Consider the following 72,089-nt stretch of genomic DNA (forward strand, 5'->3'; position numbering starts at 1 on the left):
GCCGGTCTATGACCGGGCGAGCGGGGGTGCTCACGAAGTGACCTTCCCCAATCGTACCCAAGTTCCCGAGCCGAGGCAACTTTGGTGATGACGGACACGTGGCCTTTTGGCACCGAGTCAGGGTTTCCTAAATTTCCCAAAATAAAATATTTAGGTGGCGACTCTGTATCTGGCAAAGCAGTCCATGTTTGGCACTTCTTTCAAAAATCAGTTTTCCTAAAACGATTTGCCGGATTTGGACTCTTTGGTTCAGATTTAGAACCGTGACAACAAAAGTCGAGTCCGAGCTGTAGCGAGGTCCCCCGCGGGCTTGTTACACACCTATACGGATTCTCCTGCACAGTGGCAGATATGTAAATACGGGGTTTCCGTACCATTTGTTGCGCATTACGGTTCGAACACTCGAACACCTATACGGATTCTCCTACACAGTGGCAGATATGTAAATACGGGGTTTCCGTACCGTTTCTTGCGCATTACGGTTCGAACACTCGAACACCTGTACGGATTCTCCTGCACAGTGGCAGATATGTAAATACGGGGTTTCCGTACCATTTCTTGCGCATTACGGTTCGAACACTCGAACACCTATACGGATTCTCCTGCACAGTGGCAGATATGTAAATACGGGGTTTCCGTGCCATTTCTTGCGCATTACGGTTCGAACACTCGAACACCTATACGGATTCTCCTGCACAGTGGCAGATACGTAAATACGGGGTTTCCTTACCATTTCTTGCGCATTACGGTTCGAACACTCGAACACCAATACGGATTCTCCTGCACAGTGGCAGATATGTAAATACGGGGTTTCCGTACCATTTCTTGCGCATTACGGTTCGAACACTCGAACACCTATACGAATTCTCCTGCACACTGGCAGATATGTAAATACGGGGTTTCCGTACCATTTCTTGCGCATTACGGTTCGAACACTCGAACACCTATACGGATTCTCCTGCACAGTGGCAGATATGTAAATACGGGGTTTCCGTACCATTTCTTTCGCATTACGGTTCGAGCACTCGAACACCTATACGGATTCTCCTGCACAGTGGCAGATATGTAAATACGGGGTTTCCGTACCATTTCTTGCGCATTACGGTTCGAACACTCGAACACCTATACGGATTCTCCTGCACAGTGGCAGATATGTAAATACGGGGTTTCCGTACCATTTCTTTCGCATTACGGTTCGAGCACTCGAACACCTATACGGATTCTCCTGCACAGTGGCAGATATGTAAATACGGGGTTTCCGTACCATTTCTTGCGCATTACGGTTCGAACACTCGAACACCTATACGGATTCTCCTGCACAGTGGCAGATATGTAAATACGGGGTTTCCGTACCATTTCTTGCGCATTACGGTTCGAACACTCGAACACCTATACGGATTCTCCTGCACAGTGGCAGATATGTAAATACGGGGTTTCCGTACCATTTCTTGCGCATTACGGTTCGAGCACTCGAACACCTATACGGATTCTCCTGCACAGTGGCAGATATGTAAATACGGGGTTTCCGTACCATTTCTTGCGCATTACGGTTCGAACACTCGAACACCTATACGGATTCTCCTGCACAGTGGCAGATATGTAAATACGGGGTTTCCGTACCATTTCTTGCGCATTACGGTTCGAACACTCGAACACCTATACGGATTCTCCTGCACAGTGGCAGATACGTAAATACGGGGTTTCCTTACCATTTCTTGCGCATTACGGTTCGAACACTCGAACACCAATACGGATTCTCCTGCACAGTGGCAGATATGTAAATACGGGGTTTCCGTACCATTTCTTGCGCATTACGGTTCGAGCACTCGAACACCTATACGGATTCTCCTGCAAAGTGGCAGATATGTAAATACGGGGTTTCCGTACCATTTCTTTCGCATTACGGTTCGAGCACTCGAACACCTATACGGATTCTCCTGCACAGTGGCAGATATGTAAATACGGGGTTTCCTTACCATTTGTTGCGCATTACGGTTCGAACACTCGAACACCTAAACGGATTCTCCTGCACAGTGGCAGATATGTAAATACGGGGTTTCCGTACCATTTCTTGCGCATTACGGTTCGAACACTCGAACACCTATACGGATTCTCCTGCACAGTGGCAGATATGTAAATACGGGGTTTCCTTACCATTTCTTGCGCATTACGGTTCGAACACTCGAACACCAATACGGATTCTCCTGCACAGTGGCAGATATGTAAATACGGGGTTTCCGTACCATTTCTTTCGCATTACGGTTCGAACACTCGAACACCTATACGGATTGTCCTGCAAAGTGGCAGATATGTAAATACGGGGTTTCCGTACCATTTCTTTCGCATTACGGTTCGAGCACTCGAACACCTATACGGATTCTCCTGCACAGTAGCAGATATGTAAATACGGGGTTTCCTTACCATTTGTTGCGCATTACGGTTCGAACACTCGAACACCTATACGGATTCTCCTGCACAGTGGCAGATATGTAAATACGGGGTTTCCGTACCATTTCTTGCGCATTACGGTTCGAACACTCGAACACCTATACGGATTCTCCTGCACAGTGGCAGATATGTAAATACGGGGTTTCCTTACCATTTCTTGCGCATTACGGTTCGAACACTCGAACACCAATACGGATTGTCCTGCACAGTGGTAGATATGTAAATACGGGGTTTCCGTACCATTTCTTTCGCATTACGGTTCGAGCACTCGAACACCTATACGGATTCTCCTGCACAGTGGCAGATATGTAAATACGGGGTTTCCGTACCATTTCTTGCGCATTACGGTTCGAACACTCGAACACCTATACGGATTCTCCTGCATAGTGGCAGATATGTAAATACGGGGTTTCCGTACCATTTCTTGCGCATTACGGTTCGAACACTCGAACACCTATACGGATTCTCCTGCACAGTGGCAGATACGTAAATACGGGGTTTCCTTACCATTTCTTGCGCATTACGGTTCGAACACTCGAACACCAATACGGATTCTCCTGCACAGTGGCAGATATGTAAATACGGGGTTTCCGTACCATTTCTTGCGCATTACGGTTCGAGCACTCGAACACCTATACGGATTCTCCTGCAAAGTGGCAGATATGTAAATACGGGGTTTCCGTACCATTTCTTTCGCATTACGGTTCGAGCACTCGAACACCTATACGGATTCTCCTGCACAGTGGCAGATATGTAAATACGGGGTTTCCTTACCATTTGTTGCGCATTACGGTTCGAACACTCGAACACCTAAACGGATTCTCCTGCACAGTGGCAGATATGTAAATACGGGGTTTCCGTACCATTTCTTGCGCATTACGGTTCGAACACTCGAACACCTATACGGATTCTCCTGCACAGTGGCAGATATGTAAATACGGGGTTTCCTTACCATTTCTTGCGCATTACGGTTCGAACACTCGAACACCAATACGGATTCTCCTGCACAGTGGCAGATATGTAAATACGGGGTTTCCGTACCATTTCTTTCGCATTACGGTTCGAACACTCGAACACCTATACGGATTCTCCTGCAAAGTGGCAGATATGTAAATACGGGGTTTCCGTACCATTTCTTTCGCATTACGGTTCGAGCACTCGAACACCTATACGGATTCTCCTGCACAGTGGCAGATATGTAAATACGGGGTTTCCTTACCATTTGTTGCGCATTACGGTTCGAACACTCGAACACCTATACGGATTCTCCTGCACAGTGGCAGATATGTAAATACGGGGTTTCCGTACCATTTCTTGCGCATTACGGTTCGAACACTCGAACACCTATACGGATTCTCCTGCACAGTGGCAGATATGTAAATACGGGGTTTCCTTACCATTTCTTGCGCATTACGGTTCGAACACTCGAACACCAATACGGATTCTCCTGCACAGTGGCAGATATGTAAATACGGGGTTTCCGTACCATTTCTTTCGCATTACGGTTCGAACACTCGAACACCTATACGGATTCTCCTGCAAAGTGGCAGATATGTAAATACGGGGTTTCCGTACCATTTCTTTCGCATTACGGTTCGAGCACTCGAACACCTATACGGATTCTCCTGTACAGTGGCAGATATGTAAATACGGGGTTTCCGTACCATTTCTTGCGCATTACGGTTCGAACACTCGAACACCTATACGGATTCTCCTGCACAGTGGCAGATATGTAAATACGGGGTTTCCGAACCATTTCTTGCGCATTACGGTTCGAACACTCGAACACCTATACGGATTCTCCTGGACAGTGGCAGATATGTAAATACGGGGTTTTCTTACCATTTGTTGCGCATTACGGTTCGAACACTCGAACACCAATACGGATTCTCCTGCACAGTGGCAGATATGTAAATACGGGGTTTCCTTACCATTTCTTGCGCGTTACGGTTCGAACACTCGAACACCTATACGAATTCTCCTGCACACTGGCAGATATGTAAATACGGGGTTTCCGTACCATTTCTTGCGCATTACGGTTCGAACACTCGAACACCTATACGGATTCTCCTGCACAGTGGCAGATATGTAAATACGGGGTTTCCGTACCATTTCTTTCGCATTACGGTTCGAACACTCGAATACCTATACGGATTCTCCTGCAAAGTGGCAGATATGTAAATACGGGGTTTCCGTACCATTTCTTTCGCATTACGGTTCGAACACTCGAACACCTATACGGATTCTCCTGCACAGTGGCAGATATGTAAATACGGGGTTTCCTTACCATTTGTTGCGCATTACGGTTCGAACACTCGAGCACCTAAACGGATTCTCCTGCACAGTGGCAGATATGTAAATACGGGGTTTCCGTACCATTTCTTGCGCATTACGGTTCGAACACTGGAACACCTATACGGATTCTCCTGCACAGTGGCAGATATGTAAATACGGGGTTTCCTTACCATTTCTTGCGCATTACGGTTCGAACACTCGAACACCAATACGGATTCTCCTGCACAGTGGCAGATATGTAAATACGGGGTTTCCGTACCATTTCTTTCGCATTACGGTTCGAACACTTGAACACCTATACGGATTCTCCTGCAAAGTGGCAGATATATAAATACGGGGTTTCCGTACCATTTCTTTCGCATTACGGTTCGAGCACTCGAACACATATACGGATTCTCCTGCACAGTGGCAGATATGTAAATACGGGGTTTCCTTACCATTTGTTGCGCATTACGGTTCGAACACTCGAACACCTATACGGATTCTCCTGCACAGTGGCAGATATGTAAATACGGGGTTTCCGTACCATTTCTTGCGCATTACGGTTCGAACACTCGAACACCTATACGGATTCTCCTGCACAGTGGCAGATATGTAAATACGGGGTTTCCTTACCATTTCTTGCGCATTACGGTTCGAACACTCGAACACCAATACGGATTCTCCTGCACAGTGGCAGATATGTAAATACGGGGTTTCCGTACCATTTCTTTCGCATTACGGTTCGAACCCTCGAATACCTATACGGATTCTCCTACAAAGTGGCAGATATGTAAATACGGGGTTTCCGTACCATTTCTTTCGCATTACGGTTCGAGCACTCGAACACCTATACGGATTCTCCTGCACAGTGGCAGATATGTAAATACGGGGTTTCCGTACCATTTCTTGCGCATTACGGTTCGAACACTCGAACACCTATACGGATTCTCCTGCATAGTGGCAGATATGTAAATACGGGGTTTCCGTACCATTTCTTGCGCATTACGGTTCGAACACTCGAACACCTATACGGATTCTCCTGCACAGTGGCAGATATGTAAATACGGGGTTTCCGTACCATTTCTTGAGCATTACGGTTCGAACACTCGAACACCTATACGGATTCTCCTGCACAGTGGCAGATACGTAAATACGGGGTTTCCTTACCATTTCTTGCGCATTACGGTTCGAACACTCGAACACAAATACGGATTCTCCTGCACAGTGGCAGATATGTAAATACGGGGTTTCCGTACCATTTCTTGCGCGTTACGGTTCGAACACTCGAACACCTATACGAATTCTCCTGCACACTGGCAGATATGTAAATACGGGGTTTCCGTACCATTTCTTGCGCATTACGGTTCGAACACTCGAACACCTATACGGATTCTCCTGCACAGTGGCAGATATGTAAATACGGGGTTTCCGTACCATTTCTTTCGCATTACGGTTCGAACACTCGAATACCTATACGGATTCTCCTGCAAAGTGGCAGATATGTAAATACGGGGTTTCCGTACCATTTCTTTCGCATTACGGTTCGAACACTCGAACACCTATACGGATTCTCCTGCACAGTGGCAGATATGTAAATACGGGGTTTCCTTACCATTTGTTGCGCATTACGGTTCGAACACTCGAACACCTATACAGATTCTCCTGCACAGTGGCACATATGTAAATACGGGGTTTCCGTACCATTTCTTGCGCATTACGGTTCGAACACTCGAACACCTATACGGATTCTCCTGCACAGTGGCAGATATGTAAATACGGGATTTCCGTACCATTTCTTGCGCATTACGGTTCGAACACTCGAACACCTAAACGGATTCTCCTGCACAGTGGCAGATATGTAAATACGGGGTTTCCGTACCATTTCTTTCGCATTACGGTTCGAACACTCGAACACCTATACGGATTCTCCTGCACAGTGGCAGATACGTAAATACGGGGTTTCCTTACCATTTCTTGCGCCTTACGGTTCGAACACTCGAACACCAATACGGATTCTCCTGCACAGTGGCAGATATGTAAATACGGGGTTTCCGTACCATTTCTTGCGCGTTACGGTTCGAACACTCGAACACCTATACGAATTCTCCTGCACACTGGCAGATATGTAAATACGGGGTTTCCGTACCATTTCTTGCGCATTACGGTTCGAACACTCGAACACCTATACGGATTCTCCTGCACAGTGGCAGATATGTAAATACGGGGTTTCCGTACCATTTCTTTCGCATTACGGTTCGAACACTCGAATACCTATACGGATTCTCCTGCAAAGTGGCAGATATGTAAATACGGGGTTTCCGTACCATTTCTTTCGCATTACGGTTCGAACACTCGAACACCTATACGGATTCTCCTACACAGTGGCAGATATGTAAATACGGGGTTTCCTTACCATTTGTTGCGCATTACGGTTCGAACACTCGAACACCTATACGGATTCTCCTGCACAGTGGCAGATATGTAAATACGGGGTTTCCATACCATTTCTTGCGCATTACGGTTCGAACACTCGAACACCGATACGGATTCTCCTGCACAGTGGCAGATATGTAAATACGGGATTTCCGTACCATTTCTTGCGCATTACGGTTCGAACACTTGAACACCTAAACGGATTCTCCTGCACAGTGGCAGATATGTAAATACGGGGTTTCCGTACCATTTCTTTCGCATTACGGTTCGAACACTCGAACACCTATACGGATTCTCCTGCACAGTGGCAGATATGTAAATACGGGGTTTCCTTACCATTTGTTGCGCATTACGGTTCGAACACTCGAACACCTATACGGATTCTCCTGCACAGTGGCAGATATGTAAATACGGGGTTTCCGTACGATTTCTTTCGCATTACGGTTCGAACACTCGAATACCTATACGGATTCTCCTGCAAAGTGGCAGATATGTAAATACGGGGTTTCCGTACCATTTCTTTCGCATTACGGTTCGAACACTCGAACACCTATACGGATTCTCCTGCACAGTGGCAGATATGTAAATACGGGGTTTCCTTACCATTTGTTGCGCATTACGGTTCGAACACTCGAACACCTATACAGATTCTCCTGCACAGTGGCAGATATGTAAATACGGGGTTTCCGTACCATTTCTTGCGCATTACGGTTCGAACACTCGAACACCTATACGGATTCTCCTGCACAGTGGCAGATATGTAAATACGGGATTTCCGTACCATTTCTTGCGCATTACGGTTCGAACACTCGAACACCTAAACGGATTCTCCTGCACAGTGGCAGATATGTAAATACGGGGTTTCCGTACCATTTCTTTCGCATTACGGTTCGAACACTCGAACACCTATACGGATTCTCCTGCACAGTGGCAGATACGTAAATACGGGGTTTCCTTACCATTTCTTGCGCCTTACGGTTCGAACACTCGAACACCAATACGGATTCTCCTGCACAGTGGCAGATATGTAAATACGGGGTTTCCGTACCATTTCTTGCGCGTTACGGTTCGAACACTCGAACACCTATACGGATTCTCCTACACAGTGGCAGATATGTAAATACGGGGTTTCCTTACCATTTGTTGCGCATTACGGTTCGAACACTCGAACACCTATACGGATTCTCCTGCACAGTGGCAGATATGTAAATACGGGGTTTCCGTACCATTTCTTGCGCATTACGGTTCGAACACTCGAACACCTATACGGATTCTCCTGCACAGTGGCAGATATGTAAATACGGGATTTCCGTACCATTTCTTGCGCATTACGGTTCGAACACTTGAACACCTAAACGGATTCTCCTGCACAGTGGCAGATATGTAAATACGGGGTTTCCGTACCATTTCTTTCGCATTACGGTTCGAACACTCGACCACCTATACGGATTCTCCTGCACAGTGGCAGATACGTAAATACGGGGTTTCCTTACCATTTCTTGCGCCTTACGGTTCGAACACTCGAACACCAATACGGATTCTCCTGCACAGTGGCAGATATGTAAATACGGGGTTTCCGTACCATTTCTTGCGCGTTACGGTTCGAACACTCGAACACCTATACGGATTCTCCTACACAGTGGCAGATATGTAAATACGGGGTTTCCTTACCATTTGTTGCGCATTACGGTTCGAACACTCGAACACCTATACGGATTCTCCTGCACAGTGGCAGATATGTAAATACGGGGTTTCCGTACCATTTCTTGCGCATTACGGTTCGAACACTCGAACACCTATACGGATTCTCCTGCACAGTGGCAGATATGTAAATACGGGATTTCCGTACCATTTCTTGCGCATTACGGTTCGAACACTTGAACACCTAAACGGATTCTCCTGCACAGTGGCAGATATGTAAATACGGGGTTTCCGTACCATTTCTTTCGCATTACGGTTCGAACACTCGAACACCTATACGGATTCTCCTGCACAGTGGCAGATATGTAAATACGGGGTTTCCTTACCATTTGTTGCGCATTACGGTTCGAACACTCGAACACCTATACGGATTCTCCTGCACAGTGGCAGAGATGTAAATACGGGGTTTCCGTACCATTTCTTGCGCATTACGGTTCGAACACTCGAACACCTATACGGATTCTCCTGCACAGTGGCAGAGATGTAAATACGGGGTTTCCGTACCATTTCTTTCGCATTACGGTTCGAACACTCGAACACCTATACGGATTCTCCTGCACAGTGGCAGATATGTAAATACGGGGTTTTCTTACCATTTGTTGCGCATTACGGTTCGAACACTCGAACACCTATACGGATTCTCCTGCACAGTGGCAGATATGTAAATACGGGGTTTCCGTACCATTTCTTGCGCATTACGGTTCGAACACTCGAACACCTATACGGATTCTCCTGCACAGTGGCAGATATGTAAATACGGGGTTTCCGTACCATTTGTTGCGCATTACGGTTCGAACACTCGAACACCTATACGGATTCTCCTACACAGTGGCAGATATGTAAATACGGGGTTTCTGTACCGTTTCTTGCGCATTACGGTTCGAACACTCGAACACCTGTACGGATTCTCCCGCACAGTGGCAGATATGTAAATACGGGGTTTCCGTACCCTTTCTTGCGCATTACGGTTCGAACACTCGAACACCTATACGGATTCTCCTGCACAGTGGCAGATATGTAAATACGGGGTTTCCGTACCCTTTCTTGCGCATTACGGTTCGAACAGTCGAACACCAATACGGATTCTCCTGCACAGTGGCAGATATGTAAATACGGGGTTTCCGTACCATTTCTTGCGCATTACGGTTCGAACACTCGAACACCTAAACGGATTCTCCTGCACAGTGGCAGATATGTAAATACGGGGTTTCCGTACCATTTCTTGCGCATTACGGTTCGAACACTCGAACACCTAAACGGATTCTCCTGCACAGTGGCAGATATGTAAATACGGGGTTTCCGTACCATTTCTTGCGCATTACGGTTCGAACACTGGAACACCTATACGGATTCTCCTGCACAGTGGCAGATATGTAAATACGGGGTTTCCGTACCGTTTCTTGCGCATTACGATTCGAACACTCGAACACCTATACGGATTCTCCTGCACAGTGGCAGATATGTAAATAATGGGTTTCCGTACCATTTCTTGCGCATTACGGTTCGAACACTCGAACACCTATACGGATTCTCCTGCACAGTGGCAGATATGTAAATACGGGGTTTCCGTACCATTTCTTGCGCATTACGGTTCGAGCACTCGAACACCAATACGGATTCTCCTGCACAGTGGCAGATATGTAAATACGGGGTTTCCGTACCATTTCTTGCGCATTACGGTTCGAACACTCGAACACCTATACGGATTCTCCTGCACAGTGGCAGATATGTAAATACGGGGTTTCCGTACCATTTCTTGCGCATTACGGTTCGAACACTCGAACACCAATACGGATTCTCCTGCACAGTGGCAGATATGTAAATACGGGGTTTCCGTACCATTTCTTTCGCATTACGGTTCGAACACTCGAACACCTATACGGATTCTCCTGCAAAGTGGCAGATATGTAAATACGGGGTTTCCGTACCATTTCTTTCGCATTACGGTTCGATCACTCGAACACCTATACGGATTCTCCTGCACAGTGGCAGATATGTAAATACGGGGTTTCCTTACCATTTGTTGCGCATTACGGTTCGAACACTCGAACACCTATACGGATTCTCCTGCACAGTGGCAGATATGTAAATACGGGGTTTCCGTACCATTTCTTGCGCATTACGGTTCGAACACTCGAACACCTGAACGGATTCTCCTGCACAGTGGCAGATATGTAAATACGGGGTTTCCGTACCATTTCTTTCGCATTACGGTTCGAACACACGAACACCTATACGGATTCTCCTGCACAGTGGCAGATATGTAAATACGGGGTTTCCTTACCATTTGTTGGGCATTACGGTTCGAACACTCGAACACCTATACGGATTCTCCTGCACAGTGGCAGATATGTAAATACGGGGTTTCCGTACCATTTCTTGCGCATTACGGTTCGAACACTCGAACACCTATACGAATTCTCCTGCACACTGGCAGATATGTAAATACGGGGTTTCCGTACCATTTCTTGCGCATTACGGTTCGAACACTCGAACACCTATACGGATTCTCCTGCACAGTGGCAGATATGTAAATACGGGGTTTCCATACCATTTCTTTCGCATTACGGTTCGAACACTCGAATACCTATACGGATTCTCCTGCAAAGTGGCAGATATGTAAATACGGGGTTTCCGTACCATTTCTTTCGCATTACGGTTCGAACACTCGAACACCTATACGGATTCTCCTACACAGTGGCAGATATGTAAATACGGGGTTTCCTTACCATTTGTTGCGCATTACGGTTCGAACACTCGAACACCTATACGGATTCTCCTGCACAGTGGCAGATATGTAAATACGGGGTTTCCGTACCATTTCTTGCGCATTACGGTTCGAACACTCGAACACCTATACGGATTCTCCTGCACAGTGGCAGATATGTAAATACGGGATTTTCGTACCATTTCTTGCGCATTACGGTTCGAACACTCGAACACCTAAACGGATTCTCCTGCACAGTGGCAGATATGTAAATACGGGGTTTCCGTACCATTTCTTTCGCATTACGGTTCGAACACTCGAACACCTATACGGATTCTCCTGCACAGTGGCAGATATGTAAATACGGGGTTTCCGTACCATTTCTTGCGCATTACGGTTCGAACACTCGAACACCTATACGGATTCTCCTACACAGTGGCAGATATGTAAATACGGGGTTTCCGTACCGTTTCTTGCGCATTACGGTTCGAACACTCGAACACCTGTACGGATTCTCCTGCACAGTGGCAGATATGTAAATACGGGGTTTCCGTACCATTTCTTGCGCATTACGGTTCGAACACTCGAACACCTATACGGATTCTCCTGCACAGTGGCAGATATGTAAATACGGGGTTTCCGTACCATTTCTTGCGCATTACGGTTCGAACACTCGAACACCAATACGGATTCTCCTGCACAGTGGCAGATATGTAAATACGGGGTTTCCGTACCATTTCTTGCGCATTACGGTTCGAACACTCGAACACCTAAACGGATTCTCCTGCACAGTGGCAGATATGTAAATACGGGGTTTCCGTACCATTTCTTGCGCATTACGGTTCGAACACTCGAACACCTAAACGGATTCTCCTGCACAGTGGCAGATATGTAAATACGGGGTTTCCGTACCATTTCTTACGCATTACGGTTCGAACACTGGAACACCTATACGGATTCTCCTGCACAGTGGCAGATATGTAAATACGGGGTTTCCGTACCGTTTCTTGCGCATTACGGTTCGAACACTCGAACACCTATACGGATTCTCCTGCACAGTGGCAGATATGTAAATACGGGGTTTCCGTACCATTTCTTGCGCATTACGGTTCGAACACTCGAACACCTATACGGATTCTCCTGCACAGTGGCAGATATGTAAATACGGGGTTTCCGTACCATTTCTTGCGCATTACGGTTCGAACACTCGAACACCAATACGGATTCTCCTGCACAGTGGCAGATATGTAAATACGGGGTTTCCGTACCATTTCTTGCGCATTACGGTTCGAACACTCGAACACCTATACGGATTCTCCTGCACAGTGGCAGATATGTAAATACGGGGTTTCCGTACCATTTCTTGCGCATTACGGTTCGAACACTCGAACACCAATACGGATTCTCCTGCACAGTGGCAGATATATAAATACGGGGTTTCCGTACCATTTCTTGCGCATTGCGGTTCGAACACTCGAACACCTATATGGATTCTACTGCACAGTGGCAGATATGTAAATACGGGGTTTCCGTACCATTTCTTGCGCATTACGGTTCGAACACTCGAACACCAATACGGATTCTCCTGCACAGTGGCAGATATATAAATACGGGGTTTCCGTTCCATTTCTTGCGCATTGCGGTTCGAACACTCGAACACCTAAACGGATTCTCCTGCACAGTGGCAGATATGTAAATACGGGGTTTCCGTACCATTTCTTGCGCATTACGGTTCGAACACTCGAACACCTAAATGGATTCTCCTGCACAGTGGCAGATATGTAAACACGGGGTTTCCGTACCATTTCTTGCGCATTACGGTTCGAACACTGGAACACCTAAACGGATTCTCCTGCACAGTGGCAGATATGTAAATACGGGGTTTCCGTACCATTTCTTGCGCATTACGGTTCGAACACTCGAACACCTGAACGGATTCTCCTACACAGTGGCAGATATGTAAATACGGGGTTTCCGTACCATTTCTTTCGCATTACGGTTCGAACACACGAACACCTATACGGATTCTCCTGCACAGTGGCAGATATGTAAATACGGGGTTTCCTTACCATTTGTTGGGCATTACGGTTCGAACACTCGAACACCTATACGGATTCTCCTGCACAGTGGCAGATATGTAAATACGGGGTTTCCGTACCATTTCTTGCGCATTACGGTTCGAACACTCGAACACCTATACGAATTCTCCTGCACACTGGCAGATATGTAAATACGGGGTTTCCGTACCATTTCTTGCGCATTACGGTTCGAACACTCGAACACCTATACGGATTCTCCTGCACAGTGGCAGATATGTAAATACGGGGTTTCCGTACCATTTCTTTCGCATTACGGTTCGAACACTCGAATACCTATACGGATTCTCCTGCAAAGTGGCAGATATGTAAATACGGGGTTTCCGTACCATTTCTTTCGCATTACGGTTCGAACACTCGAACACCTATACGGATTCTCCTACACAGTGGCAGATATGTAAATACGGAGTTTCCTTACCATTTGTTGCGCATTACGGTTCGAACACTCGAACACCTATACGGATTCTCCTGCACAGTGGCAGATATGTAAATACGGGGTTTCCGTACCATTTCTTGCGCATTACGGTTCGAACACTCGAACACCTATATGGATTCTCCTGCACAGTGGCAGATATGTAAATACGGGATTTCCGTACCATTTCTTGCGCATTACGGTTCGAACACTCGAACACCTAAACGGATTCTCCTGCACAGTGGAAGATATGTAAATACGGGGTTTCCGTTCCATTTCTTTCGCATTACGGTTCGAACACTCGAACACCTATACGGATTCTCCTGCACAGTGGCAGATATGTAAATACGGGGTTTCCGTACCATTTCTTGCGCATTACGGTTCGAACACTCGAACACCTATACGGATTCTCCTACACAGTGGCAGATATGTAAATACGGGGTTTCCGTACCGTTTCTTGCGCATTACGGTTCGAACACTCGAACACCTATACGGATTCTCCTGCACAGTGGCAGATATGTAAATACGGGGTTTCCGTACCATTTCTTGCGCATTACGGTTCGAACACTCGAACACCTATACGGATTCTCCTGCACAGTGGCAGATATGTAAATACGGGGTTTCCGTACCATTTCTTGCGCATTACGGTTCGAACACTCGAACACCAATACGGATTCTCCTGCACAGTGGCAGATATGTAAATACGGGGTTTCCGTACCATTTCTTGCGCATTACGGTTCGAACACTCGAACACCTAAACGGATTCTCCTGCACAGTGGCAGATATGTAAATACGGGGTTTCCGTACCATTTCTTGCGCATTACGGTTCGAACACTCGAACACCTAAACGGATTCTCCTGCACAGTGGCAGATATGTAAATACGGGGTTTCCGTAACATTTCTTACGCATTACGGTTCGAACACTGGAACACCTATACGGATTCTCCTGCACAGTGGCAGATATGTAAATACGGGGTTTCCGTACCGTTTCTTGCGCATTACGGTTCGAACACTCGAACACCTATACGGATTCTCCTGCACAGTGGCAGATATGTAAATACGGGGTTTCCGTACCATTTCTTGCGCATTACGGTTCGAACACTCGAACACCTATACGGATTCTCCTGCACAGTGGCAGATATGTAAATACGGGGTTTCCGTACCATTTCTTGCGCATTACGGTTCGAACACTCGAACACCAATACGGATTCTCCTACACAGTGGCAGATATGTAAATACGGGGTTTCCGTACCATTTCTTGCGCATTACGGTTCGAACACTCGAACACCTATACGGATTCTCCTGCACAGTGGCAGATATGTAAATACGGGGTTTCCGTACCATTTCTTGCGCATTACGGTTCGAACACTCGAACACCAATACGGATTCTCCTGCACAGTGGCAGATATATAAATACGGGGTTTCCGTACCATTTCTTGCGCATTGCGGTTCGAACACTCGAACACCTATACGGATTCTCCTACACAGTGGCAGATATGTAAATACGGCGTTTCCGTACCATTTCTTGCGCATTACGGTTCGAACACTCGAACACCAATACGGATTCTCCTGCACAGTGGCAGATATATAAATACGGGGTTTCCGTTCCATTTCTTGCGCATTGCGGTTCGAACACTCGAACACCTAAACGGATTCTCCTGCACAGTGGCAGATATGTAAATACGGGGTTTCCGTACCATTTCTTGCGCATTACGGTTCGAACACTCGAACACCTAAATGGATTCTCCTGCACAGTGGCAGATATGTAAATACGGGGTTTCCGTACCATTTCTTGCGCATTACGGTTCGAACACTGGAACACCTAAACGGATTCTCCTGCACAGTGGCAGATATGTAAATACGGGGTTTCCGTACCATTTCTTGCGCATTACGGTTCGAACACTCGAACACCTGAACGGATTCTCCTACACAGTGGCAGATATGTAAATACGGGGTTTCCGTACCATTTCTTGCGCATTACGGTTCGAACACACGAACACCTATACGGATTCTCCTGCACAGTGGCAGATATGTAAATACGGGGTTTCCTTACCATTTGTTGGGCATTACGGTTCGAACACTCGAACACCTATACGGATTCTCCTGCACAGTGGCAGATATGTAAATACGGGGTTTCCGTACCATTTCTTGCGCATTACGGTTCGAACACTCGAACACCTATACGAATTCTCCTGCACACTGGCAGATATGTAAATACGGGGTTTCCGTACCATTTCTTGCGCATTACGGTTCGAACACTCGAACACCTATACGGATTCTCCTGCATAGTGGCAGATATGTAAATACGGGGTTTCCGTACCATTTCTTTCGCATTACGGTTCGAACACTCGAATACCTATACGGATTCTCCTGCAAAGTGGCAGATATGTAAATACGGGGTTTCCGTACCATTTCTTTCGCATTACGGTTCGAACACTCGAACACCTATACGGATTCTCCTTCACAGTGGCAGATATGTAAATACGGGGTTTCCTTACCATTTGTTGCGCATTACGGTTCGAACACTCGAACACCTATACGGATTCTCCTGCACAGTGGCAGATATGTAAATACGGGGTTTCGGTACCATTTCTTGCGCATTACGGTTCGAACACTCGAACACCTATACGGATTCTCCTGCACAGTGGCAGATATGTAAATACGGGATTTCCGTATCATTTCTTGCGCATTACGGTTCGAACACTCGAACACCTAAACGGATTCTCCTGCACAGTGGCAGATATGTAAATACGGGGTTTCCGTACCATTTCTTTCGCATTACGGTTCGAACACTCGAACTCCTATACGGATTCTCCTGCACAGTGGCAGATATGTAAATACGGGGTTTCCGTACCATTTCTTGCGCATTACGGTTCGAACACTCGAACACCTATACGGATTCTCCTACACAGTGGCAGATATGTAAATACGGGGTTTCCGTACCGTTTCTTGCGCATTACGGTTCGAACACTCGAACGCCTGTACGGATTCTCCTGCACAGTGGCAGATATGTAAATACGGGGTTTCCGTACCATTTCTTGCGCATTACGGTTCGAACACTCGAACACCTAAACGGATTCTCCTGCACAGTGGCAGATATGTAAATACGGGGTTTCCGTACCATTTCTTGCGCATTACGGTTCGAACACTCGAACACCTATACGGATTCTCCTGCACAGTGGCAGATATGTAAATACGGGGTTTCCGTACCATTTCTTGCGCATTACGGTTCGAACACTCGAACACCTATACGGATTCTCCTGCACAGTGGCAGATATGTAAATACGGGGTTTCCGTACCATTTCTTGCGCATTACGGTTCGAACACTCGAACACCAATACGGATTCTCCTACACAGTGGCAGATATGTAAATACGGGGTTTCCGTACCATTTCTTGCGCATTACGGTTCGAACACTCGAACACCTATACGGATTCTCCTGCACAGTGGCAGATATGTAAATACGGGGTTTCCGTACCATTTCTTGCGCATTACGGTTCGAACACTCGAACACCAATACGGATTCTCCTGCACAGTGGCAGATATATAAATACGGGGTTTCCGTACCATTTCTTGCGCATTGCGGTTCGAACACTCGAACACCTATACGGATTCTCCTACACAATGGCAGATATGTAAATACGGCGTTTCCGTACCATTTCTTGCGCATTACGGTTCGAACACTCGAACACCAATACGGATTCTCCTGCACAGTGGCAGATATATAAATACGGGGTTTCCGTTCCATTTCTTGCGCATTGCGGTTCGAACACTCGAACACCTAAACGGATTCTCCTGCACAGTGGCAGATATGTAAATACGGGGTTTCCGTACCATTTCTTGCGCATTACGGTTCGAACACTCGAACACCTAAATGGATTCTCCTGCACAGTGGCAGATATGTAAATACGGGGTTTCCGTACCATTTCTTGCGCATTACGGTTCGAACACTGGAACACCTAAACGGATTCTCCTGCACAGTGGCAGATATGTAAATACGGGGTTTCCGTACCATTTCTTGCGCATTACGGTTCGAACACTCGAACACCTGAACGGATTCTCCTACACAGTGGCAGATATGTAAATACGGGGTTTCCGTACCATTTCTTGCGCATTACGGTTCGAACACACGAACACCTATACGGATTCTCCTGCACAGTGGCAGATATATAAATACGGGGTTTCCTTACCATTTGTTGGGCATTACGGTTCGAACACTCGAACACCTATACGGATTCTCCTGCACAGTGGCAGATATGTAAATACGGGGTTTCCGTACCATTTCTTGCGCATTACGGTTCGAACACTCGAACACCTATACGAATTCTCCTGCACACTGGCAGATATGTAAATACGGGGTTTCCGTACCATTTCTTGCGCATTACGGTTCGAACACTCGAACACCTATACGGATTCTCCTGCATAGTGGCAGATATGTAAATACGGGGTTTCCGTACCATTTCTTTCGCATTACGGTTCGAACACTCGAATACCTATACGGATTCTCCTGCAAAGTGGCAGATATGTAAATACGGGGTTTCCGTACCATTTCTTTCGCATTACGGTTCGAACACTCGAACACCTATACGGATTCTCCTTCACAGTGGCAGATATGTAAATACGGGGTTTCCTTACCATTTGTTGCGCATTACGGTTCGAACACTCGAACACCTTTACGGATTCTCCTGCACAGTGGCAGATATGTAAATACGGGGTTTCCGTACCATTTCTTGCGCATTACGGTTCGAACACTCGAACACCTATACGGATTCTCCGGCACAGTGGCAGATATGTAAATACGGGATTTCCGTATCATTTCTTGCGCATTACGGTTCGAACACTCGAACACCTAAACGGACTCTCCTGCACAGTGGCAGATATGTAAATACGGGGTTTCCGTACCATTTCTTTCGCATTACGGTTCGAACACTCGAACTCCTATACGGATTCTCCTGCACAGTGGCAGATATGTAAATACGGGGTTTCTGTACCATTTCTTGCGCATTACGGTTCGAACACTCGAACACCTATACGGATTCTCCTACACAGTGGCAGATATGTAAATACGGGGTTTCCGTACCGTTTCTTGCGCATTACGGTTCGAACACTCGAACGCCTGTACGGATTCTCCTGCACAGTGGCAGATATGTAAATACGGGGTTTCCGTACCATTTCTTGCGCATTACGGTTCGAACACTCGAACGCCTGTACGGATTCTCCTGCACAGTGGCAGATATGTAAATACGGGGTTTCCGTACCATTTCTTGCGCATTACGGTTCGAACACTCGAACACCTAAACGGATTCTCCTGCACAGTGGCAGATATGTAAATACGGGGTTTCCGTACCATTTCTTGCGCATTACGGTTCGAACACTCGAACACCTATACGGATTCTCCTGCACAGTGGCAGATATGTAAATACGGGGTTTCCGTACCATTTCTTGCGCATTACGGTTCGAACACTCGAACACCAATACGGATTCTCCTACACAGTGGCAGATATGTAAATACGGGGTTTCCGTACCATTTCTTGCGCATTACGGTTCGAACACTCGAACACCTATACGGATTCTCCTGCACAGTGGCAGATATGTAAATACGGGGTTTCCGTACCATTTCTTGCGCATTACGGTTCGAACACTCGAACACCAATACGGATTCTCCTGCACAGTGGCAGATATATAAATACGGGGTTTCCGTACCATTTCTTGCGCATTGCGGTTCGAACACTCGAACACCTATACGGATTCTCCTACACAGTGGCAGATATGTAAATACGGCGTTTCCGTACCATTTCTTGCGCATTACGGTTCGAACACTCGAACACCAATACGGATTCTCCTGCACAGTGGCAGATATATAAATACGGGGTTTCCGTTCCATTTCTTGCGCATTGCGGTTCGAACACTCGAACACCTAAACGGATTCTCCTGCACAGTGGCAGATATGTAAATACGGGGTTTCCGTACCATTTCTTGCGCATTACGGTTCGAACACTCGAACACCTAAATGGATTCTCCTGCACAGTGGCAGATATGTAAATACGGGGTTTCCGTACCATTTCTTGCGCATTACGGTTCGAACACTGGAACACCTAAACGGATTCTCCTGCACAGTGGCAGATATGTAAATACGGGGTTTCCGTACCATTTCTTGCGCATTACGGTTCGAACACTCGAACACCTGAACGGATTCTCCTACACAGTGGCAGATATGTAAATACGGGGTTTCCGTACCATTTCTTGCGCATTACGGTTCGAACACACGAACACCTATACGGATTCTCCTGCACAGTGGCAGATATGTAAATACGGGGTTTCCTTACCATTTGTTGGGCATTACGGTTCGAACACTCGAACACCTATACGGATTCTCCTGCACAGTGGCAGATATGTAAATACGGGGTTTCCGTACCATTTCTTGCGCATTACGGTTCGAACACTCGAACACCTATACGAATTCTCCTGCACACTGGCAGATATGTAAATACGGGGTTTCCGTACCATTTCTTGCGCATTACGGTTCGAACACTCGAACACCTATACGGATTCTCCTGCATAGTGGCAGATATGTAAATACGGGGTTTCCGTACCATTTCTTTCGCATTACGGTTCGAACACTCGAATACCTATACGGATTCTCCTGCAAAGTGGCAGATATGTAAATACGGGGTTTCCGTACCATTTCTTTCGCATTACGGTTCGAACACTCGAACACCTATACGGATTCTCCTTCACAGTGGCAGATATGTAAATACGGGGTTTCCTTACCATTTGTTGCGCATTACGGTTCGAACACTCGAACACCTATACGGATTCTCCTGCACAGTGGCAGATATGTAAATACGGGGTTTCCGTACCATTTCTTGCGCATTACGGTTCGAACACTCGAACACCTATACGGATTCTCCTGCACAGTGGCAGATATGTAAATACGGGGTTTCTGTACCATTTCTTGCGCATTACGGTTCGAACACTCGAACACCTATACGGATTCTCCTACACAGTGGCAGATATGTAAATACGGGGTTTCCGTACCGTTTCTTGCGCATTACGGTTCGAACACTCGAACGCCTGTACGGATTCTCCTGCACAGTGGCAGATATGTAAATACGGGGTTTCCGTACCATTTCTTGCGCATTACGGTTCGAACACTCGAACGCCTGTACGGATTCTCCTGCACAGTGGCAGATATGTAAATACGGGGTTTCCGTACCATTTCTTGCGCATTACGGTTCGAACACTCGAACACCTAAACGGATTCTCCTGCACAGTGGCAGATATGTAAATACGGGGTTTCCGTACCATTTCTTGCGCATTACGGTTCGAACACTCGAACACCTATACGGATTCTCCTGCACAGTGGCAGATATGTAAATACGGGGTTTCCGTACCATTTCTTGCGCATTACGGTTCGAACACTCGAACACCTATACGGATTCTCCTGCACAGTGGCAGTTATGTAAATACGGGGTTTCCGTACCATTTCTTGCGCATTACGGTTCGAACACTCGAACACCAATACGGATTCTCCTACACAGTGGCAGATATGTAAATACGGGGTTTCCGTACCATTTCTTGCGCATTACGGTTCGAACACTCGAACACCTATACGGATTCTCCTGCACAGTGGCAGATATGTAAATACGGGGTTTCCGTACCATTTCTTGCGCATTACGGTTCGAACACTCGAACACCAATACGGATTCTCCTGCACAGTGGCAGATATATAAATACGGGGTTTCCGTACCATTTCTTGCGCATTGCGGTTCGAACACTCGAACACCTATACGGATTCTCCTACACAGTGGCAGATATGTAAATACGGCGTTTCCGTACCATTTCTTGCGCATTACGGTTCGAACACTCGAACACCAATACGGATTCTCCTGCACAGTGGCAGATATATAAATACGGGGTTTCCGTTCCATTTCTTGCGCATTGCGGTTCGAACACTCGAACACCTAAACGGATTCTCCTGCACAGTGGCAGATATGTAAATACGGGGTTTCCGTACCATTTCTTGCGCATTACGGTTCGAACACTCGAACACCTAAATGGATTCTCCTGCACAGTGGCAGATATGTAAATACGGGGTTTCCGTACCATTTCTTGCGCATTACGGTTCGAACACTGGAACACCTAAACGGATTCTCCTGCACAGTGGCAGATATGTAAATACGGGGTTTCCGTACCATTTCTTGCGCATTACGGTTCGAACACTCGAACACCTGAACGGATTCTCCTACACAGTGGCAGATATGTAAATACGGGGTTTCCGTACCATTTCTTGCGCATTACGGTTCGAACACACGAACACCTATACGGATTCTCCTGCACAGTGGCAGATATGTAAATACGGGGTTTCCTTACCATTTGTTGGGCATTACGGTTCGAACACTCGAACACCTATACGGATTCTCCTGCACAGTGGCAGATATGTAAATACGGGGTTTCCGTACCATTTCTTGCGCATTACGGTTCGAACACTCGAACACCTATACGAATTCTCCTGCACACTGGCAGATATGTAAATACGGGGTTTCCGTACCATTTCTTGCGCATTACGGTTCGAACACTCGAACACCTATACGGATTCTCCTGCATAGTGGCAGATATGTAAATACGGGGTTTCCGTACCATTTCTTTCGCATTACGGTTCGAACACTCGAATACCTATACGGATTCTCCTGCAAAGTGGCAGATATGTAAATACGGGGTTTCCGTACCATTTCTTTCGCATTACGGTTCGAACACTCGAACACCTATACGGATTCTCCTTCACAGTGGCAGATATGTAAATACGGGGTTTCCTTACCATTTGTTGCGCATTACGGTTCGAACACTCGAACACCTATACGGATTCTCCTGCACAGTGGCAGATATGTAAATACGGGGTTTCCGTACCATTTCTTGCGCATTACGGTTCGAACACTCGAACACCTATACGGATTCTCCTGCACAGTGGCAGATATGTAAATACGGGATTTCCGTATCATTTCTTGCGCATTACGGTTCGAACACTCGAACACCTAAACGGATTCTCCTGCACAGTGGCAGATATGTAAATACGGGGTTTCCGTACCATTTCTTTCGCATTACGGTTCGAACACTCGAACTCCTATACGGATTCTCCTGCACAGTGGCAGATATGTAAATACGGGGTTTCCGTACCATTTCTTGCGCATTACGGTTCGAACACTCGAACACCTATACGGATTCTCCTACACAGTGGCAGATATGTAAATACGGGGTTTCCGTACCGTTTCTTGCGCATTACGGTTCGAACACTCGAACGCCTGTACGGATTCTCCTGCACAGTGGCAGATATGTAAATACGGGGTTTCCGTACCATTTCTTGCGCATTACGGTTCGAACACTCGAACGCCTGTACGGATTCTCCTGCACAGTGGCAGATATGTAAATACGGGGTTTCCGTACCATTTCTTGCGCATTACGGTTCGAACACTCGAACACCTAAACGGATTCTCCTGCACAGTGGCAGATATGTAAATACGGGGTTTCCGTACCATTTCTTGCGCATTACGGTTCGAACACTCGAACACCTATACGGATTCTCCTGCACAGTGGCAGATATGTAAATACGGGGTTTCCGTACCATTTCTTGCGCATTACGGTTCGAACACTCGAACACCTATACGGATTCTCCTGCACAGTGGCAGATATGTAAATACGGGGTTTCCGTACCATTTCTTGCGCATTACGGTTCGAACACTCGAACACCAATACGGATTCTCCTACACAGTGGCAGATATGTAAATACGGGGTTTCCGTACCATTTCTTGCGCATTACGGTTCGAACACTCGAACACCTATACGGATTCTCCTGCACAGTGGCAGATATGTAAATACGGGGTTTCCGTACCATTTCTTGCGCATTACGGTTCGAACACTCGAACACCAATACGGATTCTCCTGCACAGTGGCAGATATATAAATACGGGGTTTCCGTACCATTTCTTGCGCATTGCGGTTCGAACACTCGAACACCTATACGGATTCTCCTACACAGTGGCAGATATGTAAATACGGCGTTTCCGTACCATTTCTTGCGCATTACGGTTCGAACACTCGAACACCAATACGGATTCTCCTGCACAGTGGCAGATATATAAATACGGGGTTTCCGTTCCATTTCTTGCGCATTGCGGTTCGAACACTCGAACACCTAAACGGATTCTCCTGCACAGTGGCAGATATGTAAATACGGGGTTTCCGTACCATTTCTTGCGCATTACGGTTCGAACACTCGAACACCTAAATGGATTCTCCTGCACAGTGGCAGATATGTAAATACGGGGTTTCCGTACCATTTCTTGCGCATTACGGTTCGAACACTGGAACACCTAAACGGATTCTCCTGCACAGTGGCAGATATGTAAATACGGGGTTTCCGTACCATTTCTTGCGCATTACGGTTCGAACACTCGAACACCTGAACGGATTCTCCTACACAGTGGCAGATATGTAAATACGGGGTTTCCGTACCATTTCTTGCGCATTACGGTTCGAACACACGAACACCTATACGGATTCTCCTGCACAGTGGCAGATATGTAAATACGGGGTTTCCTTACCATTTGTTGGGCATTACGGTTCGAACACTCGAACACCTATACGGATTCTCCTGCACAGTGGCAGATATGTAAATACGGGGTTTCCGTACCATTTCTTGCGCATTACGGTTCGAGCACTCGAACACCTATACGAATTCTCCTGCACACTGGCAGATATGTAAATACGGGGTTTCCGTACCATTTCTTGCGCATTACGGTTCGAACACTCGAACACCTATACGGATTCTCCTGCATAGTGGCAGATATGTAAATACGGGGTTTCCGTACCATTTCTTTCGCATTACGGTTCGAACACTCGAATACCTATACGGATTCTCCTGCAAAGTGGCAGATATGTAAATACGGGGTTTCCGTACCATTTCTTTCGCATTACGGTTCGAACACTCGAACACCTATACGGATTCTCCTTCACAGTGGCAGATATGTAAATACGGGGTTTCCTTACCATTTGTTGCGCATTACGGTTCGAACACTCGAACACCTATACGGATTCTCCTGCACAGTGGCAGATATGTAAATACGGGGTTTCCGTACCATTTCTTGCGCATTACGGTTCGAACACTCGAACACCTATACGGATTCTCCTGCACAGTGGCAGATATGTAAATACGGGATTTCCGTATCATTTCTTGCGCATTACGGTTCGAACACTCGAACACCTAAACGGATTCTCCTGCACAGTGGCAGATATGTAAATACGGGGTTTCCGTACCATTTCTTTCGCATTACGGTTCGAACACTCGAACTCCTATACGGATTCTCCTGCACAGTGGCAGATATGTAAATACGGGGTTTCCGTACCATTTCTTGCGCATTACGGTTCGAACACTCGAACACCTATACGGATTCTCCTACACAGTGGCAGATATGTAAATACGGGGTTTCCGTACCGTTTCTTGCGCATTACGGTTCGAACACTCGAACGCCTGTACGGATTCTCCTGCACAGTGGCAGATATGTAAATACGGGGTTTCCGTACCATTTCTTGCGCATTACGGTTCGAACACTCGAACACCAATACGGATTCTCCTGCACAGTGGCAGATATGTAAATACGGGGTTTCCGTACCATTTCTTGCGCATTACGGTTCGAACACTCGAACACCTAAACGGATTCTCCTGCACAGTGGCAGATATGTAAATACGGGGTTTCCGTACCATTTCTTGCGCATTACGGTTCGAACACTCGAACACCTAAACGGATTCTCCTGCACAGTGGCAGATATGTAAATACGGGGTTTCCGTACCATTTCTTGCGCATTACGGTTCGAACACTGGAACACCTATACGGATTCTCCTGCACAGTGGCAGATATGTAAATACGGGGTTTCCGTACCGTTTGTTGCGCATTACGGTTCGAACACTCGAACACCTATACGGATTCTCTTACACTGTGGCAGATATGTAAATACGGGGTTTCCGTACCGTTTCTTGCGCATTACGGTTCGAACACTCGAACACCTGTACGGATTCTCCTGCACAGTGGCAGATATGTAAATACGGGGTTTCCGTACCATTTCTTGCGCATTACGGTTCGAACACTCGAACACCAATACGGATTCTCCTGCACAGTGGCAGATATGTAAATACGTGGTTTTCTTACCATTTGTTGCGCATTACGGTTCGAACACTCGAACACCTATACGGATTCTCCTGCACAGTGGCAGATATGTAAATACGGGGTTTCCGTACCATTTCTTGCGCATTACGGTTCGAACACTCGAACACCAATACGGATTCTCCTGCACAGTGGCAGATATGTAAATACGGGGTTTCCGTACCATTTCTTGCGCATTACGGTTCGAACACTCGAACACCTAAACGGATTCTCCTGCACAGTGGCAGATATGTAAATACGGGGTTTCCGTACCATTTCTTGCGCATTACGGTTCGAACACTCGAACACCTAAACGGATTCTCCTGCACAGTGGCAGATATGTAAATACGGGGTTTCCGTACCATTTCTTGCGCATTACGGTTCGAACACTGGAACACCTATACGGATTCTCCTGCACAGTGGCAGATATGTAAATACGGGGTTTCCGTACCGTTTGTTGCGCATTACGGTTCGAACACTCGAACACCTATACGGATTCTCTTACACTGTGGCAGATATGTAAATACGGGGTTTCCGTACCGTTTCTTGCGCATTACGGTTCGAACACTCGAACACCTGTACGGATTCTCCTGCACAGTGGCAGATATGTAAATACGGGGTTTCCGTACCATTTCTTGCGCATTACGGTTCGAACACTCGAACACCAATACGGATTCTCCTGCACAGTGGCAGATATGTAAATACGTGGTTTTCTTACCATTTGTTGCGCATTACGGTTCGAACACTCGAACACCTATACGGATTCTCCTGCACAGTGGCAGATATGTAAATACGGGGTTTCCGTACCATTTCTTGCGCATTACGGTTCGAACACTCGAACACCAATACGGATTCTCCTGCACAGTGGCAGATATATAAATACGGGGTTTCCGTACCATTTCTTGCGCATTGCGGTTCGAACACTCGAACACCTAAACGGATTCTCCTGCACAGTGGCAGATATGTAAATACGGGGTTTCCGTACCATTTCTTGCGCATTACGGTTCGAACACTCGAACACCTAAATGGATTCTCCTGCACAGTGGCAGATATGTAAATACGGGGTTTCCGTACCATTTCTTGCGCATTACGGTTCGAACACTGGAACACCTAAACGGATTCTCCTGCACAGTGGCAGATATGTAAATACGGGGTTTCCGTACCATTTCTTGCGCATTACGGTTCGAACACTCGAACACCTGAACGGATTCTCCTGCACAGTGGCAGATATGTAAATACGGGGTTTCCGTACCATTTCTTTCGCATTACGGTTCGAACACACGAACACCTATACGGATTCTCCTGCACAGTGGCAGATATGTAAATACGGGGTTTCCTTACCATTTGTTGGGCATTACGGTTCGAACACTCGAACACCTATACGTATTCTCCTGCACAGTGGCAGATATGTAAATACGGGGTTTCCGTACCATTTCTTGCGCATTACGGTTCGAACACTCGAACACCTATACGAATTCTCCTGCACACTGGCAGATATGTAAATACGGGGTTTCCGTACCATTTCTTGCGCATTACGGTTCGAACACTCGAACACCTATACGGATTCTCCTGTACAGTGGCAGATATGTAAATACGGGGTTTCCGTACCATTTCTTTCGCATTACGGTTCGAACACTCGAATACCTATACGGATTCTCCTGCAAATTGGCAGATATGTAAATACGGGGTTTCCGTACCATTTCTTTCGCATTACGGTTCGAACACTCGAACACCTATACGGATTCTCCTACACAGTGGCAGATATGTAAATACGGGGTTTCCTTACCATTTGTTGCGCATTACGGTTCGAACACTCGAACACCTATACGGATTCTCCTGCACAGTGGCAGATATGTAAATACGGGGTTTCCGTACCATTTCTTGCGCATTACGGTTCGAACACTCGAACACCTATACGTATTCTCCTGCACAGTGGCAGATATGTAAATACGGGGTTTCCGTACCATTTGTTGCGCATTACGGTTCGAACACTCGAACACCTATACGGATTCTCTTACACAGTGGCAGATATGTAAATACGGGGTTTCCGTACCGTTTCTTTCGCATTACGGTTCGAACACTCGAACACCTGTACGGATTCTCCTACACAGTGGCAGATATGTAAATACGGGGTTTCCGTACCATTTGTTGCGCATTACGGTTCGAACACTCGAACACCTATACGGATTCTCCTGCACAGTGGCAGATATGTAAATACGGGGTTTCCGTACCATTTCTTGCGCATTACGGTTCGAACACTCGAACACCTATACGGATTCTCCTGCACAGTGGCAGATATGTAAATACGGGATTTCCGTACCATTTCTTGCGCATTACGGTTCGAACACACGAACACCTAAACGGATTCTCCTGCACAGTGGCAGATATGTAAATACGGGGTTTCCGTACCATTTCTTTCGCATTACGGTTCGAACACTCGAACACCTATACGGATTCTCCTGCACAGTGGCAGATATGTAAATACGGGGTTTCCTTACCATTTGTTGCGCATTACGGTTCGAACACTCGAACACCTATACGGATTCTCCTGCACAGTGGCAGATATGTAAATACGGGGTTTCCGTACCATTTCTTGCGCATTACGGTTCGAACACTCGAACACCTATACGGATTCTCCTGCACAGCGGCAGATATGTAAATACGGGGTTTCCGTACCATTTCTTGCGCATTACGGTTCGAACACTCGAACACCTAAACGGATTCTCCTGCACAGTGGCAGATATGTAAATACAAGGTTTCCGTACCATTTCTTTCGCATTACGGTTCGAACACTCGAACACCTATACGGATTCTCCTGCACAGTGGCAGATATGTAAATACGTGGTTTTGTTACCATTTGTTGCGCATTACGGTTCGAACACTCGAACACCTATACGGATTCTCCTGCACAGTGGCAGATATGTAAATACGGGGTTTCCGTACCATTTCTTGCGCATTACGGTTCGAACACTCGAACACCTATACGGATTCTCCTGCACAGTGGCAGATATGTAAATACGGGGTTTCCGTACCATTTGTTGCGCATTACGGTTCGAACACTCGAACACCTATACGGATTCTCTTACACAGTGGCAGATATGTAAATACGGGGTTTCCGTACCGTTTCTTGCGCATTACGGTTCGAACACTCGAACACCTGTACGGATTCTCCTGCACAGTGGCAGATATGTAAATACGGGGTTTCCGTACCATTTCTTGCGCATTACGGTTCGAACACTCGAACACCTATACGGATTCTCCTGCACAGTGGCAGATATGTAAATACGGGGTTTCCGTACCATTTCTTGCGCATTACGGTTCGAACACTCGAACACCAATACGGATTCTCCTGCACAGTGGCAGATATGTAAATACGGGGTTTCCGTACCATTTCTTGCGCATTACGGTTCGAACACTCGAACACCTATACGGATTCTCCTGCACAGTGGCAGATATGTAAATACGGGGTTTCCGTACCATTTCTTGCGCATTACGGTTCGAACACTCGAACACCAATACGGATTCTCCTGCACAGTTGCAGATATATAAATACGGGGTTTCCGTACCATTTCTTGCGCATTGCGGTTCGAACACTCGAACACCTAAACGGATTCTCCTGCACAGTGGCAGATATGTAAATACGGGGTTTCCGTACCATTTCTTGCGCATTACGGTTCGAACACTCGAACACCTAAACGGATTCTCCTGCACAGTGGCAGATATGTAAATACGGGGTTTCCGTACCATTTCTTGCGCATTACGGTTCGAACACTGGAACACCTAAACGGATTCTCCTGCACAGTGGCAGATATGTAAATACGGGGTTTCCGTACCATTTCTTGCGCATTACGGTTCGAACACTCGAACACCTGAACGGATTCTCCTGCACAGTGGCAGATATGTAAATACGGGGTTTCCGTACCATTTCTTGCGCATTACGGTTCGAACACTCGAACACCTAAACGGATTCTCCTGCACAGTGGCAGATATGTAAATACGAGGTTTCCGTACCCTTTCTTTCGCATTACGGTTCGAACACTCGAACACCTATACGGATTCTCCTGCACAGTGGCAGATATGTAAATACGGGGTTTCCGTACCATTTCTTTCGCATTACGGTTCGAACACTCGAACACCTATACGGATTCTCCTGCACAGTGGCAGATATGTAAATACGGGGTTTCCGTACCATTTCTTGCGCATTACGGTTCGAACACTCGAACACCTATACGGATTCTCCTGCACAGTGGCAGATATGTAAATACGGGGTTTCCGTACCATTTCTTGCGCATTACGGTTCGATCACTCGAACACCTATACGGATTCTCCTGCACAGTGGCAGATATGTAAATACGGGGTTTTCTTACCATTTGTTGCGCATTACGGTTCGAACACTCGAACACCTATACGGATTCTCCTGCACAGTGGCAGATATGTAAATACGGGGTTTCCGTACCATTTCTTGCGCATTACGGTTCGAACACTCGAACACCTATACGGATTCTCCTGCACAGTGGCAGATATGTAAATACGGGGTTTCCGTACCATTTGTTGCGCATTACGGTTCGAACACTCGAACACCTATACGGATTCTCTTACACAGTGGCAGATATGTAAATACGGGGTTTCCGTACCGTTTCTTGCGCATTACGGTTCGAACACTCGAACACCTGTACGGATTCTCCTGCACAGTGGCAGATATGTAAATACGGGGTTTCCGTACCATTTCTTGCGCATTACGGTTCGAACACTCGAACACCTATACGGATTCTCCTGCACAGTGGCAGATATGTAAATACGGGGTTTCCGTACCATTTCTTGCGCATTACGGTTCGAACACTCGAACACCAATACGGATTCTCCTGCACAGTGGCAGATATGTAAATACGGGGTTTCCGTACCATTTCTTGCGCATTACGGTTCGAACACTCGAACACCTATACGGACTCTCCTGCACAGTGGCAGATATGTAAATACGGGGTTTCCGTACCATTTCTTGCGCATTACGGTTCGAACACTCGAATGCCAATACGGATTCTCCTGCACAGTTGCAGATATATAAATACGTGGTTTTGTTACCATTTGTTGCGCATTACGGTTCGAACACTCGAACACCTATACGGATTCTCCTGCACAGTGGCAGATATGTAAATACGGGGTTTCCGTACCATTTCTTGCGCATTACGGTTCGAACACTCGAACACCTATACGGATTCTCCTGCACAGTGGCAGATATGTAAATACGGGGTTTCCGTACCATTTGTTGCGCATTACGGTTCGAACACTCGAACACCTATACGGATTCTCTTACACAGTGGCAGATATGTAAATACGGGGTTTCCGTACCGTTTCTTGCGCATTACGGTTCGAACACTCGAACACCTGTACGGATTCTCCTGCACAGTGGCAGATATGTAAATACGGGGTTTCCGTACCATTTCTTGCGCATTACGGTTCGAACACTCGAACACCTATACGGATTCTCCTGCACAGTGGCAGATATGTAAATACGGGGTTTCCGTACCATTTCTTGCGCATTACGGTTCGAACACTCGAACACCAATACGGATTCTCCTGCACAGTGGCAGATATGTAAATACGGGGTTTCCGTACCATTTCTTGCGCATTACGGTTCGAACACTCGAACACCTATACGGATTCTCCTGCACAGTGGCAGATATGTAAATACGGGGTTTCCGTACCATTTCTTGCGCATTACGGTTCGAACACTCGAACACCAATACGGATTCTCCTGCACAGTTGCAGATATATAAATACGGGGTTTCCGTACCATTTCTTGCGCATTGCGGTTCGAACACTCGAACACCTAAACGGATTCTCCTGCACAGTGGCAGATATGTAAATACGGGGTTTCCGTACCATTTCTTGCGCATTACGGTTCGAACACTCGAACACCTAAACGGATTCTCCTGCACAGTGGCAGATATGTAAATACGGGGTTTCCGTACCATTTCTTGCGCATTACGGTTCGAACACTGGAACACCTAAACGGATTCTCCTGCACAGTGGCAGATATGTAAATACGGGGTTTCCGTACCATTTCTTGCGCATTACGGTTCGAACACTCGAACACCTGAACGGATTCTCCTGCACAGTGGCAGATATGTAAATACGGGGTTTCCGTACCATTTCTTGCGCATTACGGTTCGAACACTCGAACACCTAAACGGATTCTCCTGCACAGTGGCAGATATGTAAATACGAGGTTTCCGTACCCTTTCTTTCGCATTACGGTTCGAACACTCGAACACCTATACGGATTCTCCTGCACAGTGGCAGATATGTAAATACGGGGTTTCCGTACCATTTCTTTCGCATTACGGTTCGAACACTCGAACACCTATACGGATTCTCCTGCACAGTGGCAGATATGTAAATACGGGGTTTCCGTACCATTTCTTGCGCATTACGGTTCGAACACTCGAACACCTATACGGATTCTCCTGCACAGCGGCAGATATGTAAATACGGGGTTTCCGTACCATTTCTTGCGCATTACGGTTCGAACACTCGAACACCTATACGGATTCTCCTGCACAGTGGCAGATATGTAAATACAAGGTTTCCGTACCATTTGTTGCGCATTACGGTTCGAACACTCGAACACCTATACGGATTCTCCTGCACAGTGGCAGATATGTAAATACGGGGTTTCCGTACCATTTCTTGCGCATTACGGTTCGAACACTCGAACACCTATACGGATTCTCCTGCACAGTGGCAGATATGTAAATACGGGGTTTCCGTACCATTTCTTGCGCATTACGGTTCGAACACTCGAACACCTATACGGATTCTCCTGCACAGTGGCAGATATGTAAATACGGGGTTTCCGTACCATTTGTTGCGCATTACGGTTCGAACACTCGAACACCTATACGGATTCTCTTACACAGTGGCAGATATGTAAATACGGGGTTTCCGTACCGTTTCTTGCGCATTACGGTTCGAACACTCGAACACCTGTACGGATTCTCCTGCACAGTGGCAGATATGTAAATACGGGGTTTCCGTACCATTTCTTGCGCATTACGGTTCGAACACTCGAACACCTATACGGATTCTCCTGCACAGTGGCAGATATGTAAATACGGGGTTTCCGTACCATTTCTTGCGCATTACGGTTCGAACACTCGAACACCAATACGGATTCTCCTGCACAGTGGCAGATATGTAAATACGGGGTTTCCGTACCATTTCTTGCGCATTACGGTTCGAACACTCGAACACCTATACGGATTCTCCTGCACAGTGGCAGATATGTAAATACGGGGTTTCCGTACCATTTCTTGCGCATTACGGTTCGAACACTCGAACACCAATACGGATTCTCCTGCACAGTTGCAGATATATAAATACGGGGTTTCCGTACCATTTCTTGCGCATTGCGGTTCGAACACTCGAACACCTAAACGGATTCTCCTGCACAGTGGCAGATATGTAAATACGGGGTTTCCGTACCATTTCTTGCGCATTACGGTTCGAACACTCGAACACCTAAACGGATTCTCCTGCACAGTGGCAGATATGTAAATACGGGGTTTCCGTACCATTTCTTGCGCATTACGGTTCGAACACTGGAACACCTAAACGGATTCTCCTGCACAGTGGCAGATATGTAAATACGGGGTTTCCGTACCATTTCTTGCGCATTACGGTTCGAACACTCGAACACCTGAACGGATTCTCCTGCACAGTGGCAGATATGTAAATACGGGGTTTCCGTACCATTTCTTTCGCATTACGGTTCGAACACACGAACACCTATACGGATTCTCCTGCACAGTGGCAGATATGTAAATACGGGGTTTCCTTACCATTTGTTGGGCATTACGGTTCGAACACTCGAACACCTATACGTATTCTCCTGCACAGTGGCAGATATGTAAATACGGGGTTTCCGTACCATTTCTTGCGCATTACGGTTCGAACACTCGAACACCTATACGAATTCTCCTGCACACTGGCAGATATGTAAATACGGGGTTTCCGTACCATTTCTTGCGCATTACGGTTCGAACACTCGAACACCTATACGGATTCTCCTGCACAGTGGCAGATATGTAAATACGGGGTTTCCGTACCATTTCTTTCGCATTACGGTTCGAACACTCGAATACCTATACGGATTCTCCTGCAAAGTGGCAGATATGTAAATACGGGGTTTCCGTACCATTTCTTTCGCATTACGGTTCGAACACTCGAACACCTATACGGATTCTCCTACACAGTGGCAGATATGTAAATACGGGGTTTCCTTACCATTTGTTGCGCATTACGGTTCGAACACTCGAACACCTATACGGATTCTCCTGCACAGTGGCAGATATGTAAATACGGGGTTTCCGTACCATTTCTTGCGCATTACGGTTCGAACACTCGAACACCTATACGGATTCTCCTGCACAGTGGCAGATATGTAAATACGGGATTTCCGTACCATTTCTTGCGCATTACGGTTCGAACACTCGAACACCTAAACGGATTCTCCTGCACAGTGGCAGATATGTAAATACGGGGTTTCCGTACCATTTCTTTCGCATTACGGTTCGAACACTCGAACACCTATACGGATTCTCCTGCACAGTGGCAGATATGTAAATACGGGGTTTCCTTACCATTTGTTGCGCATTACGGTTCGAACACTCGAACACCTATACGGATTCTCCTGCACAGTGGCAGATATGTAAATACGGGGTTTCCGTACCATTTCTTGCGCATTACGGTTCGAACACTCGAACACCTATACGGATTCTCCTGCACAGTGGCAGATATGTAAATACGGGGTTTCCGTACCATTTCTTGCGCATTACGGTTCGAACACTCGAACACCTAAACGGATTCTCCTGCACAGTGGCAGATATGTAAATACGAGGTTTCCGTACCATTTCTTTCGCATTACGGTTCGAACACTCGAACACCTATACGGATTCTCCTGCACAGTGGCAGATATGTAAATACGGGATTTTCTTACCATTTGTTGCGCATTACGGTTCGAACACTCGAACACCTATACGGATTCTCCTCCACAGTGGCAGATATGTAAATACGGGGTTTCCGTACCATTTCTTGCGCATTACGGTTCGAACACTCGAACACCTATACGGATTCTCCTGCACAGTGGCAGATATGTAAATACGGGGTTTCCGTACCATTTGTTGCGCATTACGGTTCGAACACTCGAACACCTATACGGATTCTCCTACACAGTGGCAGATATGTAAATACGGGGTTTCCGTACCGTTTCTTGCGCATTACGGTTCGAACACTCGAACACCTATACGGATTCTCCTGCACAGTGGCAGATATGTAAATACGGGGTTTCCGTACCATTTCTTGCGCATTACGGTTCGAACACTCGAACACCTATACGGATTCTCCTGCACAGTGGCAGATATGTAAATACGGGGTTTCCGTGCCATTTCTTGCGCATTACGGTTCGAACACTCGAACACCAATACGGATTCTCCTGCACAGTGGCAGATATGTAAATACGGGGTTTCCGTACCATTTCTTGCGCATTACGGTTCGAACACTCGAACACCTAAACGGATTCTCCTGCACAGTTGCAGATATATAAATACGGGGTTTCCGTACCATTTCTTGCGCATTACGGTTCGAACACTCGAACACCTAAACGGATTCTCCTGCACAGTGGCAGATATGTAAATACGGGGTTTCCGTACCATTTCTTGCGCATTACGGTTCGAACACTCGAACACCTAAACGGATTCTCCTGCACAGTGGCAGATATGTAAATACGGGGTTTCCGTACCATTTCTTGCGCATTACGGTTCGAACACTGGAACACCTAAACGGATTCTCCTGCACAGTGGCAGATATGTAAATACGGGGTTTCCGTACCATTTCTTGCGCATTACGGTTCGAACACTGGAACACCTGAACGGATTCTCCTGCACAGTGGCAGATATGTAAATACGGGGTTTCCGTACCGTTTCTTGCGCATTACGGTTCGAACACACGAACACCTATACGGATTCTCCTGCACAGTGGCAGATATGTAAATACGGGGTTTCCGTACCATTTGTTGGGCATTACGGTTCGAACACTCGAACACCTATACGTATTCTCCTGCACAGTGGCAGATATGTAAATACGGGGTTTCCGTACCATTTCTTGCGCATTACGGTTCGAACACTCGAACACCTATACGGATTCTCCTGCACAGTGGCAGATATGTAAATACGGGGTTTCCGTACCATTTCTTGCGCATTACGGTTCGAACACTCGAACACCTATACGGATTCTCCTACACAGTGGCAGATATGTAAATACGGGGTTTCCGTACCATTTCTTTCGCATTACGGTTCGAACACTCGAATACCTATACGGATTCTCCTGCAAAGTGGCAGATATGTAAATACGGGGTTTCCGTACCATTTCTTTCGCATTACGGTTCGAACACTCGAACACCTATACGGATTCTCCTGCACAGTGGCAGATATGTAAATACGGGGTTTCCTTACCATTTCTTGCGCATTACGGTTCGAACACTCGAACACCTATACGGATTCTCCTGCACAGTGGCAGATATGTAAATACGGGGTTTCCGTACCATTTCTTGCGCATTACGGTTCGAACACTCGAACACCTATACGGATTCTCCTGCACAGTGGCAGATATGTAAATACGGGATTTCCGTACCATTTCTTGCGCATTACGGTTCGAACACTCGAACACCTAAACGGATTCTCCTGCACAGTGGCAGATATGTAAATACGGGGTTTCCGTACCATTTCTTTCGCATTACGGTTCGAACACTCGAACACCTAAACGGATTCTCCTGCACAGTGGCAGATATGTAAATACGGGGTTTCCTTACCATTTCTTGCGCATTACGGTTCGAACACTCGAACACCTGAACGGATTCTCCTGCACAGTGGCAGATATGTAAATACGGGGTTTCCGTACCATTTCTTGCGCATTACGGTTCGAACACTCGAACACCTATACGGATTCTCCTGCACAGTGCAGATATGTAAATACGGGGTTTCCTTACCATTTGTTACGCATTACGGTTCGAACACTCGAACACCTATACGGATTCTCCTACACAGTGGCAGATATGTAAATACGGGGTTTCCGTACCATTTCTTGCGCATTACGGTTCGAACACTCGAACACCTATACGGATTCTCCTGCACAGTGGCAGATATGTAAATACGGGGTTTCCGTACCATTTGTTGCGCATTACGGTTCGAACACTCGAACACCTATACGGATTCTCCTACACAGTGGCAGATATGTAAATACGGGGTTTCCGTACCGTTTCTTGCGCATTACGGTTCGAACACTCGAACACCTATACGGATTCTCCTGCACAGTGGCAGATATGTAAATACGGGGTTTCCGTACCATTTGTTGCGCATTACGGTTCGAACACTCGAACACCTATACGGATTCTCCTGCACAGTGGCAGATATGTAAATACGGGGTTTCCGTGCCGTTTCTTGCGCATTACGGTTCGAACACTCGAACACCAATACGGATTCTCCTGCACAGTGGCAGATATGTAAATACGGGGTTTCCGTACCATTTCTTGCGCATTACGGTTCGAACACTCGAACACCTATACGGATTCTCCTGCACAGTGGCAGATATGTAAATACGGGGTTTCCGTACCATTTCTTGCGCATTACGGTTCGAACACTCGAACACCAATACGGATTCTCCTGCACAGTGGCAGATATGTAAATACGGGGTTTCCGTACCATTTCTTTCGCATTACGGTTCGAACACTCGAACACCAATACGGATTCTCCTGCACAGTGGCAGATATGTAAATACGGGGTTTCCGTACCATTTCTTGCGCATTACGGTTCGAACACTCGAACACCTAAACGGATTCTCCTGCACAGTGGCAGATATGTAAATACGGGGTTTCCGTACCATTTCTTACGCATTACGGTTCGAACACTGGAACACCAATACGGATTCTCCTGCACAGTGGCAGATATGTAAATACGGGGTTTCCGTACCGTTTCTTGCGCATTACGGTTCGAACACTCGAACACCTATACGGATTCTCCTGCACAGTGGCAGATATGTAAATACGGGGTTTCCGTACCATTTCTTGCGCATTACGGTTCGAACACTCGAACACCTATACGGATTCTCCTGCACAGTGGCAGATATGTAAATACGGGGTTTCCGTACCGTTTCTTGCGCATTACGGTTCGAACACTCGAACACCAATACGGATTCTCCTGCACAGTGGCAGATATGTAAATACGGGGTTTCCGTACCATTTCTTGCGCATTACGGTTCGAACACTCGAACACCTATACGGATTCTCCTACACAGTGGCAGATATGTAAATACGGGGTTTCCGTACCATTTCTTGCGCATTACGGTTCGAACACTCGAACACCAATACGGATTCTCCTGCACAGTGGCAGATATATAAATACGGGGTTTCCGTACCATTTCTTGCGCATTACGGTTCGAACACTCGAACACCTATACGTATTCTCCTACACAGTGGCAGATATGTAAATACGGGGTTTCCGTACCATTTCTTGCGCATTACGGTTCGAACACTCGAACACCAATACGGATTCTCCTGCACAGTGGCAGATATATAAATACGGGGTTTCCGTACCATTTCTTGCGCATTGCGGTTCGAACACTCGAACACCTATACGGATTCTCCTGCACAGTGGCAGATATGTAAATACGGGGTTTCCGTACCATTTCTTGCGCATTACGGTTCGAACACTCGAACACCAATACGGATTCTCCTGCACAGTGGCAGATATATAAATACGGGGTTTCCGTTCCATTTCTTGCGCATTGCGGTTCGAACACTCGAACACCTAAACGGATTCTCCTGCACAGTGGCAGATATGTAAATACGGGGTTTCCGTACCATTTCTTGCGCATTACGGTTCGAACACTCGAACACCTAAATGGATTCTCCTGCACAGTGGCAGATATGTAAATACGGGGTTTCCGTACCATTTCTTGCGCATTACGGTTCGAACACTGGAACACCTAAACGGATTCTCCTGCACAGTGGCAGATATGTAAATACGGGGTTTCCGTACCATTTCTTGCGCATTACGGTTCGAACACTCGAACACCTGAACGGATTCTCCTGCACAGTGGCAGATATGTAAACACGGGGTTTCCGTACCATTTCTTTCGCATTACGGTTCGAACACACGAACACCTATACGGATTCTCCTGCACAGTGCAGATATGTAAATACGGGGTTTCCTTACCATTTGTTACGCATTACGGTTCGAACACTCGAACACCTATACGGATTCTCCTACACAGTGGCAGATATGTAAATACGGGGTTTCCGTACCATTTCTTGCGCATTACGGTTCGAACACTCGAACACCTATACGGATTCTCCTGCACAGTGGCAGATATGTAAATACGGGGTTTCCGTACCATTTGTTGCGCATTACGGTTCGAACACTCGAACACCTATACGGATTCTCCTACACAGTGGCAGATATGTAAATACGGGGTTTCCGTACCGTTTCTTGCGCATTACGGTTCGAACACTCGAACACCTATACGGATTCTCCTGCACAGTGGCAGATATGTAAATACGGGGTTTCCGTACCATTTCTTGCGCATTACGGTTCGAACACTCGAACACCTATACGGATTCTCCTGCACAGTGGCAGATATGTAAATACGGGGTTTCCGTGCCATTTCTTGCGCATTACGGTTCGAACACTCGAACACCAATACGGATTCTCCTGCACAGTGGCAGATATGTAAATACGGGGTTTCCGTACCATTTCTTGCGCATTACGGTTCGAACACTCGAACACCTAAACGGATTCTCCTGCACAGTGGCAGATATGTAAATACGGGGTTTCCGTACCATTTCTTGCGCATTACGGTTCGAACACTCGAACACCTAAACGGATTCTCCTGCACAGTGGCAGATATGTAAATACGGGGTTTCCGTACCATTTCTTTCGCATTACGGTTCGAACACTCGAACACCAATACGGATTCTCCTGCACAGTGGCAGATATGTAAATACGGGGTTTCCGTACCATTTCTTGCGCATTACGGTTCGAACACTCGAACACCTAAACGGATTCTCCTGCACAGTGGCAGATATGTAAATACGGGGTTTCCGTACCATTTCTTACGCATTACGGTTCGAACACTGGAACACCTATACGGATTCTCCTGCACAGTGGCAGATATGTAAATACGGGGTTTCCGTACCGTTTCTTGCGCATTACGGTTCGAACACTCGAACACCTATACGGATTCTCCTGCACAGTGGCAGATATGTAAATACGGGGTTTCCGTACCATTTCTTGCGCATTACGGTTCGAACACTCGAACACCTATACGGATTCTCCTGCACAGTGGCAGATATGTAAATACGGGGTTTCCGTACCATTTCTTGCGCATTACGGTTCGAACACTCGAACACCAATACGGATTCTCCTGCACAGTGGCAGATATGTAAATACGGGGTTTCCGTACCATTTCTTGCGCATTACGGTTCGAACACTCGAACACCTATACGGATTCTCCTACACAGTGGCAGATATGTAAATACGGGGTTTCCGTAACATTTCTTGCGCATTACGGTTCGAACACTCGAACACCAATACGGATTCTCCTGCACAGTGGCAGATATATAAATACGGGGTTTCCGTACCATTTCTTGCGCATTGCGGTTCGAACACTCGAACACCTATACGGATTCTCCTGCACAGTGGCAGATATGTAAATACGGGGTTTCCGTACCATTTCTTGCGCATTACGGTTCGAACACTCGAACACCAATACGGATTCTCCTGCACAGTGGCAGATATATAAATACGGGGTTTCCGTTCCATTTCTTGCGCATTGCGGTTCGAACACTCGAACACCTAAACGGATTCTCCTGCACAGTGGCAGATATGTAAATACGGGGTTTCCGTACCATTTCTTGCGCATTACGGTTCGAACACTCGAACACCTAAATGGATTCTCCTGCACAGTGGCAGATATGTAAATACGGGGTTTCCGTACCATTTCTTGCGCATTACGGTTCGAACACTGGAACACCTAAACGGATTCTCCTGCACAGTGGCAGATATGTAAATACGGGGTTTCCGTACCATTTCTTGCGCATTACGGTTCGAACACTCGAACACCTGAACGGATTCTCCTGCACAGTGGCAGATATGTAAACACGGGGTTTCCGTACCATTTCTTTCGCATTACGGTTCGAACACACGAACACCTATACGGATTCTCCTGCACAGTGCAGATATGTAAATACGGGGTTTCCTTACCATTTGTTACGCATTACGGTTCGAACACTCGAACACCTATACGGATTCTCCTACACAGTGGCAGATATGTAAATACGGGGTTTCCGTACCATTTCTTGCGCATTACGGTTCGAACACTCGAACACCTATACGGATTCTCCTGCACAGTGGCAGATATGTAAATACGGGGTTTCCGTGCCATTTCTTGCGCATTACGGTTCGAACACTCGAACACCAATACGGATTCTCCTGCACAGTGGCAGATATGTAAATACGGGGTTTCCGTACCATTTCTTGCGCATTACGGTTCGAACACTCGAACACCTAAACGGATTCTCCTGCACAGTGGCAGATATGTAAATACGGGGTTTCCGTACCATTTCTTGCGCATTACGGTTCGAACACTCGAACACCTAAACGGATTCTCCTGCACAGTGGCAGATATGTAAATACGGGGTTTCCGTACCATTTCTTTCGCATTACGGTTCGAACACTCGAACACCAATACGGATTCTCCTGCACAGTGGCAGATATGTAAATACGGGGTTTCCGCACCATTTCTTGCGCATTACGGTTCGAACACTCGAACACCTAAACGGATTCTCCTGCACAGTGGCAGATATGTAAATACGGGGTTTCCGTACCATTTCTTGCGCATTACGGTTCGAACACTCGAACACCAATACGGATTCTCCTGCACAGTGGCAGATATGTAAATACGGGGTTTCCGTACCATTTCTTGCGCATTACGGTTCGAACACTCGAACACCTATACGGATTCTCCTGCACAGTGGCAGATATGTAAATACGGGGTTTCCGTACCATTTCTTGCGCATTACGGTTCGAACACTCGAACACCAATACGGATTCTCCTGCACAGTGGCAGATATATAAAGACGGGGTTTCCGTACCATTTCTTGCGCATTGCGGTTCGAACACTCGAACACCTAAACGGATTCTCCTGCACAGTGGCAGATATGTAAATACGGGGTTTCCGTACCATTTCTTGCGCATTACGGTTCGAACACTCGAACACCTAAACGGATTCTCCTGCACAGTGGCAGATATGTAAATACGGGGTTTCCGTACCATTTCTTGCGCATTACGGTTCGAACACTGGAACACCTAAACGGATTCTCCTGCACAGTGGCAGATATGTAAATACGGGGTTTCCGTACCATTTCTTGCGCATTACGGTTCGAACACTCGAACACCTGAACGGATTCTCCTGCACAGTGGCAGATATGTAAATACGGGGTTTCCGTACCATTTCTTTCGCATTACGGTTCGAACACACGAACACCTATACGGATTCTCCTGCACAGTGGCAGATATGTAAATACGGGGTTTCCTTACCATTTCTTGGGCATTACGGTTCTAACACTCGAACACCTATACGGATTCTCCTACACAGTGGCAGATATGTAAATACGGGGTTTCCGTACCGTTTCTTGCGCATTACGGTTCGAACACTCGAACACCTATACGGATTCTCCTGCACAGTGGCAGATATGTAAATACGGGATTTCCGTACCATTTCTTGCGCATTACGGTTCGAACACTCGAACACCTAAACGGATTCTCCTGCACAGTGGCAGATATGTAAATACGGGGTTTCCGTACCATTTCTTTCGCATTACGGTTCGAACACTCGAACACCTATACGGATTCTCCTGCACAGTGGCAGATATGTAAATACGGGGTTTCCTTACCATTTGTTGCGCATTACGGTTCGAACACTCGAACACCTATACGGATTCTCCTGCACAGTGGCAGATATGTAAATACGGGGTTTCCGTACCATTTCTTGCGCATTACGGTTCGAACACTCGAACACCTATACGGATTCTCCTGCACAGTGGCAGATATGTAAATACGGGGTTTCCGTACCATTTCTTGCGCATTACGGTTCGAACACTCGAACACCTAAACGGATTCTCCTGCACAGTGGCAGATATGTAAATACGAGGTTTCCGTACCATTTCTTTCGCATTACGGTTCGAACACTCGAACACCTATACGGATTCTCCTGCACAGTGGCAGATATGTAAATACGGGGTTTTCTTACCATTTGTTGCGCATTACGGTTCGAACACTCGAACACCTATACGGATTCTCCTCCACAGTGGCAGATATGTAAATACGGGGTTTCCGTACCATTTCTTGCGCATTACGGTTCGAACACTCGAACACCTATACGGATTCTCCTGCACAGTGGCAGATATGTAAATACGGGGTTTCCGTACCATTTGTTGCGCATTACGGTTCGAACACTCGAACACCTATACGGATTCTCCTACACAGTGGCAGATATGTAAATACGGGGTTTCCGTACCGTTTCTTGCGCATTACGGTTCGAACACTCGAACACCTATACGGATTCTCCTGCACAGTGGCAGATATGTAAATACGGGGTTTCCGTACCATTTCTTGCGCATTACGGTTCGAACACTCGAACACCTATACGGATTCTCCTGCACAGTGGCAGATATGTAAATACGGGGTTTCCGTGCCATTTCTTGCGCATTACGGTTCGAACACTCGAACACCAATACGGATTCTCCTGCACAGTGGCAGATATGTAAATACGGGGTTTCCGTACCATTTCTTGCGCATTACGGTTCGAACACTCGAACACCTAAACGGATTCTCCTGCACAGTGGCAGATATGTAAATACGGGGTTTCCGTACCATTTCTTGCGCATTACGGTTCGAACACTCGAACACCTAAACGGATTCTCCTGCACAGTGGCAGATATGTAAATACGGGGTTTCCGTACCATTTCTTTCGCATTACGGTTCGAACACTCGAACACCAATACGGATTCTCCTGCACAGTGGCAGATATGTAAATACGGGGTTTCCGTACCATTTCTTGCGCATTACGGTTCGAACACTCGAACACCTAAACGGATTCTCCTGCACAGTGGCAGATATGTAAATACGGGGTTTCCGTACCATTTCTTACGCATTACGGTTCGAACACTGGAACACCTATACGGATTCTCCTGCACAGTGGCAGATATGTAAATACGGGGTTTCCGTACCGTTTCTTGCGCATTACGGTTCGAACACTCGAACACCTATACGGATTCTCCTGCACAGTGGCAGATATGTAAATACGGGGTTTCCGTACCATTTCTTGCGCATTACGGTTCGAACACTCGAACACCTATACGGATTCTCCTGCACAGTGGCAGATATGTAAATACGGGGTTTCCGTACCATTTCTTGCGCATTACGGTTCAAACACTCGAACACCAATACGGATTCTCCTGCACAGTGGCAGATATGTAAATACGGGGTTTCCGTACCATTTCTTGCGCATTACGGTTCGAACACTCGAACACCTATACGGATTCTCCTACACAGTGGCAGATATGTAAATACGGGGTTTCCGTACCATTTCTTGCGCATTACGGTTCGAACACTCGAACACCAATACGGATTCTCCTGCACAGTGGCAGATATATAAATACGGGGTTTCCGTACCATTTCTTGCGCATTGCGGTTCGAACACTCGAACACCTATACGGATTCTCCTGCACAGTGGCAGATATGTAAATACGGGGTTTCCGTACCATTTCTTGCGCATTACGGTTCGAACACTCGAACACCAATATGGATTCTCCTGCACAGTGGCAGATATATAAATACGGGGTTTCCGTTCCATTTCTTGCGCATTGCGGTTCGAACACTCGAACACCTAAACGGATTCTCCTGCACAGTGGCAGATATGTAAATACGGGGTTTCCGTACCATTTCTTGCGCATTACGGTTCGAACACTCGAACACCTAAATGGATTCTCCTGCACAGTGGCAGATATGCAAATACGGGGTTTCCGTACCATTTCTTGCGCATTACGGTTCGAACACTGGAACACCTAAACGGATTCTCCTGCACAGTGGCAGATATGTAAATACGGGGTTTCCGTACCATTTCTTGCGCATTACGGTTCGAACACTCGAACACCTGAACGGATTCTCCTGCACAGTGGCAGATATGTAAATACGGGGTTTCCGTACCATTTCTTTCGCATTACGGTTCGAACACACGAACACCTATACGGATTCTCCTGCACAGTGCAGATATGTAAATACGGGGTTTCCTTACCATTTGTTACGCATTACGGTTCGAACACTCGAACACCTATACGGATTCTCCTACACAGTGGCAGATATGTAAATACGGGGTTTCCGTACCATTTCTTGCGCATTACGGTTCGAACACTCGAACACCTATACGGATTCTCCTGCACAGTGGCAGATATGTAAATACGGGGTTTCCGTGCCATTTCTTGCGCATTACGGTTCGAACACTCGAACACCAATACGGATTCTCCTGCACAGTGGCAGATATGTAAATACGGGGTTTCCGTACCATTTCTTGCGCATTACGGTTCGAACACTCGAACACCTAAACGGATTCTCCTGCACAGTGGCAGATATGTAAATACGGGGTTTCCGTACCATTTCTTGCGCATTACGGTTCGAACACTCGAACACCTAAACGGATTCTCCTGCACAGTGGCAGATATGTAAATACGGGGTTTCCGTACCATTTCTTTCGCATTACGGTTCGAACACTCGAACACCAATACGGATTCTCCTGCACAGTGGCAGATATGTAAATACGGGGTTTCCGCACCATTTCTTGCGCATTACGGTTCGAACACTCGAACACCTAAACGGATTCTCCTGCACAGTGGCAGATATGTAAATACGGGGTTTCCGTACCATTTCTTGCGCATTACGGTTCGAACACTCGAACACCAATACGGATTCTCCTGCACAGTGGCAGATATGTAAATACGGGGTTTCCGTACCATTTCTTGCGCATTACGGTTCGAACACTCGAACACCAATACGGATTCTCCTGCACAGTGGCAGATATGTAAATACGGGGTTTCCGTACCATTTCTTGCGCATTACGGTTCGAACACTCGAACACCTAAACGGATTCTCCTGCACAGTGGCAGATATGTAAATACGGGGTTTCCGTACCATTTCTTACGCATTACGGTTCGAACACTGGAACACCTATACGGATTCTCCTGCACAGTGGCAGATATGTAAATACGGGGTTTCCGTACCGTTTCTTGCGCATTACGGTTCGAACACTCGAACCCCTATACGGATTCTCCTGCACAGTGGCAGATATGTAAATACGGGGTTTCCGTACCATTTCTTGCGCATTACGGTTCGAACACTCGAACACCTATACGGATTCTCCTGCACAGTGGCAGATATGTAAATACGGGGTTTCCGTACCATTTCTTGCGCATTACGGTTCGAACACTCGAACACCAATACGGATTCTCCTGCACAGTGGCAGATATGTAAATACGGGGTTTCCGTACCATTTCTTGCGCATTACGGTTCGAACACTCGAACACCTATACGGATTCTCCTACACAGTGGCAGATATGTAAATACGGGGTTTCCGTACCATTTCTTGCGCATTACGGTTCGAACACTCGAACACCAATACGGATTCTCCTGCACAGTGGCAGATATATAAATACGGGGTTTCCGTACCATTTCTTGCGCATTGCGGTTCGAACACTCGAACACCTATACGGATTCTCCTGCACAGTGGCAGATATGTAAATACGGGGTTTCCGTACCATTTCTTGCGCATTACGGTTCGAACACTCGAACACCAATACGGATTCTCCTGCACAGTGGCAGATATATAAATACGGGGTTTTCGTTCCATTTCTTGCGCATTGCGGTTCGAACACTCGAACACCTAAACGGATTCTCCTGCACAGTGGCAGATATGTAAATACGGGGTTTCCGTACCATTTCTTGCGCATTACGGTTCGAACACTCGAACACCTAAATGGATTCTCCTGCACAGTGGCAGATATGCAAATACGGGGTTTCCGTACCATTTCTTGCGCATTACGGTTCGAACACTGGAACACCTAAACGGATTCTCCTGCACAGTGGCAGATATGTAAATACGGGGTTTCCGTACCATTTCTTGCGCATTACGGTTCGAACACTCGAACACCTGAACGGATTCTCCTGCACAGTGGCAGATATGTAAATACGGGGTTTCCGTACCATTTCTTTCGCATTACGGTTCGAACACACGAACACCTATACGGATTCTCCTGCACAGTGGCAGATATGTAAATACGGGGTTTCCGTACCATTTCTTGCGCATTACGGTTCGAACACTCGAACACCTAAACGGATTCTCCTGCACAGTGGCAGATATGTAAATACGGGGTTTCCGTACCATTTCTTACGCATTACGGTTCGAACACTGGAACACCTAAACGGATTCTCCTGCACAGTGGCAGATATGTAAATACGGGGTTTCCGTGCCATTTCTTGCGCATTACGGTTCGAACACTCGAACACCAATACGGATTCTCCTGCACAGTGGCAGATATGTAAATACGGGGTTTCCGTACCATTTCTTGCGCATTACGGTTCGAACACTCGAACACCTAAACGGATTCTCCTGCACAGTGGCAGATATGTAAATACGGGGTTTCCGTACCATTTCTTGCGCATTACGGTTCGAACACTCGAACACCTAAACGGATTCTCCTGCACAGTGGCAGATATGTAAATACGGGGTTTCCGTACCATTTCTTTCGCATTACGGTTCGAACACTCGAACACCAATACGGATTCTCCTGCACAGTGGCAGATATGTAAATACGGGGTTTCCGCACCATTTCTTGCGCATTACGGTTCGAACACTCGAACACCTAAACGGATTCTCCTGCACAGTGGCAGATATGTAAATACGGGATTTCCGTACCATTTCTTGCGCATTACGGTTCGAACACTCGAACACCAATACGGATTCTCCTGCACAGTGGCAGATATGTAAATACGGGGTTTCCGTACCATTTCTTGCGCATTACGGTTCGAACACTCGAACACCAATACGGATTCTCCTGCACAGTGGCAGATATGTAAATACGGGGTTTCCGTACCATTTCTTGCGCATTACGGTTCGAACACTCGAACACCTAAACGGATTCTCCTGCACAGTGGCAGATATGTAAATACGGGGTTTCCGTACCATTTCTTACGCATTACGGTTCGAACACTGGAACACCTATACGGATTCTCCTGCACAGTGGCAGATATGTAAATACGGGGTTTCCGTACCGTTTCTTGCGCATTACGGTTCGAACACTCGAACACCTATACGGATTCTCCTGCACAGTGGCAGATATGTAAATACGGGGTTTCCGTACCATTTCTTGCGCATTACGGTTCGAACACTCGAACACCTATACGGATTCTCCTGCACAGTGGCAGATATGTAAATACGGGGTTTCCGTACCATTTCTTGCGCATTACGGTTCGAACACTCGAACACCAATACGGATTCTCCTGCACAGTGGCAGATATGTAAATACGGGTTTTCCGTACCATTTCTTGCGCATTACGGTTCGAACACTCGAACACCTATACGGATTCTCCTACACAGTGGCAGATATGTAAATACGGGGTTTCCGTACCATTTCTTGCGCATTACGGTTCGAACACTCGAACACCAATACGGATTCTCCTGCACAGTGGCAGATATATAAATACGGGGTTTCCGTACCATTTCTTGCGCATTGCGGTTCGAACACTCGAACACCTATACGGATTCTCCTGCACAGTGGCAGATATGTAAATACGGGGTTTCCGTACCATTTCTTGCGCATTACGGTTCGAACACTCGAACACCAATACGGATTCTCCTGCACAGTGGCAGATATATAAATACGGGGTTTCCGTTCCATTTCTTGCGCATTGCGGTTCGAACACTCGAACACCTAAACGGATTCTCCTGCACAGTGGCAGATATGTAAATACGGGGTTTCCGTACCATTTCTTGCGCATTACGGTTCGAACACTCGAACACCTAAATGGATTCTCCTGCACAGTGGCAGATATGCAAATACGGGGTTTCCGTACCATTTCTTGCGCATTACGGTTCGAACACTGGAACACCTAAACGGATTCTCCTGCACAGTGGCAGATATGTAAATACGGGGTTTCCGTACCATTTCTTGCGCATTACGGTTCGAACACTCGAACACCTGAACGGATTCTCCTGCACAGTGGCAGATATGTAAATACGGGGTTTCCGTACCATTTCTTTCGCATTACGGTTCGAACACACGAACACCTATACGGATTCTCCTGCACAGTGCAGATATGTAAATACGGGGTTTCCTTACCATTTGTTACGCATTACGGTTCGAACACTCGAACACCTATACGGATTCTCCTACACAGTGGCAGATATGTAAATACGGGGTTTCCGTACCATTTCTTGCGCATTACGGTTCGAACACTCGAACACCTATACGGATTCTCCTGCACAGTGGCAGATATGTAAATACGGGGTTTCCGTACCATTTCTTGCGCATTACGGTTCGAACACTCGAACACCAATACGGATTCTCCTGCACAGTGGCAGATATGTAAATACGGGGTTTCCGTACCATTTCTTGCACATTACGGTTCGAACACTCGAACACCTAAACGGATTCTCCTGCACAGTGGCAGATATGTAAATACGGGGTTTCCGTACCATTTCTTGCGCATTACGGTTCGAACACTCGAACACCTAAACGGATTCTCCTGCACAGTGGCAGATATGTAAATACGGGGTTTCCGTACCATTTCTTTCGCATTACGGTTCGAACACTCGAACACCAATACGGATTCTCCTGCACAGTGGCAGATATGTAAATACGGGGTTTCCGCACCATTTCTTGCGCATTACGGTTCGAACACTCGAACACCTAAACGGATTCTCCTGCACAGTGGCAGATATGTAAATACGGGGTTTCCGTACCATTTCTTGCGCATTACGGTTCGAACACTCGAACACCAATACGGATTCTCCTGCACAGTGGCAGATATGTAAATACGGGGTTTCCGTACCATTTCTTGCGCATTACGGTTCGAACACTCGAACACCTATACGGATTCTCCTGCACAGTGGCAGATATGTAAATACGGGGTTTTCGTACCATTTCTTGCGCATTACGGTTCGAACACTCGAACACCAATACGGATTCTCCTGCACAGTGGCAGATATATAAATACGGGGTTTCCGTACCATTTCTTGCGCATTACGGTTCGAACACTCGAACACCTGAACGGATTCTCCTGCACAGTGGCAGATATGTAAATACGGGGTTTCCGTACCATTTCTTTCGCATTACGGTTCGAACACACGAACACCTATACGGATTCTCCTGCACAGTGGCAGATATGTAAATACGGGGTTTCCTTACCATTTGTTGGGCATTACGGTTCGAACACTCGAACACCTATACGGATTCTCCTACACAGTGGCAGATATGTAAATACGGGGTTTCCGTACCGTTTCTTGCGCATTACGGTTCGAACACTCGAACACCTGTACGGATTCTCCTACACAGTGGCAGATATGTAAATACGGGGTTTCCTTACCATTTGTTGCGCATTACGGTTCGAACACTCGAACACCTATACGGAATCTCCTGCACAGTGGCAGATATGTAAATACGGGGTTTCCGTACCATTTCTTGCGCATTACGGTTCGAACACTCGAACACCTATACGGATTCTCCTGCACAGTGGCAGATATGTAAATACGGGATTTCCGTACCATTTCTTGCGCATTACGGTTCGAACACTCGAACACCTAAACGGATTCTCCTGCACAGTGGCAGATATGTAAATACGGGGTTTCCGTACCATTTCTTTCGCATTACGGTTCGAACACTCGAACTCCTATACGGATTCTCCTGCACAGTGGCAGATATGTAAATACGGGGTTTCCGTACCATTTCTTGCGCATTACGGTTCGAACACTCGAACACCTAAATGGATTCTCCTGCACAGTGGCAGATATGCAAATACGGGGTTTCCGTACCATTTCTTGCGCATTACGGTTCGAACACTGGAACACCTAAACGGATTCTCCTGCACAGTGGCAGATATGTAAATACGGGGTTTCCGTACCATTTCTTGCGCATTACGGTTCGAACACTCGAACACCTGAACGGATTCTCCTGCACAGTGGCAGATATGTAAATACGGGGTTTCCGTACCATTTCTTTCGCATTACGGTTCGAACACACGAACACCTATACGGATTCTCCTGCACAGTGCAGATATGTAAATACGGGGTTTCCTTACCATTTGTTACGCATTACGGTTCGAACACTCGAACACCTATACGGATTCTCCTACACAGTGGCAGATATGTAAATACGGGGTTTCCGTACCATTTCTTGCGCATTACGGTTCGAACACTCGAACACCTATACGGATTCTCCTGCACAGTGGCAGATATGTAAATACGGGGTTTCCGTACCATTTCTTGCGCATTACGGTTCGAACACTCGAACACCAATACGGATTCTCCTGCACAGTGGCAGATATGTAAATACGGGGTTTCCGTACCATTTCTTGCGCATTACGGTTCGAACACTCGAACACCTAAACGGATTCTCCTGCACAGTGGCAGATATGTAAATACGGGGTTTCCGTACCATTTCTTGCGCATTACGGTTCGAACACTCGAACACCTAAACGGATTCTCCTGCACAGTGGCAGATATGTAAATACGGGGTTTCCGTACCATTTCTTTCGCATTACGGTTCGAACACTCGAACACCAATACGGATTCTCCTGCACAGTGGCAGATATGTAAATACGGGGTTTCCGCACCATTTCTTGCGCATTACGGTTCGAACACTCGAACACCTAAACGGATTCTCCTGCACAGTGGCAGATATGTAAATACGGGGTTTCCGTACCATTTCTTGCGCATTACGGTTCGAACACTCGAACACCAATACGGATTCTCCTGCACAGTGGCAGATATGTAAATACGGGGTTTCCGTACCATTTCTTGCGCATTACGGTTCGAACACTCGAACACCTATACGGATTCTCCTGCACAGTGGCAGATATGTAAATACGGGGTTTTCGTACCATTTCTTGCGCATTACGGTTCGAACACTCGAACACCAATACGGATTCTCCTGCACAGTGGCAGATATATAAATACGGGGTTTCCGTACCATTTCTTGCGCATTACGGTTCGAACACTCGAACACCTGAACGGATTCTCCTGCACAGTGGCAGATATGTAAATACGGGGTTTCCGTACCATTTCTTTCGCATTACGGTTCGAACACACGAACACCTATACGGATTCTCCTGCACAGTGGCAGATATGTAAATACGGGGTTTCCTTACCATTTGTTGGGCATTACGGTTCGAACACTCGAACACCTATACGGATTCTCCTACACAGTGGCAGATATGTAAATACGGGGTTTCCGTACCGTTTCTTGCGCATTACGGTTCGAACACTCGAACACCTGTACGGATTCTCCTACACAGTGGCAGATATGTAAATACGGGGTTTCCTTACCATTTGTTGCGCATTACGGTTCGAACACTCGAACACCTATACGGAATCTCCTGCACAGTGGCAGATATGTAAATACGGGGTTTCCGTACCATTTCTTGCGCATTACGGTTCGAACACTCGAACACCTATACGGATTCTCCTGCACAGTGGCAGATATGTAAATACGGGATTTCCGTACCATTTCTTGCGCATTACGGTTCGAACACTCGAACACCTAAACGGATTCTCCTGCACAGTGGCAGATATGTAAATACGGGGTTTCCGTACCATTTCTTTCGCATTACGGTTCGAACACTCGAACTCCTATACGGATTCTCCTGCACAGTGGCAGATATGTAAATACGGGGTTTCCGTACCATTTCTTGCGCATTACGGTTCGAACACTCGAACACCTGAACGGATTCTCCTGCACAGTGGCAGATATGTAAATACGGGGTTTCCGTACAATTTCTTGCGCATTACGGTTCGAACACTCGAACACCTGAACGGATTCTCCTGCACAGTGGCAGATATGTAAATACGGGGTTTCCGTACCATTTCTTTCGCATTACGGTTCGAACACACGAACACCTATACGGATTCTCCTACACAGTGGCAGATATGTAAATACGGGGTTTCCTTACCATTTGTTGGACATTACGGTTCGAACACTCGAACACCTATACGGATTCTCCTACAGAGTGGCAGATATGTAAATACGGGGTTTCCGTACCGTTTCTTGCGCATTACGGTTCGAACACTCGAACACCAGTACGGATTCTCCTACACAGTGGCAGATATGTAAATACGGGGTTTCCTTACCATTTGTTGCGCATTACGGTTCGAACACTCGAACACCTATACGGATTCTCCTGCACAGTGGCAGATATGTAAATACGGGGTTTCCGTACCATTTCTTTCGCATTACGGTTCGAACACTCGAACTCCTATACGGATTCTCCTGCACAGTGGCAGATATGTAAATACGGGGTTTCCGTACCATTTCTTGCGCATTACGGTTCGAACACTCGAACACCTGAACGGATTCTCCTGCACAGTGGCAGATATGTAAATACGGGGTTTCCGTACAATTTCTTGCGCATTACGGTTCGAACACTCGAACACCTGAACGGATTCTCCTGCACAGTGGCAGATATGTAAATACGGGGTTTCCGTACCATTTCTTTCGCATTACGGTTCGAACACACGAACACCTATACGGATTCTCCTACACAGTGGCAGATATGTAAATACGGGGTTTCCTTACCATTTGTTGGACATTACGGTTCGAACACTCGAACACCTATACGGATTCTCCTACAGAGTGGCAGATATGTAAATACGGGGTTTCCGTACCGTTTCTTGCGCATTACGGTTCGAACACTCGAACACCAGTACGGATTCTCCTACACAGTGGCAGATATGTAAATACGGGGTTTCCTTACCATTTGTTGCGCATTACGGTTCGAACACTCGAACACCTATACGGATTCTCCTGCACAGTGGCAGATATGTAAATACGGGGTTTCCGTACCATTTCTTGCGCATTACGGTTCGAACACTCGAACACCTATACGGATTCTCCTGCACAGTGGCAGATATGTAAATACGGGATTTCCGTACCATTTCTTGCGCATTACGGTTCGAACACTCGAACACCTAAACGGATTCTCCTGCACAGTGGCAGATATGTAAATACGGGGTTTCCGTACCATTTCTTTCGCATTACGGTTCGAACACTCGAACTCCTATACGGATTCTCCTGCACAGTGGCAGATATGTAAATACGGGGTTTCCGTACCATTTCTTGCGCATTACGGTTCGAACACTCGAACACCTGAACGGATTCTCCTGCACAGTGGCAGATATGTAAATACGGGGTTTCCGTACCATTTCTTTCGCATTACGGTTCGAACACACGAACACCTATACGGATTCTCCTGCACAGTGGCAGATATGTAAATACGAGGTTTCCTTACCATTTGTTGGGCATTACGGTTCGAACACTCGAACACCTATACGGATTCTCCTGCACAGTGGCAGATATGTAAATACGGGGTTTCCGTACCATTTCTTGCGCATTACGGTTCGAACACTCGAACACCTATACGAATTCTCCTGCACACTGGCAGATATGTAAATACGGGGTTTCCGTACCATTTCTTGCGCATTACGGTTCGAACACTCGAACACCTATACGGATTCTCCTGCACAGTGGCAGATATGTAAATACGGGGTTTCCGTACCATTTCTTTCGCATTACGGTTCGAACACTCGAATACCTATACGGATTCTCCTGCAAAGTGGCAGATATGTAAATACGGGGTTTCCGTACCATTTCTTTCGCATTACGGTTCGAACACTCGAACACCTATACGGATTCTCCTACACAGTGGCAGATATGTAAATACGGGGTTTCCTTACCATTTGTTGCGCATTACGGTTCGAACACTCGAACACCAATACGGATTCTCCTGCACAGTGGCAGATATGTAAATACGGGGTTTCCGTACCATTTCTTGCGCATTACGGTTCGAACACTCGAACACCTATACGGATTCTCCTGCACAGTGGCAGATATGTAAATACGGGATTTCCGTACCATTTCTTGCGCATTACGGTTCGAACACTCGAACACCTAAACGGATTCTCCTGCACAGTGGCAGATATGTAAATACGAGGTTTCCGTACCATTTCTTTCGCATTACGGTTCGAACACTCGAACACCTATACGGATTCTCCTGCACAGTGGCAGATATGTAAATACGGGGTTTTCTTACCATTTGTTGCGCATTACGGTTCGAACACTCGAACACCTATACGGATTCTCCTGCACAGTGGCAGATATGTAAATACGGGGTTTCCGTACCATTTCTTGCGCATTACGGTTCGAACACTCGAACACCTAAACGGATTCTCCTGCACAGTGGCAGATATGTAAATACGGGGTTTTCGTACCATTTGTTGCGCATTACGGTTCGAACACTCGAACACCTATACGGATTCTCCTGCACAGTGGCAGATATGTAAATACGGGGTTTCCGTACCATTTGTTGCGCATTACGGTTCGAACACTCGAACACCTATACGGATTCTCCTACACAGTGGCAGATATGTAAATACGGGGTTTCCGTACCGTTTCTTGCGCATTACGGTTCGAACACTCGAACACCTGTACGGATTCTCCTGCACAGTGGCAGATATGTAAATACAGGGTTTCCGTACCATTTCTTGCGCATTACGGTTCGAACACTCGAACACTTATACGGATTCTCCTGCACAGTGGCAGATATGTAAATACGGGGTTTCCGTACCATTTCTTGCGCATTACGGTTCGAACACTCGAACACCTATACGGATTCTCCTGCACAGTGGCAGATATGTAAATACGGGATTTCCGTACCATTTCTTGCGCATTACGGTTCGAACACTCGAACACCTAAACGGATTCTCCTGCACAGTGGCAGATATGTAAATACGGGGTTTCCGTACCATTTCTTTCGCATTACGGTTCGAACACTCGAACACCTATACGGATTCTCCTGCACAGTGGCAGATATGTAAATACGGGGTTTCCTTACCATTTGTTGCGCATTACGGTTCGAACACTCGAACACCTATACGGATTCTCCTGCACAGTGGCAGATATGTAAATACGGGGTTTCCGTACCATTTCTTGCGCATTACGGTTCGAACACTCGAACACCTATACGGATTCTCCTGCACAGTGGCAGATATGTAAATACAGGGTTTCCGTACCATTTCTTGCGCATTACGGTTCGAACACTCGAACACCTAAACGGATTCTCCTGCACAGTGGCAGATATGTAAATACGAGGTTTCCGTACCATTTTTCTTTCGCATTACGGTTCCAACACTCGAACACCTATACGGATTCTCCTGCACAGTGGCAGATATGTAAATACGGGGTTTTCTTACCATTTGTTGCGCATTACGGTTCGAACACTCGAACACCTATACGGATTCTCCTGCACAGTGGCAGATATGTAAATACGGGGTTTCCGTACCATTTCTTGCGCATTACGGTTCGAACACTCGAACACCTATACGGATTCTCCTGCACAGTGGCAGATATGTAAATACGGGGTTTCCGTACCATTTCTTGCGCATTACGGTTCGAACACTCGAACACCTATACGGATTCTCCTACACAGTGGCAGATATGTAAATACGGGGTTTCCGTACCGTTTCTTGCGCATTACGGTTCGAACACTCGAACACCTGTACGGATTCTCCTGCACAGTGGCAGATATGTAAATACGGGGTTTCCGTACCATTTCTTGCGCATTACGGTTCGAACACTCGAACACCTATACGGATTCTCCTGCACAGTGGCAGATATGTAAATACGGGGTTTCCGTACCATTTCTTGCGCATTACGGTTCGAACACTCGAACACCAATACGGATTCTCCTGCACAGTGGCAGATATGTAAATACGGGGTTTCCGTACCATTTCTTGCGCATTACGGTTCGAACACTCGAACACCTAAACGGATTCTCCTGCACAGTGGCAGATATGTAAATACGGGGTTTCCGTACCATTTCTTGCGCATTACGGTTCGAACACTCGAACACCTATACGGATTCTCCTGCACAGTGGCAGATATGTAAATACGGGGTTTCCGTACCATTTGTTGCGCATTACGGTTCGAACACTCGAACACCTATACGGATTCTCCTCCACAGTGGCAGATATGTAAATACGGGGTTTCCGTACCGTTTCTTGCGCATTACGGTTCGAACACTCGAACACCTGTACGGATTCTCCTGCACAGTGGCAGATATGTAAATACGGGGCTTCCGTACCATTTCTTGCGCATTACGGTTCGAACACTCGAACACCTATACGGATTCTCCTGCACAGTAGCAGATATGTAAATACGGGGTTTCCGTACCATTTCTTGCGCATTACGGTTCGAACACTCGAACACCTATACGGATTCTGCTGCACAGTGGCAGATATGTAAATACGGGGTTTCCGTACCATTTCTTGCGCGTTACGGTTCGAACACTCGAACACCAATACGGATTCTCCTGCACAGTGGCAGATATGTAAATACGGGGTTTCCGTACCATTTCTTGCGCATTACGGTTCGAACACTCGAACACCTATACGGATTCTCCTGCACAGTGGCAGATATGTAAATACGGGGTTTCCGTACCATTTCTTGCGCATTACGGTTCGAACACTCGAACACCAATACGGATTCTCCTGCACAGTGGCAGATATATAAATACGGGGTTTCCGTACCATTTCTTGCGCATTGCGGTTCGAACACTCGAACACCTAAACGGATTCTCCTGCACAGTGGCAGATATGTAAATACGGGGTTTCCGTACCATTTCTTGCGCATTACGGTTCGAACACTCGAACACCTAAATGGATTCTCCTGCACTGTGGCAGATATGTAAATACGGGGTTTCCGTACCATTTCTTGCGCATTACGGTTCGAACACTGGAACACCTAAACGGATTCTCCTGCACAGTGGCAGATATGTAAATACGGGGTTTCCGTACCATTTCTTGCGCATTACGGTTCGAACACTCGAACACCTGAACGGATTCTCCTGCACAGTGGCAGATATGTAAATACGGGGTTTCCGTACCATTTCTTTCGCATTACGGTTCGAACACACGAACACCTATACGGATTCTCCTGCACAGTGGCAGATATGTAAATACGGGGTTTCCTTACCATTTGTTGGGCATTACGGTTCGAACACTCGAACACCTATACGGATTCTCCTGCACAGTGGCAGATATGTAAATACGGGGTTTCCGTACCATTTCTTGCGCATTACGGTTCGAACACTCGAACACCTATACGAATTCTCCTGCACACTGGCAGATATGTAAATACGGGGTTTCCGTACCATTTCTTGCGCATTACGGTTCGAACACTCGAACACCTATACGGATTCTCCTACACAGTGGCAGATATGTAAATACGGGGTTTCCGTACCATTTCTTTCGCATTACGGTTCGAACACTCGAATACCTATACGGATTCTCCTGCAAAGTGGCAGATATGTAAATACGGGGTTTCTGTACCATTTCTTTCGCATTACGGTTCGAACACTCGAACACCTATACGGATTCTCCTACACAGTGGCAGATATGTAAATACGGGGTTTCCTTACCATTTGTTGCGCATTACGGTTCGAACACTCGAACACCTATACGGATTCTCCTGCACAGTGGCAGATATGTAAATACGGGGTTTCCGTACCATTTCTTGCGCATTACGGTTCGAACACTCGAACACCTATACGGATTCTCCTGCACAGTGGCAGATATGTAAATACGGGATTTCCGTACCATTTCTTGCGCATTACGGTTCGAACACTCGAACACCTAAACGGATTCTCCTGCACAGTGGCAGATATGTAAATACGGGGTTTCCGTACCATTTCTTTCGCATTACGGTTCGAACACTCGAACACCTATACGGATTCTCCTGCACAATGGCAGATATGTAAATACGGGGTTTCCTTACCATTTGTTGCGCATTACGGTTCGAACACTCGAACACCTATACGGATTCTCCTGCACAGTGGCAGATATGTAAATACGGGGTTCCCGTACCATTTCTTGCGCATTACGGTTCGAACACTCGAACACCTAAACGGATTCTCCTGCACAGTGGCAGATATGTAAATACGAGGTTTCCGTACCATTTCTTTCGCATTACGGTTCGAACACTCGAACACCTATAGGATTCTCCTGCACAGTGGCAGATATGTAAATACGGGGTTTTCTTACCATTTGTTGCGCATTACGGTTCGAACACTCGAACACCTATACGGATTCTCCTGCACAGTGGCAGATATGTAAATACGGGGTTTCCGTACCATTTCTTGCGCATTACGGTTCGAACACTCGAACACCTATACGGATTCTCCTGCACAGTGGCAGATATGTAAATACGGGGTTTCCGTACCATTTGTTGCGCATTACGGTTCGAACACTCGAACACCCATACGGATTCTCCTACACAGTGGCAGATATGTAAATACGGGGTTTCCGTACCGTTTCTTGCGCATTACGGTTCGAACACTCGAACACCTGTACGGATTCTCCTGCACAGTGGAAGATATGTAAATACGGGTTTTCCGTACCATTTCTTGCGCATTACGGTTCGAACACTCGAACACCTATACGGATTCTCCTGCACAGTGGCAGATATGTAAATACGGGGTTTCCGTACCATTTCTTGCGCATTACGGTTCGAACACTCGAACACCAATACGGATTCTCCTGCACAGTGGCAGATATGTAAATACGGGGTTTCCGTACCATTTCTTGCGCATTACGGTTCGAACACTCGAACACCTAAACGGATTCTCCTGCACAGTGGCAGATATGTAAATACGGGGTTTCCGTACCATTTCTTGCGCATTACGGTTCGAACACTCGAACACCTAAACGGATTCTCCTGCACAGTGGCAGATATGTAAATACGGGGTTTCCGTACCATTTCTTTCGCATTACGGTTCGAACACTCGAACACCAATACGGATTCTCCTGCACAGTGGCAGATATGTAAATACGGGGTTTCTGTACGATTTCTTGCGCATTATGGTTCGAACACTCGAACACCTATACGGATTCTCCTGCAAAGTGGCAGATATGTAAATACGGGGTTTCCGTACCATTTCTTGCGCATTACGGTTCGAACACTCGAAGACCTATACGGATTCTCCTGCACAGTGGCAGATATGTAAATACGGGGTTTTCGTACCATTTCTTGCGCATTACGGTTCGAACACTCGAACACCTAAACGGATTCTCCTGCACAGTGGCAGATATGTAAATACGGGGTTTCCGTACCATTTCTTGCGCATTACGGTTCGAACACTGGAACACCTATACGGATTCTCCTGCACAGTGGCAGATATGTAAATACGGGGTTTCCGTACCGTTTCTTGCGCATTACGGTTCGAACACTCGAACACCTATACGGATTCTCCTGCACAGTGGCAGATATGTAAATACGGGGTTTCCGTACCATTTCTTTCGCATTACGGTTCGAACACTGGAACACCTATACGGATTCTCCTGCACAGTGGCAGATATGTAAATACGGGGTTTCCGTACCATTTCTTGCGCATTACGGTTCGAACACTCGAACACCAATACGGATTCTCCTGCACAGTGGCAGATATGTAAATACGGGGTTTCCGTACCATTTCTTGCGCATTACGGTTCGAACACTCGAACACCAATACGGATTCTCCTGCACAGTGGCAGATATGTAAATACGGGGTTTCCGTACCATTTCTTGCGCATTACGGTTCGAACACTCGAACACCTAAACGGATTCTCCTGCACAGTGGCAGATATGTAAATACGGGGTTTCCGTACCATTTCTTGCGCATTACGGTTCGAACACTCGAACACCTAAACGGATTCTCCTGCACAGTGGCAGATATGTAAATACGGGGTTTCCGTACCATTTCTTTCGCATTACGGTTCGAACACTCGAACACCTATACGGATTCTCCTGCACAGTGGCAGATATGTAAATACGGGGTTTCCTTACCATTTGTTGCGCATTACGGTTCGAACACTCGAACACCTATACGGATTCTCCTGCACAGTGGCAGATATGTAAATACGGGGTTCCCGTACCATTTCTTGCGCATTACGGTTCGAACACTCGAACACCTAAACGGATTCTCCTGCACAGTGGCAGATATGTAAATACGAGGTTTCCGTACCATTTCTTTCGCATTACGGTTCGAACACTCGAACACCTATACGGATTCTCCTGCACAGTGGCAGATATGTAAATACGGGGTTTTCTTACCATTTGTTGCGCATTACGGTTCGAACACTCGAACACCTATACGGATTCTCCTGCACAGTGGCAGATATGTAAATACGGGGTTTCCGTACCATTTCTTGCGCATTACGGTTCGAACACTCGAACACCTATACGGATTCTCCTGCACAGTGGCAGATATGTAAATACGGGGTTTCCGTACCATTTGTTGCGCATTACGGTTCGAACACTCGAACACCCATACGGATTCTCCTACACAGTGGCAGATATGTAAATACGGGGTTTCCGTACCGTTTCTTGCGCATTACGGTTCGAACACTCGAACACCTGTACGGATTCTCCTGCACAGTGGAAGATATGTAAATACGGGTTTTCCGTACCATTTCTTGCGCATTACGGTTCGAACACTCGAACACCTATACGGATTCTCCTGCACAGTGGCAGATATGTAAATACGGGGTTTCCGTACCATTTCTTGCGCATTACGGTTCGAACACTCGAACACCAATACGGATTCTCCTGCACAGTGGCAGATATGTAAATACGGGGTTTCCGTACCATTTCTTGCGCATTACGGTTCGAACACTCGAACACCTAAACGGATTCTCCTGCACAGTGGCAGATATGTAAATACGGGGTTTCCGTACCATTTCTTGCGCATTACGGTTCGAACACTCGAACACCTAAACGGATTCTCCTGCACAGTGGCAGATATGTAAATACGGGGTTTCCGTACCATTTCTTTCGCATTACGGTTCGAACACTCGAACACCAATACGGATTCTCCTGCACAGTGGCAGATATGTAAATACGGGGTTTCTGTACGATTTCTTGCGCATTATGGTTCGAACACTCGAACACCTATACGGATTCTCCTGCACAGTGGCAGATATGTAAATACGGGGTTTCCGTACCATTTCTTGCGCATTACGGTTCGAACACTCGAAGACCTATACGGATTCTCCTGCACAGTGGCAGATATGTAAATACGGGGTTTTCGTACCATTTCTTGCGCATTACGGTTCGAACACTCGAACACCTAAACGGATTCTCCTGCACAGTGGCAGATATGTAAATACGGGGTTTCCGTACCATTTCTTGCGCATTACGGTTCGAACACTGGAACACCTATACGGATTCTCCTGCACAGTGGCAGATATGTAAATACGGGGTTTCCGTACCGTTTCTTGCGCATTACGGTTCGAACACTCGAACACCTATACGGATTCTCCTGCACAGTGGCAGATATGTAAATACGGGGTTTCCGTACCATTTCTTTCGCATTACGGTTCGAACACTGGAACACCTATACGGATTCTCCTGCACAGTGGCAGATATGTAAATACGGGGTTTCCGTACCATTTCTTGCGCATTACGGTTCGAACACTCGAACACCAATACGGATTCTCCTGCACAGTGGCAGATATGTAAATACGGGGTTTCCGTACCATTTCTTGCGCATTACGGTTCGAACACTCGAACACCTAAACGGATTCTCCTGCACAGTGGCAGATATGTAAATACGGGGTTTCCGAACCATTTCTTGCGCATTACGGTTCGAACACTCGAACACCAATACGGATTCTCCTGCACAGTGGCAGATATGTAAATACGGGGTTTCCGTACCATTTCTTGCGCATTACGGTTCGAACACTCGAACACCTAAACGGATTCTCCTGCACAGTGGCAGATATGTAAATACGGGGTTTCCGTACCATTTCTTGCGCATTACGGTTCGAACACTCGAACACCTAAACGGATTCTCCTGCACAGTGGCAGATATGTAAATACGGGGTTTCCGTACCATTTCTTTCGCATTACGGTTCGAACACTCGAACACCTATACGGATTCTCCTGCACAGTGGCAGATATGTAAATACGGGGTTTCCTTACCATTTGTTGCGCATTACGGTTCGAACACTCGAACACCTATACGGATTCTCCTGCACAGTGGCAGATATGTAAATACGGGGTTCCCGTACCATTTCTTGCGCATTACGGTTCGAACACTCGAACACCTAAACGGATTCTCCTGCACAGTGGCAGATATGTAAATACGAGGTTTCCGTACCATTTCTTTCGCATTACGGTTCGAACACTCGAACACCTATACGGATTCTCCTGCACAGTGGCAGATATGTAAATACGGGGTTTTCTTACCATTTGTTGCGCATTACGGTTCGAACACTCGAACACCTATACGGATTCTCCTGCACAGTGGCAGATATGTAAATACGGGGTTTCCGTACCATTTCTTGCGCATTACGGTTCGAACACTCGAACACCTATACGGATTCTCCTGCACAGTGGCAGATATGTAAATACGGGGTTTCCGTACCATTTGTTGCGCATTACGGTTCGAACACTCGAACACCCATACGGATTCTCCTACACAGTGGCAGATATGTAAATACGGGGTTTCCGTACCGTTTCTTGCGCATTACGGTTCGAACACTCGAACACCTGTACGGATTCTCCTGCACAGTGGAAGATATGTAAATACGGGTTTTCCGTACCATTTCTTGCGCATTACGGTTCGAACACTCGAACACCTATACGGATTCTCCTGCACAGTGGCAGATATGTAAATACGGGGTTTCCGTACCATTTCTTGCGCATTACGGTTCGAACACTCGAACACCAATACGGATTCTCCTGCACAGTGGCAGATATGTAAATACGGGGTTTCCGTACCATTTCTTGCGCATTACGGTTCGAACACTCGAACACCTAAACGGATTCTCCTGCACAGTGGCAGATATGTAAATACGGGGTTTCCGTACCATTTCTTGCGCATTACGGTTCGAACACTCGAACACCTAAACGGATTCTCCTGCACAGTGGCAGATATGTAAATACGGGGTTTCCGTACCATTTCTTTCGCATTACGGTTCGAACACTCGAACACCAATACGGATTCTCCTGCACAGTGGCAGATATGTAAATACGGGGTTTCTGTACGATTTCTTGCGCATTATGGTTCGAACACTCGAACACCTATACGGATTCTCCTGCACAGTGGCAGATATGTAAATACGGGGTTTCCGTACCATTTCTTGCGCATTACGGTTCGAACACTCGAAGACCTATACGGATTCTCCTGCACAGTGGCAGATATGTAAATACGGGGTTTTCGTACCATTTCTTGCGCATTACGGTTCGAACACTCGAACACCTAAACGGATTCTCCTGCACAGTGGCAGATATGTAAATACGGGGTTTCCGTACCATTTCTTGCGCATTACGGTTCGAACACTGGAACACCTATACGGATTCTCCTGCACAGTGGCAGATATGTAAATACGGGGTTTCCGTACCGTTTCTTGCGCATTACGGTTCGAACACTCGAACACCTATACGGATTCTCCTGCACAGTGGCAGATATGTAAATACGGGGTTTCCGTACCATTTCTTTCGCATTACGGTTCGAACACTGGAACACCTATACGGATTCTCCTGCACAGTGGCAGATATGTAAATACGGGGTTTCCGTACCATTTCTTGCGCATTACGGTTCGAACACTCGAACACCAATACGGATTCTCCTGCACAGTGGCAGATATGTAAATACGGGGTTTCCGTACCATTTCTTGCGCATTACGGTTCGAACACTCGAACACCTAAACGGATTCTCCTGCACAGTGGCAGATATGTAAATACGGGGTTTCCGAACCATTTCTTGCGCATTACGGTTCGAACACTCGAACACCAATACGGATTCTCCTGCACAGTGGCAGATATGTAAATACGGGGTTTCCGTACCATTTCTTGCGCATTACGGTTCGAACACTCGAACACCTAAACGGATTCTCCTGCACAGTGGCAGATATGTAAATACGGGGTTTCCGTACCATTTCTTGCGCATTACGGTTCGAACACTCGAACACCTAAACGGATTCTCCTGCACAGTGGCAGATATGTAAATACGGGGTTTCCGTACCATTTCTTTCGCATTACGGTTCGAACACTCGAACACCTATACGGATTCTCCTGCATAGTGGCAGATATGTAAATTCGGGGTTTCCTTACCATTTGTTGCGCATTACGGTTCGAACACTCGAACACCTATACGGATTCTCCTGCATATACGGGGTTTCCTTACCATTTCTTGCGCATTACGGTTCGAACACTCGAACACCAATACGGATTCTCCTGCACAGTGGCAGATATGTAAATACGGGGTTTCTGTACCATTTCTTGCGCATTATGGTTCGAACACTCGAACACCTATACGGATTCTCCTGCACAGTGGCAGATATGTAAATACGGGGTTTCCGTACCATTTCATGCGCATTACGGTTCGAACACTCGAACACCTAAACGGATTCTCCTGCACAGTGGCAGATATGAAAATACGGGGTTTCCGTACCATTTCTTGCGCATTACGGTTCGAACACTCGAACACCTAAACGGATTCTCCTGCACAGTGGCAGATATGTAAATACGGGGTTTCCGTACCATTTCTTTCGCATTACGGTTCGAACACTTGAACACCTATACGGATTCTCCTGCACAGTGGCAGATATGTAAATACGGGGTTTCCTTACCATTTATTGCGCATTACGGTTTGAACACTCGAACACGTATACGGATTCTCCTGCATAGTGGCAGATATGTAAATACGGGGTTTCCGTACCATTTCTTGCGCATTACGGTTCGAACACTCGAACACCTATACGGATTCTCCTGCACAGTGGCAGATATGTAAATACGGGGTTTCCGTACCATTTCTTGCGCATTACGGTTCGAACACTCGAACACCTATACGGATTCTCCTGCACAGTGGCAGATATGTAAATACGGGGTTTCCGTACCATTTCTTGCGCATTACGGTTCGAACACTCGAACACCTATACGGATTCTCCTGCACAGTGGCAGATATGTAAATACGGGGTTTCCTTACCATTTCTTGCGCATTACGGTTCGAACACTCGAACACCAATACGGATTCTCCTGCACAGTGGCAGATATGTAAATACGGGGTTTCTGTACCATTTCTTGCGCATTATGGTTCGAACACTCGAACACCTATACGGATTCTCCTGCACAGTGGCAGATATGTAAATACGGGGTTTCCGTACCATTTCTTGCGCATTACGGTTCGAACACTCGAACACCTAAACGGATTCTCCTGCACAGTGGCAGATATGAAAATACGGGGTTTCCGTACCATTTCTTGCGCATTACGGTTCGAACACTCGAACACCTAAACGGATTCTCCTGCACAGTGGCAGATATGTAAATACGGGGTTTCCGTACCATTTCTTTCGCATTACGGTTCGAACACTTGAACACCTATACGGATTCTCCTGCACAGTGGCAGATATGTAAATACGGGGTTTCCTTACCATTTATTGCGCATTACGGTTTGAACACTCGAACACGTATACGGATTCTCCTGCATAGTGGCAGATATGTAAATACGGGGTTTCCGTACCATTTCTTGCGCATTACGGTTCGAACACTCGAACACCTATACGGATTCTCCTGCACAGTGGCAGATATGTAAATACGGGGTTTCCGTACCATTTCTTGCGCATTACGGTTCGAACACTCGAACACCTATACGGATTCTCCTGCACAGTGGCAGATATGTAAATACGGGGTTTCCGTACCATTTCTTGCGCATTACGGTTCGAACACTCGAACACCTATACGGATTCTCCTGCACAGTGGCAGATATGTAAATACGGGGTTTCCTTACCATTTCTTGCGCATTACGGTTCGAACACTCGAACACCAATACGGATTCTCCTGCACAGTGGCAGATATGTAAATACGGGGTTTCTGTACCATTTCTTGCGCATTATGGTTCGAACACTCGAACACCTATACGGATTCTCCTGCACAGTGGCAGATATGTAAATACGGGGTTTCCGTACCATTTCTTGCGCATTACGGTTCGAACACTCGAACACCTAAACGGATTCTCCTGCACAGTGGCAGATATGAAAATACGGGGTTTCCGTACCATTTCTTGCGCATTACGGTTCGAACACTCGAACACCTAAACGGATTCTCCTGCACAGTGGCAGATATGTAAATACGGGGTTTCCGTACCATTTCTTTCGCATTACGGTTCGAACACTTGAACACCTATACGGATTCTCCTGCACAGTGGCAGATATGTAAATACGGGGTTTCCTTACCATTTATTGCGCATTACGGTTCGAACACTCGAACACCTATACGGATTCTCCTGCATAGTGGCAGATATGTAAATACGGGGTTTCCGTACCATTTCTTGCGCATTACGGTTCGAACACTCGAACACCTATACGGATTCTCCTGCACAGTGGCAGATATGTAAATACGGGGTTTGCGTACCATTTCTTGCGCATTACGGTTCGAACACTCGAACACCTATACGGATTCTCCTGCACAGTGGCAGATATGTAAATACGGGGTTTCCGTACCATTTCTTGCGCATTACGGTTCGAGCACTCGAACACCTATACGGATTCTCCTGCACAGTGGCAGATATGTAAATACGGGGTTTCCGTACCATTTCTTGCGCATTACGGTTCGAACACTCGAACACCTATACGGATTCTCCTACACAGTGGCAGATATGTAAATACGGGGTTTCCGTACCGTTTCTTGCGCATTACGGTTCGAACACTCGAACACCTGTACGGATTCTCCTGCACAGTGGCAGATATGTAAATACGGGCTTTCCGTACCATTTCTTGCGCATTACGGTTCGAACACTCGAACACCTATACGGATTCTCCTGCACAGTGGCAGATATGTAAATACGGGGTTTCCGTACCATTTCTTGCGCATTACGGTTCGAACACTCGAACACCAATACGGATTCTCCTGCACAGTGGCAGATATGTAAATACGGGGATTCCGTACCATTTCTTGCGCATTACGGTTCGAACACTCGAACACCTAAACGGATTCTCCTGCACAGTGGCAGATATGTAAATACGGGGTTTCCGTACCATTTCTTGCGCATTACGGTTCGAACACTCGAACACCTAAACGGATTCTCCTGCACAGTGGCAGATATGTAAATACGGGGTTTCCGTACCATTTCTTGCGCATTACGGTTCGAACACTGGAACACCTATACGGATTCTCCTGCACAGTGGCAGATATGTAAATACGGGGTTTCCGTACCGTTTCTGGCGCATTACGGTTCGACCACTCGAACACCTATACGGATTCTCCTGCACAGTGGCAGATATGTAAATACGGGGTTTCCGTACCATTTCTTGCGCATTACGGTTCGAACACTCGAACACCTATACGGATTCTCCTGCACAGTGGCAGATATGTAAATACGGGGTTTCCGTACCATTTCTTGCGCATTACGGTTCGAACACTCGAACACCAATACGGATTCTCCTGCACAGTGGCAGATATGTAAATACGGGGTTTCCGTACCATTTCTTGCGCATTACGGTTCGAACACTCGAACACCTAAACGGATTCTCCTGCACAGTGGCAGATATGTAAATACGGGGTTTCCGTACCATTTCTTGCGCATTACGGTTCGAACACTCGAACACCTATACGGATTCTCCGGCACAGTGGCAGATATGTAAATACGGGGTTTCCGTACCGTTTCTTGCGCATTACGGTTCGAACACTCGAACACCTAAACGGATTCTCCTGCACAGTGGCAGATATGTAAATACGGGGTTTCCGTACCATTTGTTGCGCATTACGGTTCGAACACTCGAACACCTATACGGATTCTCCTGCACAGTGGCAGATATGTAAATACGGGGTTTTCGTACCATTTGTTGCGCATTACGGTTCGAACACTCGAACACCTATACGGATTCTCCTACACAGTGGCAGATATGTAAATACGGGGTTTCCGTACCGTTTCTTGCGCATTACGGTTCGAACACTCGAACACCTGTACGGATTCTCCTGCACAGTGGCAGATATGTAAATACAGGGTTTCCGTACCATTTCTTGCGCATTACGGTTCGAACACTCGAACACCTATACGGATTCTCCTGCACAGTGGCAGATATGTAAATACGGAGTTTCCGTACCATTTCTTGCGCATTACGGTTCGAACACTCGAACACCTATACGGATTCTCCTGCACAGTGGCAGATATGTAAATACGGGATTTCCGTACCATTTCTTGCGCATTACGGTTCGAACACTCGAACACCTAAACGGATTCTCCTGCATAGTGGCAGATATGTAAATACGGGGTTTCCGTACCATTTCTTGCGCATTACGGTTCGAACACTCGAACACCTATACGGATTCTCCTGCACAGTGGCAGATATGTAAATACGGGGTTTCCGTACCATTTCTTGCGCATTACGGTTCGAACACTCGAACACCTATACGGATTCTCCTGCACAGTGGCAGATATGTAAATACGGGGTTTCCGTACCATTTCTTGCGCATTACGGTTCGAACACTCGAACACCTATACGAATTCTCCTGCACACTGGCAGATATGTAAATACGGGGTTTCCTTACCATTTGTTGCGCATTACGGTTCGAACACTCGAACACCTATACGGATTCTCCTGCACAGTGGCAGATATGTAAATACGGGGTTTCCGTACCATTTCTTTCGCATTACGGTTCGAACACTCGAATACCTATACGGATTCTCCTGCAAAGTGGCAGATATGTAAATACGGGGTTTCCGTACCATTTCTTTCGCATTACGGTTCGAACACTCGAACACCTATACGGATTCTCCTACACAGTGGCAGATATGTAAATACGGGGTTTCCTTACCATTTGTTGCGCATTACGGTTCGAACACTCGAACACCAATACGGATTCTCCTGCACAGTGGCAGATATGTAAATACGGGGTTTCCGTACCATTTCTTGCGCATTACGGTTCGAACACTCGAACACCTATACGGATTCTCCTGCACAGTGGCAGATATGTAAATACGGGATTTCCGTACCATTTCTTGCGCATTACGGTTCGAACACTCGAACACCTAAACGGATTCTCCTGCACAGTGGCAGATATGTAAATACGGGGTTTCCGTACCATTTCTTTCGCATTACGGTTCGAACACTCGAACACCTATACGGATTCTCCTGCACAGTGGCAGATATGTAAATACGGGGTTTCCGTACCATTTCTTGCGCATTACGGTTCGAACACTCGAACACCTATACGGATTCTCCTGCACAGTGGCAGATATGTAAATACGGGGTTTCCGTACCATTTCTTGCGCATTACGGTTCGAACACTCGAACACCTAAACGGATTCTCCTGCACAGTGGCAGATATGTAAATACGAGGTTTCCGTACCATTTCTTTCGCATTACGGTTCGAACACTCGAACACCTATACGGATTCTCCTGCACAGTGGCAGATATGTAAATACGGGGTTTTCTTACCATTTGTTGCGCATTACGGTTCGAACACTCGAACACCTATACGAATTCTCCTGCACAGTGGCAGATATGTAAATACGGGGTTTCCGTACCATTTCTTGCGCATTACGGTTCGAACACTCGAACACCTAAACGGATTCTCCTGCACAGTGGCAGATATGTAAATACGGGGTTTCCGTACCATTTGTTGCGCATTACGGTTCGAACACTCGAACACCTATACGGATTCTCCTGCACAGTGGCAGATATGTAAATACGGGGTTTCCGTACCATTTGTTGCGCATTACGGTTCGAACACTCGAACACCTATACGGATTCTCCTTCACAGTGGCAGATATGTAAATACGGGGTTTCCGTACCGTTTCTTGCGCATTACGGTTCGAACACTCGAACACCTATACGGATTCTCCTGCACAGTGGCAGATATGTAAATACGGGGTTTCCGTACCATTTCTTGCGCATTACGGTTCGAACACTCGAACACCTATACGGATTCTCCTGCACAGTGGCAGATATGTAAATACGGGGTTTCCGTACCATTTCTTGCGCATTACGGTTCGAACACTCGAACACCTATACGGATTCTCCTGCACAGTGGCAGATATGTAAATACGGGGTTTCCGTACCATTTCTTGCGCATTACGGTTCGAACACTCGAACACCTATACGGATTCTCCTGCACAGTGGCAGATATGTAAATACGGGGTTTCCGTACCATTTCTTGCGCATTACGGTTCGAACACTCGAACACCAATACGGATTCTCCTGCACAGTGGCAGATATGTAAATACGGGGTTTCCGTACCATTTCTTGCGCATTACGGTTCGAACACTCGAACACCTAAACGGATTCTCCTGCACAGTGGCAGATATGTAAATACGGGGTTTCCGTACCATTTCTTGCGCATTACGGTTCGAACACTCGAACACCTATACGGATTCTCCGGCACAGTGGCAGATATGTAAATACGGGGTTTCCGTACCG

This window comes from Camellia sinensis, chromosome 5 (genome assembly GCF_055761805.1).
Source record: "Camellia sinensis isolate YWXY chromosome 5, ASM5576180v1, whole genome shotgun sequence".
NCBI classification, from domain to species: Eukaryota; Viridiplantae; Streptophyta; class Magnoliopsida; order Ericales; family Theaceae; genus Camellia; species Camellia sinensis.